Source organism: Aedes aegypti, chromosome 3 (genome assembly GCF_002204515.2).
Source record: "Aedes aegypti strain LVP_AGWG chromosome 3, AaegL5.0 Primary Assembly, whole genome shotgun sequence".
Taxonomy (NCBI): Eukaryota; Metazoa; Arthropoda; class Insecta; order Diptera; family Culicidae; genus Aedes; species Aedes aegypti.
Genome location: NC_035109.1, coordinates 298,597,054 through 298,669,142, shown reverse-complemented (window position 1 = coordinate 298,669,142; position 72,089 = coordinate 298,597,054). Strand labels below are relative to the sequence as shown.

Below are 72,089 nucleotides of genomic sequence, written 5' to 3'. Positions count from 1 at the left end.
ACGGTGCGGTCACTCGATCCGGTAGCAACGTAGTTCGAGTTCGGATGGAATATACAGACGTCCACATCGGACAGATGTCCCGCAAAGATGCGAAGCGGTTGATGCGAATCCGTGGCCCACAGTCGAGCGGTTTTATCGTGCGAACAGCTGAGGAAGTAATGGCCATACGGAGAGAAACGCACGTCCCACACAGGGAACTGATGGCCCTTGTAGACCACCACACAGGTCCACGTGTGCAGCGACCAAAGACGAATGGTGCAATCCTCAGAACAGGACAGAAGCATGGTGCGATCCGGTGAGAAAGCAGTCCGGTATACGGGACCACTGTGGCCATACAACATCCGGCTGGTATCGGCTTTGCGATCGTCCAGCATGCGGATCAACACATCGTCAGCATCTCGATCGATCTCTTTCAGCAGGTCTGCGGCTTTCATTTCCCGCAATTTGATCGGCGACAGTGACCACACTTTGATGGACGAATCGGAAAAGCCGATGGCTATTAAGCTGGAGTCTTCGCAGATTTCAGCGCTGTTGAAAATTAAAATCATCAATATTAAATGCCGTAAAGAGTAATAAATGTTAAGGCTGATAGCGACTGACTGTTTTAACCTTCAGGCTGTCACGCTGTTGTACTTAGTACAACAGTTGTGATTTATATGCTATTATTTTGCAACACCAAACCAACATGTATTCCTTAAGAATCTTCTTGAGAACAATACTCGAGTTTTTATTTACAGTATGGCTCTTTATAATGCGGTAAAATAGAGGGACTTCCTTAGCCGAGTGGTTAGAGTCCGCGGCTACAAAGCAAAGCCATGCTGAAGGTGTCTGGGTTCAATTCCCGGTCGGTTCAGAATCTTTTCATAACGGAAATTTCCTTGACTTCCCTGGGCATAGAGTATAATCGTACCTGCCACACGATATACGAATGCGAAAATGGCAACTTTGGCATAGAAAGCTCTCAGTTAATAACTGTGGAAGTGCTCATAAGAACACTAAGCTGAGAAGCAGGCTCTGTCCCAGTGGGGACGTTAATGCCAAGAAGAAGAAGAATGCGGTAAAATCAACAAATGTATACATAGAAGTCGCATAATAATGAACGCACTATATACGGTTCGAGTGGACTACAGTTCGAAATCGCTATATCTCAAAATCCAGATAATTTAGAAACTTGGGGTCTTTAGTAAAGTTATCTGGAGGTGAAGCGCTATCTGATGATACCTCATTTAATTCGGAAATTGACCGCTAGGTGGCACTAGTGGGCATGGAATTTTTACTATTGTTTTGCAGATATTTCAGGATCCTGACCATTAATGATGGCGTCTTCGGCAAAGTTGTTCAGTAATTTAACTATCATCATAAAGTGGGTAATGAATTTCGCATAGTTGGGATTCTTCAAATTCTAGAGACTTTAAATTAAAACAAATGAGGTCGTGTATATTTTTTAGCTTGACTCCCACCAAATATAAGCAGTATGCTGAAATTGATTTTAATGTAAAATTGAAGAAAAAAGTACAGAAAAAGTTTTCGAAAAACGCCTCCTTACTTTTCACTTGCCCCACAAGTGGGGCAAGTGAAAAGTTTATCGTTTTGAGCAATAAATTATATAACTAACAGTTATATTCACGATTTCTATTACCTTTAACATTTGTTATTGCGTCCCAATAACCAATAACATAAGTAAACAAAGAAAAATGTATGCTGATTACTGGAATTTTCTTCTGTTCAGTTATGTTTGTTGAAATGATTCGACAACATTATAACTGCAACAGTTCCAATGTTAGTTCCTGCATCATGGGACAGCAGTTGCATTTCTGCTCTGTAGAATTTCCACCGCTCGTTATTTGTTTTTAAGAAAATCGGATAAGACGTCGGATAACTCTTCTAGAGAAATCAAACGGAATCCTTCAATAAAGTATTTAGAAACTTTTGCATGTGGATAGCCCTATACCCCATTTCTTATGTTTTGAACTAGTTTTACACAGACATTCCACGAGATTTGCGTGCGTTCTCTCATATTGGAACTTTTCAATCAACGTCTTCCTTTTAATCGGCTGTCCGAAGTAAACATATTAATACCGTCGTTGGGGTGACAATGGGTCAAAAAGGGATGTGTACGAATTATTTATTGAATAACTATCGCAATTTAACTCCAATAAACTTCAAATTTGGTGTATATGTACTTTGATGGTACACTAACAACTGTTCAAAATATTAAAGAAAAATATTTATTCACAGCGGCACCACAAGTGAATGAAAAATGACCCAATCTCACCCCATAGAGGGGGTGACATTGGGTCACTGTAATTGAAATAACTGTTTTTGATAATATGGTTGCAAAACCATTCACAGCTGAAGAATATTGATGAAATACGATGCAAACAAGATGAAAAGATATCTAAGATGTTTCACAAGTATGATAAACACACTTAAAAGAACGATTATACCAAAAAATTGAAGAGCTATGAGAAAAAAATATGTAAACACAACATTCATCGTTAAGTTTACATAAATTTTCTATTTTTTCCCTCGAATTGTCTTCAAAGTCTCATCCCCATTGCCATGAAGCCTATTCAGTTTCCCCAAAGGTGTACTGAAACAGTGATTATTTTAATTCTTCGCAAATAGTTAAATTTCGGAGCGACATTCCACGATCAATACATTTCAGGCAGATGTTGACGTCATAATCACGATATTTCAGTGTTCCAACTCATTTGTACTTCCAGGAGATGTTTCTATAATATGAAAACACTGATAAATAATTAAATTTAAAAAAAAAAACAATCCATTTGATAAAATTTTACGATGCTGCTGCGCACGAAACACAGTTGCTGGATTGAGAAGTTGTCAAAAAGCGATGCATTGTTATTCAATGTACGGAATCCTCAAGTAGACTAGTTTGATGTTTCAGAGATGCTGTATTTAGAAAGAATAAACACATCTTAATGAAAAAGAGAACTACCGGCACCGTAAAATGTCAAAAAAGTGGACTTGCAATTTCATTTACTGTCGTTCTTGCTTGACCCAATCTCACCCCCATTTTTGATGTTTTAGACACCGTACCGAAAAAAATAAAATTTTTGTTGAAAAATCAAATAGATTCCGGAAAATACGTGTGAAGTGTAATGAAAAGACTTTAAACCTTCTACTAATATAACGGTAGAGGTTAAAGTACATGCGTGATACTTTGCACAGGAGAAATTTAATGTTGTAAATTTTATCTAATTTCAACATACAAGTTTATTGATATAGTAAACAAAAACTACTATTTCTTAAAATGTATATTGTGATGAATTATGTGTAATAATATGTTCCCTAACATATGAATTATTAATTTTAGTAATATCACCTTTATTTGCTGAAATATTTCATAAATCATATTTTTCCGTTTTGACCCAATCTCACCCCCAGACCCATTGTCACCCCCATCGACGGTATCGTAATATTTGGCAACCTTTTTTTAGAGAAGTTCCATGATTTGGTCATGATAATAGCTTATAACGCTTTGAGTATAGTGTTTCTTGAATTATCAGCACGTTCTGTTGTTCAATGATAATTGCGAACCTTGTATACTTATAGCTACTTAGAAAGAAAACACAAATTCAATCTTTAATGAGAAACTTTTCACTTGCCCCACGTCATTAGAAAATTGACGGTGTTAAAATTTAGTTATTTTTAGGTCTATGTCGAATTAATTCTTAAACTTTTTTTATTGCAGTTTAAAAATGTCAGAGAGGACAACTTAGAAGTGGTACAGAAAATTATTTTCCGCAACTTTTTTCCGCTGAAAATTTTAAAATAAGATTGCACGCCGCCAACTTTTTACGGAGTGATAGTTGACAGGTTAAAAATCTTTCGCTCTATTATGCAATAATGACTGAAAATCTCATAAATCTCTTACTTATCGTAATGTTCTCAATGGCTTCAAAGGTTTACGCATGAGATTATCATATTAATTCACATGTTCAGTAAAATATACTAATTATGTTCACTTACCCCATTTACCCACTTGCCCCGCGGTACCTTACTGCAGGATCCTGACTTTTTTAGACAGATGGCATCTTCGGTAATAATCAGTCCGCAGAACAATCCAATGTATATATCAGGTCCAGATAGCCGTAGCGGTAAACGCGCAGCTATTCAGCATGACCATGCTGAGGGTCGTGGGTTCGAATCCCACTGGTCGAGGATCTTTTCGTAAAGGAAATTCTCTCGATTCCGAGGGCATACAAGTATCTTCGTACCTGCCACACGATATACACATGCAAAAATTGTCAATCGGCAAAGAAAGCTCTCAGTTAATAACAGTGGAAGTGATCATAACTTTGTGATTCATAACATGTGATTCACATGTAAAGGGCCATCCATAGGTTACGTAACGTTTCTAGGGAGAGGAGTTAGTTCAGGGAAACGCAACGATTCATCCAAAATATTCGCATTTTCCATACAAAAATATGTGGCCAAGGTGGAGAGGGGCTGAAAATGGTTAAATTTAGCGAGGTTTGTGGACGTTCCCTAACGTTTCAAGCTTCAATAAAGCACGTCAGGAGGATACGCGTTGGTTCAATGGTTGGTTTAGTAAAATGTATATAATAGGGGGTATCCATGAGATACGTGTCACAAGTTGTGACTCACAATAACACACCATTTTCTACAACAACCCGCCCATTCGCCCTACATCGCACTTTTTATATGGAACCTTCAAAAAATGTGTATGATTCGTCACATTATGCAGAACACGTCCTTCCGCCTAATAACATGATGTAAGGTACCGTGGGGTAAGTGGATACAGAAAAATCAATCATTAACTTCATTGTTGTGTACAGCTCACGTGAATAATGTAATTCAAACTTTTTTCTGTGGATAACAAATGAGGGACTATTATACTTCAAATCGTCATTTATTTTTATTTTTCTGATTGTTATGTATTGAGTATGAGAGACTTAAAAATTTGCGCCAAATGATCCACTTGTCCCACCATGGTGGGGTAAGTGGATCACCAATTTAAAAAATCTGTTCTCGAAACAAATGTGGTGTGATTATGTATAATAAAAATGATATTACTCTCGTTCTTGTTATTAGTGCTAGTAATGTTACATTATAATACCGTTTTGATTCATATTACGGACACTTAAGGCCTCAGTGAAGTATAACCCAGCTTAGACCATACAAAATAAATCATTCTGTATGATTTTTTAGCGTTATCGAGCGTCGGAAGCCCTTAACTTTCGGATGGTGGGTAAAGAATACGCGTCCGCAACTTGAATAATTTTAAATAAATCAAAACGTGTGGCCTTTTCATGATTCTTATTCCGGACGCTCCCTCACTTTGGCCTCATATTCTGGACGCTTTGATTCAAATTACGGACAGCTCATGATAATCATTGATGGAACATTCAAATCATCAATTGAAATCGTTCAACCACTTAAGAGACGTCTAAGGTAGTAGAGCATTATAAATTTACAATGATATTCATGGAAAAAACCTAATAAAACGAGCCTCAAAAATAAGAACTTTTGGACGACGAAAATTGAAACATTTCGTGTGAAATGTTTCCCATACAAACGAGAGTGTCCGGAATTTGAAGCTGTCCGTAATATGAATCAAAACGGTACTTTAAAATTAAAAAAAGTTCCTTTATTTAATCAAAATATAATAAAAAGTATGTATGTATTAGTTCATACTAAATCTAACAAAAAAAAAACATTGACTCTAGAAAAATTTGGAGAAAATTCATCCATTTCTACGCATAAGTTATACAGAAGTATTGTTGGATTATTCCTAACGATATTTTCGAAAAAACACTCTTAGTTTAAAAATATTAGTTACTTTTACTTTGGAATAACAAACTGAAATACTTCTATTTTATTTATGAACATATGTGTACCATCTGTCTAGAACAATTTCTATGGTCAAATAAGGTACGATACGAAGCGTTCAATTGGAAAAATAGTATATTTTGCTCTTTTACAACTCAACTTAGATAAAACACCAAAAGTTTCGTGTACATTTTGAAATTATTATTCTTTTAATTTTTTTTATATGCCAGAAAGGTTAAAAAAAACTTTTAGGTGGATTAATTCAAATTTTCTATGGTCAATTTGACAAATTCAAGCTGGGAATGGAAGAAAATAAAGGAAAACAACATTTGCGGATATTAAAGCTTAATAAAATTCTCGTAAGCAGTCTGCCAATAAATGATAATAATTCTTGATCCACTTACCCCACCCCATTAAAAAGTAGGGGTAAGTGTACCATGTCCAATATATTTGTATTTATTTATAAAAACCACATATTTTTCATTGTGATTCATTCAATTAGAACTGAAGTGCTCACCATGTGTCGAAAAAAATAATAGAATTCGATTAAAGACAGAGATACAATGGATTTTTGATTAATGGAAAACAATTTTGAAATTAATTACTTTTTGCAGCTAACAAGTTTGCTTGTGTTAGTGTACGTGTGGTACCAGTTTTGCAATAGTATCAGTGCGGGCATAAGAATATAACCTAAAACGAAGCAATGGTGCGAAAACATTCAACATATTCAAGCATTTATGCTTTATATTGACAAATGATCCACTTACCCCACTGATACACTTCCCCCACTGTACCTTACTTAATGGATGACCCTATATATGGTTCTTGATCGTTTTCGAGACCCATACTGCCGTTGGTTCTACGCATATTTGTCCCGTGGTCCATAAGGTTTACATAGAACGTGGGACAAGTAGGCGTAATTTACGTGTTATAAGTAATGGAGATTCTCAAACGGTCATTTTGGAACCGGTTGTTTTCGTTCTAGTTTTCGACCAATTTTTTCCTTTTTTTAGCAACTTCCTTCCCCGTTCCAGCGCAACGTAGTTTTCAAACCTTTCCCTTGTTTGATATCATGACAAAAATATATTACACTAATCAATAATGGTTGACTATAGATTGAACTCAATCGCCGATTTTATTTACTACACTTTATCTAAATGCACAGCAAAAGTACTACCGATTGACGTCATTCAAAACTTTTTCCAAGTTTTAACTTTTATGTTCACTCTAAAGCGCTTTATTAATTAATTTAACTATTGAATACTAAACTTTTGTATATTTTAAACAGAAGCAATTATATTTTTAGTGCGAAAAAACTAGAAACGGGGCGAAAGTGTGAAAAACTGAGAGTAACGATACTTAACAGGGACGGAGATGAACCAGCCTAGGGCTGAAAATCTCCTTAATAAAGCTATAATAATATAATAATAATACTTAACAGAAGAAAACACCCAAGTCAATAGAAGATTATACTCTAATAATGTAAAGATTAATTAATTACACATTTAACTTTTTCCCTCTACATATTTGTTTGTACCTCTTTTCATGCTCATTTTATAATCATAATAGACAAAACTTCGACAAACATTGTCAAAAACGAAATATGTTCGATGTGAATTCGGTTTTTAGTGTTGGCAAGACAAACCAATATCCCAGCTGTTGAAATCTTTAATAGAGTAAAGTGGGGCAAAAGTTCGAGTGGGGTAAGAGTTTCTTTTTAAGATTTCTAGCTCAATAGGGAAACGACTGTTTATTTCGTTCATGGCTGCTAACAGTTGGCGCCAGCGGCAAAAAGTACAGGCAACAACCTTTCGAAAATTCAGTTTCTTTCACTGGCCGCCGAGCGACGACACTGTTGTGTGTATTCCTCCCACTGATCGCGCTACGCTGGATTCTCAAATTTCTCAAACTTTCAACACAAGCGCATGGAAGAATGGTAGTCGGAGAACTGTCAAAACGTATGGAAAATAATGAAAAACGTAAATTACTTGCAATTAGGAAACTGGATCAAAAAAGTAGTGATTAGAAATCAAGTGTAAAGTGAATACATAACTTTTTGTGTTTAGTTCATCTTCCGTGATGCTTTCTTTGCTTCAGGGTTTCGTTTTTACTACCACTGAAAAAGAGTCATCTATTGCCTTTTCAGTTTTGAATATCGCCCTATTCAAAGCAAAACTTAGAAATGTCATGGTGGTTCGAATGCTATTCAAGTAAGAGACTTTCACTCAAAATAACATAGAAATCGATTGAGATTTGGAAAAGTTATGGCTATTTGTAATATTTGGTCAAACTTTCGATGCATGGAACCAAATGAAGATAAAATATTTTTCAATATTTTATGTAAGGGCGTTTCTAGTTCTATCATAAGGATGCTTTGGCGTGTATTAGTTTTTGCATAAATGGTTGGAAACAATTTTTGGCCCATAGCGGGGCAAAAGTTCGAATATGCGGGGCAAAAGTTCGACCCATGTATAAACTTATGGAAAATTTTTCAAATTGCCTGAAATCTATAAATTATCTTCAAATTTAGCAAAATTTGCCTGATCGTGCGATAAATGTCACAAAAATTAAACATTTCCACTTAGTTTTGCGAAAAACTGCTATTTTTTGGGTGTATTACAATTAACCCTGTTTTGGGTATTTTTTTATGAAAATTTAGTGTGTATTTTTCGGCAAACTTACGTCAACGGTTGGTAGAAAATATGCCTGGCATAAAAGTATTATTTTTTTGTGTTTTAGCCAACGAACTTTTGCCCCACACTAGATTCGAACTTTTGCCCCACCGGTGAGGCAAAAGTTCGTTTAAGACAATCAATTTTGAAACTGTTATAACTGAAAGTGGGTAAATATTTTGACACAAGTTTGTTCAGCAAAATTATAGCCAATATGTTGAAGGTTCGCTGTATGGTATTTGTTTTGTTTCATCTGCTATTATTTTCCTGGAAACTTTGATTATACCACTAAGGTCGAACTTTTGCCCCACTTTACTCTAATTTAAGTTAATCAAATTGGATTTTCTTAACCGTTCAGAATATGGTGCTTGCACGGTAGATCATTTTACGATATTTGATATCCGGGTCCACAAAGGCAAAGATTTCAATACAACTTGTTTCGATATTTTGTCACGATCATCTTCGTAATTACTTATAGTACACACTATTTTATAAACTACATATTTCCAGAAAATTTTACCATCAAAAATTAAGTGCCAACATTAAAGCCATCAATTACCAAAGACGAAAATCATGTAACTAAAATAGATTTGAAGAAATATCGGTTTGAAACCTCGAAAGTTACAGAAAGCAATCTGGATTTTTTAACAAAAAAAAACCTTTCAAAATTACATTGAAGTGAGAAAGTTACAAACAACTTTCAGGATTTTTCAAAGTTTTGCTGTTCTAAAGCCGTCAAACACTAATTACTCGATATTTTCCGTCTTGATATCGAGTTGAAGATCCATAGTAAAAGTTGGTTCTCATGGATAACTCGATGGTCTCTTGGATCGCAATTACACTGTTATTATGGCTTGCAAGTCGAAACCTCCCTAACTCAATGGTCTCTTTAATATCGAGATATGGAGTGTTGACTGTGAACCATCAACTTTCAATCAACCAAATTGAATACCGGGTACCCCCGTTGGTTTGACCACATTTAATCTTTTTAATTTGTACCCCGCTAATTTGCATGCCGTTCAGATTAAAAATGGTTCAAACGTCATTTAGCTCATGGAACGGAGTAAAGTGAAATGAAACGTTGTGGAACGGAACGCAGAATCAAAACAAAACAGTGATAGGGGTAACCAGAAACACGATTCTAGGGTAACTAGAGGTTCAAATTAAAAATGAATCCCGATGGTTTGTATGAGGTACCGTTCAAATTAGCGGGGGTACACGGTATTTCAAACCATATCGATTTCAAAAACATGTTGGCCTAAAGGGGGCGAAAGTCAAAAAAGTTTGGGAAACAGTGTTCTACCTGAACAGGGTGTCGACTCAATTTTGAAAATAAAATTCCCTGACTTTCCCTGACCTCCCAGTCATTTTCCAGAAAAGTTCAAAACCACTGAGTTGGTTAATTTAAACCGAAATAAGTACGATTTTTACAAGATACATTCGACGATTTTTATGATGTTTATGTTATAGGTCGTATGAATAAACTGATCAAAAGCTTTTACTTTATTGAGTTCTTGCCAGATGACATTCTTGAACGTTTATTCAAGTTGATGTGATAAAACTGAACAATTGAGAATCTATTTACTTTTCAAACTTGAAGATCCGTATGAACAAAGATGTTCTTGGCTAGTGAATAACCTCAGACGTAATTAGAATTTTAGGCATGAATGAAAATTTTGGACTTTATACCATACTTTTTTCAGTGGAAGAAAGCAGAGGCGTCGCGTCCACATGTGCAACATGTGCACTGCACAGGTGGCAACTCGTTCATCATAACCACCTACAATATGTACTACTTTTGAAGTACAATTCAATAATTCTTTTAAAAAAATTAAATTTAGCCCATTTCGTTGTCTCTATTATTGATAGCTTGTAACGCAATTTACATCTAGCAAAATATCTGTTGATAAATTTTTGCTATGCAAATTATATGCAAAAGCTATTTGGTGCGACTCGCGATCTGTGACCAAATTATCTCTACGCGCCCAGCGCGATGCATGCTACGCAACACTTTGTTCCACGCTACACTTCGCTGCTGTGACGATGAAGACCAACGCGTGCACTCTCATCGGAAAACGCGCTGTCTTGTATCGTACACGCAATTCTGTATATGTGGTAGACAGCCTTTTGAACTACAAATGCGAGTGGGTAAGTAGGTAGCCAAAGTGTCAACTCTGGCCGGTGCACAGTATTGCTACATTACCAATTGGATCAGTGCGAGCGTGCGGCTGTGAGAGTTAAGAGCGAAATCAATCTACGGGAGATAGGTATTTTGCTTGCTCTCTTTTGACCTTGGCGCCTTCAGCATCACCACGCTTGTGGTGTGAAGGCATAGGAAGGTGGATTTTCAGGCGGTTGAGGAAGTTTCCTCAAGTTTGACACTCGCGCTGCTGTTTTTGTACAATACTGGTTAAAAATCTCGCTTTTAACATACTGCGCGGGGGTACTTGCAATAGTCAGTTAGATGAAAACCAGAAAATAAACTTAAGATCGGTCGATTTCTCCGTCATCGTCAGTATCTTGACGATTGTGGTGTGTTTTAACGCTCAAAGCTCCCTCATCGTCATTATCGAAACTTCAAAAGCAATTTTTCTGTTCAAAACTAAAAATTATTCAATGAAAATGTGCTCACAAAAAAACTGCTTTTGAAAATTTCGAGATCAATGACGGATCCTGCCCCCTTAAAAGATCTACCGATCTTGATTTAATTCTATGTACTGATATGCAAGCATTGATTGTAGTACAGGTCGGACTTAATTATCCGGAGTATCGAATCACTAAAACAAAAATAAAAATCTGCGATAATAGAACTTAAATATTAAATTTTGTTGTTGTTTTATTTATATGATGCAGTGGCGTAGCCAGAAATTATTTCAAACATTAGGGGAAGAAGAAAAATAAAATTGACTAGCATACACAAAAAAAACACCCCCCTTTTCTTCCCTACCTCCAAAACTGCTAAACCATTCATTGTATATTGCAATACTATTTATTTTCTCAATTTTATGCATAAAACCTGAAAAACAAGAATATCAAAAAACATACTCCGGATAATCGAGTCTAAAATTCCGGATAATTGATCCCGGAGTCCGACCTTTATTGCAATATTAGCTAGAACCCAGTGCTTTATAAATAGTCATCAGTGACATAGTTAGAATTATTTTCATATTCAATTTTACAATTTGCCCATAATGATGATTATCCATTAAAATTGAGAAAGTGTTGGTTGAGTTGATAAATCAAACTAAACAACACGATTAGCACATGAAATTTTAAAATTTTTGAATCAACTGAAAGATCAGAAGAAAATTATATTTGAAAACGAAGACTAGTAGCCACTGGTTACACATTTTCATTTACTTTACTGGGACAGTGCCTACTTCTCAGCTTAGTGTTCTTATGAGCACTTAAACAGTTATTAACTGAGAGCTTTCTTTGCCGAATTAAAAAAAAAAGACAATTTACACCGTCTTCAGCCAAAAGCTGCACAGACTGAACAATCACGAACATTAGGCAACGGACAACACGAAACACCCAGTAGCCCAGTGATGAATTTTCCGTTTGACGAAAAGTTTTCACCGACTGGAGCGGGAATCGAACCCACACTTCGTGGCATTCACAATACGCCTAAACGCTAACCGCACGGCCACGAAGCCCACAAATTTGAATAATTTGAAATGCACAGGTTGATAATTAGACCACGCGACGCCTCTGGAAGAAAGCTATCCTAAAATTTGGCTATTTCTTTTTCCAGGCAAAATTCTAGCCAATGCCAGAGAACTTTCTTGGAGAATTGCTTCAAGGAATTCCACATTGATTGCTCAGAAATTCTTCTTGAAATTCTTAAGATATTTTTCTAGATATTCCTTCAATACTTCTCACTGAACTCTTGAAAGATTTCCTCCAGAAGCTCATCATCTCCAAGATTCTCTAAAAATTGTTAGAAAATTTCTTTCAGTCTTAAATATTTCTAAAAATAGCATTTGGAATTCCTAGAATTATTTCAGGAATGCTTATAAAAATATTTTTCAAGATGTCACAGATTTTTTTCCAAATTGTTTTCATTTTTTTTTTCTTGAAATGTCTTTGATCATTTTTCACGATGATTCGTTACAGGTAATTTTTTAGGTACCGTAGAGTATCCATATTTCGCGCGTGCTCCTAATTTCGCTCACTGATATTTTAAACTTGTTTTGCGAAAGAAATTGTTGTTAGCTAGTATTTTGAATAATTCTTCTTCAGCCATGGTGCAATAATGTAGTCCAATTTGTATCATGAAGTATGAATAAGATGGCAGTGAGCGAAATTAGGAGCGTGCGCGAAATATGGTAGCATCACGGTAATATTTTAGGATTACGATATGAATTACCCTTAGCTTTCCTCCCCGAAAAAATATCTAAATATTCTCAACGGAATGCGTTCAGGGCTTGAACAATGCGCTGATTAGAAGGTTTCTAATGTTTCTCTTGAATTTGTCGTACCTTCAGCAATGCTCCGAGGAACTCTTCTAAGAATTCATCTACGAGTATCTCTAAGTAATATCACAAATCGTCAATAGATTATCAAGATTATTTCAAATGATATTCCTGAAATTTCTGCTTTTCAATGATTTTCTGAATTACTAAAAATAATCGAGAAACTTTGAGAATCATCCTCAGAATTTCTGGAGAATTCTCTGGGTCCTGGTTCCTTAGTCGAGTGGTTAGAGTCCACGACTACAAAGCAAAGCCATGATCAATTACTTGGCAGACAATAAACTTGTTTGATGTTGTAGTATTGATATTTTTTCCCTGACCTCAAGTGAAATTCCCTGATTTTCCCTGACTTTCCAGGTCAAAAATAAATTCCCTGACATTCCCTGACTTTCCAGGTTTCTCCAGGTAGTCGACACCCTGCTGAAGCATTGAAACGAAGTTTTTCCAAAATATCCGGACAGTCCACGTTGTTCTCCAGCAGGTCGAACACGAAAAGTCCCTGAAGATATGTTCTCCTAGCTGCCAACGTCGGAAGACTGATGTGTGCGCATCGGTTTTCATAAGCAGGCAGTCGAAATCTATTACGCCATGGTAGTCTACGAAGTGCAAACCTGACAAAGCATTTCTGAACACGTTCGATGCGGTCAATCTGCACAGCGTGATACGGGCTCCAGACCACAACGCCGTAATCCAAAAGGCTGCGAACCAACGAGATGTACCGTATGCGTGAAAATGTTTGCACCATCGCACAAATAAGGCGCTCGTTGCACCTGTGCATACAATGCCTTGGTTTTCTTTGCATGCACGTAAGCTATAACTCATACCACGATAGGCTGCGAGTAAAAGAAACCGATTTCTCTAGTTTGACAGTTCCACCATGACGAAGTGGCAGCGGATTCGTGATTTATCCCACGCGCAAATGTCGCAAAAAGGCATTTCAATCGCTGTGGGAGTGTCCCGGTGAATCGTGAAGAGGGTTTTAGACCGAGAAAAGAAAGGACAAATATCCGCAAAGGTGGCCACAGGTCGTCCGAGGTCAGCTCGGGTCCCTAGGATTGTCGCTGCCATCAAACGGAATTTTCTGAAGGTTTGCTGGAGATCCTCTAAGAATCCCTAGAAAAATCGATGGAAGAATTTTTGGACGAATTCCTGGAACAATTGATAAGGAGGAATTTTAGGAGAAATCTCTGAAAAAAAAAATCACTCAAAGAATTCCTAAATCTTTTTCTTGGGAGTCTCTGAAGTATGAATATCAAAATGATTATCTTGAGCCTCTAGAATTTACTACAAACAAAACACGGAAAAAATAACTTTAGAACCCATCTACGTACAATCGGGACTTTTGAGACCCATAAATGAAAAAAAAAAGACTTTTTAGAGGCTTGCATTAAAACACCTTTGAGCAAGTATTTAGAAAATGACCTGCTACCTACCAGCCCAGAAATTTTAAGGCACCATACTTACCAAGTCACCGTATAGTTCGCATTCAGCAACGTGTACATACAGACGGACGGCAAACAATCCGGCCCCAGATTCACTCTCTTCGAAGCTTCCCTCAGCGCTTTGATCTTTTCCATTTTGTCCACGTCCTTAAGCTTCGGCAACGGAATCCGATCCAGCGGTGGTGCATTGGGATCCGACTTGGACTTCTTCGAAAACAACGGATCCTTCTTGGGCTTTTTCTTCTTCGGCTTATCTGGTGCTTCCGGGTCCATGTCGTCATCTTCCTCGGGGGGAGCTTGCACCAAGGTTTGAACGTCTGGCTCTTTCAGCAAGCCGTAGTAAACTTTGACCTTGTTATCCAGGCGTTTTGCCTCGCCAATCATCGCCCCGGAAGTGGCATCGCATTGGGCTTTGTTTCGGGCAACGCCTTCGTAGAGGTCAAAGAACAAATGCTCATTAACAATGTTAAGAATAACGGATGCCTTCTTCTCGTGAAGATGTCGCTTCAACAGGGAAAGAGTGTCCCGGGAAATCCTTATGGTAAAGGCATTCGATTTGAAAGTGTCCGTGAGGTCATTCCCACTCATCTGATCCCGTTTCGTCACCATGGCCAATTTGGTCAACTCATCCTGATAGTAATACTCCTGTTCCGGACCGAACTTCGAAATCAACTTCTTCGCCTGCTCCTCGTGGCTGTTGTAAACCAGTTCGATGTACATGTGGACCAGAACCGGATACAGGATCAGGGCCAACTCGTGCCGGTAGATGTCCAGCGATTCCTCCACGAACCGACGCAACTCCATGTAAGAGTTCTCGTAAATGTCCGGATCGCCTTCGCTTTTGTAGGCAGCCAATACACTGTTGACGTCCGCCTCGCCAGCCGCATGTTCCGGAACGTCCGACAAGCTGGCTTCCTTTTTCAGGATGTCCTCCGTTCCCTGAAGCAAGCCAAAAGAGATGAGCAAATGTAAACACCTAAACAATCCATCGAAACTCACCTTCAAGTTGTACTTTTTTAGCACGGCCAAAACGGCCATCAGATCCGTTTTGTTCTGGGCCATCTCGGAGCTTGAATTTCAGCCCAATTTAATCACTGGAACTGTTTTTTTACTGGAATTATCGAATAAAAACTTTTAGCGACGCGGACAAACCGCAGCTTACGAATGAGGAAAGTAAACACTCAAGCCGAACAGCGAAAACTGACGCTGGCAAAGTGACGTTTCAACATAGAGACTCGAAGCAGAAAGAGAAGGGCAGCTTCGAAACAGGCGGGCTTCGATTGAAATGTTTCAAAATTGGGTTCTTTACTGAAGAAAAATTCACAGTTTTTAGTAGCTTGATTGAAAGAGCACATTTTTCTGAGTATAACACGATTTTACTGCACTTCAATATTTCAATGTTATAAAAGATTTCTTCTTTCTTTCTTTCTTTATTTATCGATTTGGTGCAGACTTATCAGTCCATGTCAGCCAAGTCTTGTTTCGCGTAATGACAGTATTGAAAGGTCATTTATTTATTTACGAATAACGTACAAGAAAATTTGATAACGCTCTATTTTCAGTTCGGGAACTGTCAAATGTAAAGTCCATTTAAGTTGATTTGATTGTTGGAAAAGTACGGGTTTTAATTTTAATTTAGTTTCAAACATTACACACTAAGCTCTTACGGTGAATTTCACCGTAATCTCAACAGCTGAACAGTTCGGTGAAATAATACACCGTAATTTTGTCGGAATTTTACGGATTCCGGTGAATTTTTACCGAATACTGTGAAAATTTACCGTACTCCGTTAATTTATTTTACCGAACCGTTCAGCTGTTGAGATTTCACAGGAATCCATAAAATAATTTAAGTGTGTAACTTTTATTTCTCTTATAAATTCGGCAATCTGATGATCATGCTATCAGGACACTTACCTTTCTAATGGTAGGTGAAGATTTGAATTCCACAACTTCAATAAATTTAAATAAATAGAAATGTGTGCCCTCTTCGCGATTCTTATTCCGGACACCACCTCACTTTTGCTCCATATTCCGGACGCTTTGATTCAAATTCCGGACAGCTCGTAAAAAGCAAAGTTGGAAAAGTTAAATCGTTAAATAAACACTACCAGCTATAAGAAAAGCGTCAAAACTAGTTAAGCATTGTAAATTTTCATGGATTGCTATGGAAAAATCATATTAAATCGAGTCTTCAAATTGGGAACTCTCGTACTGTAAATTTTGAACCATTTCAATAGGGTCCTAAAGTTATGTTCCAATTTAAGTGCCAAACGCTTAAGTTTTGGTCAAAAACACATGTTTACTCAACTTTTTAATGTTTCCCGTTTGTTTGAGTCCAAAAAACATTTTTTTTATGTTTTTTATGATTTTGTCACACCCCTAGGCTTAAACTCAAATTTTGGGTGTATTTTGTTTTGCGTGTCCGTTCCGAAATGTCAGATAGGAACAACCCCAGTGTTAAAACTAAAAACCCTGTGGTGTTTTTGTCGACTAAGCAAACGTCAAACATGATCAAAAGTGTCAAGGTTCATTCATGGACCCATTTTTGAAATTAAAGTTTAAATATGATATAGCCGTTATTTGAGCGGGAAAAATTGCTGAAGTAGTTGCAGTAACATGCTCTTTCGTATTATTAAATAAAAACAAGATTTCATTAAACATTTTAGGACCCTATTGAAACCTTTCCCATACAAAGTTGAGTGTTCGGAACTTGAAGCTGTCGGGAATTTGAATCAGAACGGTACTTTGGTGCTACAGTGAGAGTTGATTCGAAATGTTGAACCACCCTAAGAGCTGCTATAGAGCGCTGCATATGACGAGCCTAACCTCACTTATTTGACCGCTGCTGGTCCTGTTGTTTACGTTTCGGACTTAGTCGTTTTTTCCATCATTTTATCATCTCCGCATTTCTATCACCAGCATGCTGATGGTGACGATTTTCCACGGTAGGAAGATAGAATAATACGATCCGTGGGTATCTGCAGTGGATTTGACCTCTCCTCGCAGCAAGCTTTCACGAAATTAAGAATGATTCGAAAAAAGTACTAAGTCCAAACTGTAAACAACAGGACCAGTACCTGTCAAAATTGATGCGTGACGTCACAGTGCAGTGGAGTATAGAGCGCTGCATATGACGAGCCCAACCCCCCCGCGAAGTGACAGATAACGCAATTTTCACGTACCTACTTTCAACGTAAACAATGGGGCCATCCACCGCTGCCGGCACAATTTTTCACTATGGCAGATCGGAATTTTGTTTCGTTGTTGACGGGTGCAAAACAACGAATGGAATGAAGTGAAATAAGGGCGAGTCTGATATTTTCGTCTGCCAATGGAAAGAAATTTAATAAAATCACCAAGTTTAAGCACCAAATGAACTTAAGAGCGTACCAATTCGTTCGGTGATAAGATTAAATGACGTGTTAGTGCTTTGTTTTGTGGAAAAGTAATTTATAAGAAATTACTTACAATACAACCTAACTGATTTGTGGATCGCTTTTATGCCCTCAAAAGAAAGCGCTGGCCGTAACATAAAATAAAATAAAATATTGTGGGCCTCGTGGCATTTAAGCGCATCGTGCAATTGGGTGTGGGTACGATTCCCGCTTCAGCCATTGAAACTTTTCGTCAGGAATATTTCTCAACTGTGCCACTTGAGCATCCTTATCCATTGTCTAGTGTTAAGTTACATTCCGTGCAGCTAAATGGATGAAGACCGTGTTCTTATCTTTTTATTTTTTTATTTAACATCGAATCAAGTCAAAAAGTGATATTTTTTTTATTTGCAGTTTTTTTTCTATGCGGATTAGAACACTTTCTCATACTCACCACCAGAGGTCTAAGTTTCAATCAAATAAGCCTATGAACTAATATGCGATGACGTCACGCTGCAACTTTCAGCGTGAAGAAAACCTTTACTGTGGGCGATGTATACAGAAAAATAAACGATTTCGTTGCACATTCATCCACGCATTGTTCATCCGGTGAACATTCGTGTTGGCGTGGATGTCATTTTATGTAAACATATTTAGATCGGAAAAAATCAACAAGAAAAGAAGACCGTGGATAAGTCTATTGGATGAACTATCCAGCTTTTTAAAAGCGGTAATGGCCGCCAAAAGTTAGCTTACTTTCTGGTAGGGATCCAACATATTGACGTTTGGCTTTGGTCCGGTCAATAATTGTCAATTGACAATAACTTGTCCACCGGTGTGATAAATTCACTCGGTTAAAGAATTTTGACACTTTAGCGGGTCACGTAGATGCTTCCCACGTTTTTCGGTCAAGTGTCAAAATTCTTGGACTGAATATATTTTGTGCACCGGTGGATAAGTCCATATCAAGCGACCCAAGTCAAACGAAAGATCACTAGATCCCTTTTTGTAAAAGTGGGCTAATTTTTGGTGATATTGGCGTTCGTAAAAGCGGGATACTTCATCCAATAAGCTTATCTGATTGAAACTTAGACATCTGGTGGTGAGTATGAGAAAAAAAGTGTTCAAATCCGCAAAAGAAAATGTACTGCGTGTTGATATGATCTCAGATTGATTTCAAGCTTATAACTACAGTCAATTTCTCACAAATTAATGATTATCGTAAATATCTAAAGGATGATTCAAATATTAAGTAACGAAGAAATTCGCCAATTTAAACTCCCTCCCTCCCTGAAGTAACAGGTTTTAAATGGAAAATTTCAATTTATTGTATGGACCGAAACACTACAAAATATCCCTTACCTCCCCTTGTTGTGTTACGTAATATTTGAACGATCCCTAACAAATTTGTCTTGCTTTAAATTGCCAAGTGGTCAAAAAATAATTTCGTAAACAAAGGAACGGTTACTATAAGCAACATACAGCATGCGGACCACATCACACCACTGTTCAAAACTCGCTCGTGGGCCATACAAAATCTTCCCGATGACCGTACAAATCCTTTTAGAGAATCGCTACTTGGTGATCACTCGTTTAAAATGATGTTACAAATGCCAAACAAAAAATGTAAAACTTTTTTATGCCTATCAAGCATAATTCTAGTTTACGCCCTATTTTGAGCACACTCCATGATTTCATTGAGTTTGACAGTACCACGGACCAAAATTTTTCGGTACATTGACGTTGTACTGCAGCTGTCATGATGCTCCCGGGTTGGACGAGCCTAACCTCACTTATTTGACAGCTGCTGGTCCTGTTGTTTACAATTCGGACTTAGTCGTTTTATCCATCATTTTTTCATCTTCGCATTTCTATCACCAGCATGCTGATGGTGACGATTTTCAACGGTAGGAAGATAGAATAATACGATCCGTGGGTATCTGCAGTGGATTTGACCTCTCCTCGCAGCAAACTTTCACGAAATTAAGAATGATTCGAAAAAAGTACTAAGTCCAAACTGTAAACAATAGGACCAGTACCTGTCAAAATTGATGCGTGACGTCACAGTGCAGTGGAGTATTTGCGAACATGGCGGGCTTTAAAGGCGGGCTTAGTTCATATTTACAAACATCTCAAGAAAGCCGGGAAAATCGCAACATGTTGATTTTGTTGCAGTTGTGTTGAGTCCGAACATTTTTAGTGAATTTCCTCTGATTACCACTGCATTCCGCGATTCCAGCGATGATTCAAAGTGAAACCAACCGTGCCGCGCAAGTGAAATCGCGTTTGCTTCAAACCTACAGCATCAAAGTGGTAGACGAATGGCTCACCGGTTGCGTGTCGTTTTGCCTGCAGGAGAACCCCAAGACTTCCAACGAGGCCCTGTTCAAATTCACGTTTGACCAGTGGGTTCTGGCCGATCTACAAGAGATTGGAGTGTCCACCCTGCCGGAATCGGTGGAAACCGAAACCAAGTGCTTTACGTTGAAGGGGATCTTCCCGCTGCAGTTGAACTACTTGATGGACATTTCGGAACCATGTTACGACCAGTTGAGGAACCTGTACAATGAAAAGCTGGATGAAGCGGACGACGAAATCCAGATGCGTAAGAATCAGACCCAGCATGTCCGGAAGCGGAGGATGCTGAAGTTGGAACTTACGGATGGGAAGCGAACCGTAATTGGAATGGAGCACAGTCCGATAGCTGCCCTGAATACAAAACTTCCGCCCGGAGTAAAGGTTTTACTCAGCGGTCCAATTCGATGCATCAACAGGGTAATGTTCCTGGAACCGAAGAATGTGAAAATTCTCGGCGGAGAGGTGGACACCCTCCTCATAACAAATGCCTTCGAGAATATCCTGCTGAAACAGCTGGGACAGCCGTTGAAAGCTAATCCGAAAACGAAATACGAGGAAGTGGTGGTGACGGAAAAGAATCCCAAAAGTAACTATAACAATATTCCGTCGGTTCCGATGGTGTTCCCTTCGCCGGCCAAACCGACGCTGAGTAGGACGAGCACGAATCAGTACGATGACTGGGAAGATGACATGTTCCTGGGGATCAATCTGGACGGAATTGAATCCAATAGTGGTGCGGACAGGAGTAATAAGGTAAGGGCTGGTAACAGGTCTCTTTCTAAAAATTTATTCACTATTTTGATGCAAGTCTCTAAATAGTAAGTCCCCATTTTTAATGTGATGGTCTCTAAAGTCTTTATGCTTAACAAATGCTCTTAAAAATCATCTTTTTCGTTATTCTGTTTGCATTGAAACCAGAAAAAGTTCTAGAGTCTACAATAAAAACCATCAAATATTATTACGCGACCATTCCACAGATTATTCATACAATTCTTCTTAGATTCCTTAAAGGAAATTCTTTCAGTGATTTCTACTGGAACACTTTTAGGAACTCGTCTAGGAAACCCTCCAAAAAATTCCCTATCAAAAAAGTTTATTTAACTTTCTAACCCTCTAATACCCAACCCCGCCTTTACTGCCCATATTCGCATAACAGTCCCATGTTGCATGGGATTTCCTATAAACATGGGACTGTTATATGGGCGAATATGGGCAGTTTAGACGAGGTACACTTTGGAATTTTGTGTAGCTCGAAAATCAAAATGATTTTATTTTTGGCTTAAACCTTGACTCATAACACGCATATGAGAAAAAAACATGAATTTTTTATCATTAGCAAAAACCAGTAACTAGAAGAGGTTTCGAGAAAAATGAAAGAGAATACGGATGTTCAAAAATTTTGTACGCCGAATTGAGGAGCGTTATTCCTCGGTAATTGGCGCACTCCAGTCTGTGGCCCTTCTTATACAGAGGGCAGATGAGGCCCTCCAGCCAGCTAGCAGGCAATTCTTCTTTTTTCCATATCCTTAACAGAGTACGGTGCAGTATTTCGTACAGCTGCTTACAGTGCTTCAACTCCTTGATCGCTCTTCTAACCTCATCTAGCGTCAGGGGCTCCACAGCTTTCCATCTGTTCTCAGACGCGCTCGTGTTCTCTCCGTTCAACAATTGCTCGAAGTGTTATTTCCACCTGGCAGCCACCAAGATTTTGTCTGTCAGCAAGTTACCTTCGCGGTCGTTGCACATGACGGGAGACGGCGCAGCTTTTATCCGTACGCCATTGACAGTTTTGTAAAATCTCCGCATATAATTTCCTTCCATGCTGTTTTGCGCCTCAGTAATGATGTCTTCTTCATACTGCCTTTTCTTTCTGCGGTGAATTTGTTTCTCGGCTGCTCTAGCTTCCTTGTACCGCTCTCTATTTTGCCGGGTACCAGACACTAACATCCGGCTGCTGGCAACATTCTTCTCATCCGTCACATTCTGGCTCTCCTGATCAAACCAACCGTTTCTTGGTCGTCTCTGAGCAGTACCTATCACCTCTCGCACCGTGGATAGACTACCACAGATTGTTGAGGTTGTCGCCTACGTTGTATCCCCATATCCGCTCATCAAGCTTCCGGCGGTACTCGTCTGCTACACTTTCTGTTGATAAGCGCTGGGGATATTCAAACGCAACGGTCGCTGTGTTCTTGTGTTCGCCACGGTAGGCAACCGTCCACGAATTTTACTAACAACGAGATAGTGATCAGATGTAATGTTTGGACCTCTGAAGGTCCTCAAATCGATGACATCCGAGAAATGCCGGCCGTCCACCAAAACGTGGTCTATTTGTTTGCTGAGCTCGCCATTTGGGTACATCAAGATGTACTTTCGGATGTCTTTGCATGCAAAGTAGGTGCTGCTGATGGCCATCCCTCTAGCTGCAGCGAAAGTTATTAGCCTTAGGCCGTTGTCATTGATGGCGGAGTGAAGGCTCTCCGTACCAATTATTGGGCGGAAAAAATCCTCTCTTCCGACCTGAGCGTTGGCATCCCCGATAACAACTTTTACGTCATGTTTAGGGCATTCTCCGTAGGTCTTGTCGAGACAATTATAAAACGCATCCTTTATGTTGTCGAGTTTATCGTTTGTCGGCGCATAGATGTTGATCAGACTGTAGTTGAAGATTTTTCCCCGTATCCTCAATACGCCGATTCGTTCATTAATCGGTTTCCACCTCATAACACGCTTCATCTGCTTCCCGATTACTATGAATCCGACACCATGCTCTGCCTTATCGCTGCCACTATGGTAGATGTTGTATTTGAAAGCTGTGTTGGCGAAGGGATCCACCGCCCTGAATTCACGTTCTCCAGTTCTAGGCCATCTTACTTCCTGAATAGCAGCCACACTCACTCCAACCCTCTGCAATCCACGAGCCAAAAGGCTCACTCGTCCGGGATCATTTAACGTCCTGACATTCCAGGTATCGAGTTTCCAATCATAGTCCTTTTTTCGTTGCCAGGTCGGTTGCCGAAAGTAACGTTCGTTATTTCTCCTTTCTCCATTTTTCGTGATAGGTAAGAAATTCGATATGCTTACCTTACCTACATCACGATGGTGGGGCTGCCATCTTAGGCGTAGCTGACGTCATACAGCATTTCATACTCAGCCGCTGGATGCCAGAACAGACGCTATTTGAGCCGCATCTGCTTGGTGGACAGACGCTCGAGACGCACCTCCTCACTCTAGCTGATGTCAGAAGGACAACAGTGCCCAGGCTGCACTACCAGCTAAGTACGCAACCCTTAGCTGGCGGACTTTGTCTTGACTTTGACTTTGTTTGACTCGTGGAAGCGTGAGGCAGGGACTTGTGAGGACCAGAGCTATGTTGGACGTTCCTTCCTAGTTGTCGGCTCACCATTTCACAGCCAACAGGGTGTCTACTACCAGGAAAATCCTGGAATTATCAGGGAATTTCGGCTACACTCAGAGAGTTTATTTTGAAGCAGTAGTACATGGTAGAATATGTCGTTTTTGTGACACAAGATAGTTTCAATCAAAAAAAATCACCTGACCAGTAGGTGAATTCCGGCGCACATTTTCTTCGAAGAGAAGAAATTTTCTTCCATAATCCACCAGCAAGAAAATTTTCTTTTCTTCGAAGAAAATACGCGCCGGAATTCGCCTACAGACGTATCGCTACAGTCCCTCATTTCGAACATTCACTTCACGGTGCTCTTAGTGGACTACAGCGAGTTTTCAACAGAGTATCTTCATTGTTTGATTTCAACATTACCCGAGAGACGCTCCGTCGAAGATTTTCGTTGTTTTTTGCTGAACGAGATAACTAGTCTAAGTGTTTAGTTTAAGTTTTATTGCCTGACTATTTAATATTTGTTTTTAAATTCATTCTTATTGTTTTTGACGTCACTGTACTTTGTTGTTCATGTTTGCATATACATATATTTTAAAACATCATTGGGGCTACTACTTGCCTGTTGATGTACAAACAAATTTGTCCCGCGCTGAAAAGTGTCCCCCGAAATGTCTTGCATTTTACTCAAATCAGGAAAATGTCCCTTATTTTTAGAGAAGTTTTTATTACTTCGTATTTTGCAGCTATAATTTTGAAATGTTTTGTTTGAATTTATCGTTATTTTGAAACGTAACCATACATTCGGAACATATAAAGTTTGTGTTCTTGATAGCTGCCAAATAGTTGTTTTAGCAATATAACAGAGTTTGTAAGTTTCAACGGTAAAGACTATGCATTTGCAAAACGAACAATATTATCGGGTGGTTCATGATTTTTATTGCTCTATTGAAACGCCAAATACAGAATCTAACAGTTGTACGGTTCAGAAAACCTAACAGCGCATTTAAATATTTTTAACAATAGCTGCGTCTACTCATTTTCTCACTTCACTGTTATTAAATTCTCTAATAATCCTGCGCAGCACAATCTAGGAATCACATCCAATATTCTGTTATAATTTTGGTCTAATCTTTTCATCGAAATCTTATGCTTCGGAAATTCCAAAGAACTATGTAAGAATGATGTCCAGGAATTTAAGAAAATTTATCCTACAATTTTATCTGAAATGTATATATGAGACCTTCTCTGTACTCTGTAACATTTGTCTTTCCTTAGACTCGTATGAAAGAAACTCAAGTTTTATAATAACGAATCCTTGAGCCTGCTTGTTTAGACGCAATCTGTAAGGATGACGTTTAGCTCGTAGCTTCATAAAAATAATTGATATGGATGAAATATTTTTTGTTTTGTACTTTTTCTTATAAGCTTTACACCCTACGATACGAGTTATACGACTGTAGAAAAGTTCTAGGGTCCAAACATTATGAAAAATGTAAAATTTTGTCCCGCTTTGGAGCAAAACACATCTGGTCACATTACCCTAGTTGACATGTTTAATCCTTTCAACAATTTTTATTATTATTATTCAGCATTATTATAAAATATGTTTATAAACATAAAACATGTTTAGACAATGAAGCAGAATTTAAGATTTCCAGGTTGGTAAAGGCAAGTACAGTTCCAGTTGGATGTTGTTTATGAGCATAAAAAATAAAGTTGAGCAAAGAAAAGCAAAAGTTACAAAAAATAGTACATTTTTAAGGCAAGCAGATTTTCTAATGCAAGTTCAACCGATATACCGATCTATTGGTAATTTTATAAGAACCTTCGCACTTCTGTGAACAGCAAATCAATTTGTCTTTAATCACTTGTACAGTAGATATAATTCAATACTTAGTAGATAATAAGGAAAACTATACAGAAAAAATCCTGTGGTAAAAACTACAATTTTAGCTGACTACGCCTATTCTTAACACTACCATGGAATTTCATGCCATTTCACCATGTTTACGGTACATCCCACCACATTACTGGTACATTCGACAGAAATCATTTCCACCAATCTAATTTCGACTACAGACATGAAAAAATCCAGCGCATTTCTGGTCTGCTGAAAATTGCCGATGCGAGCCCTTAAGTTAATACCCTAAAATGGTAGTTTTTACCGCACAATTTTTTTGCGTGTATAAATTTAAGATAAGGCATGTATCTAACTGTATGTAACTTTATGATAGTAACTAATTTGGATTGTTTTTCCTATCGTTTGTTTTCCATTCTATTCATCTGCTCTTAACTATTCGTGCCGGTAACTCGATTCATGTGTTGGTCAAAGATAAACCGGCCACTGTAAACACCAAAGCTTTCGTTTGCAGTTGAGTAGTGCATTCCAACGCTTCCATAAAGTTTATTCCAGAGTTTAAAAAAAGAAACTGTAGTGATTCTCACAGAGATTACCCTGAAAAAAACCTAGCGATTATCCTAGGATTTCCTCCAGATGTTTTTCCACTGGTTCTCTCACTAATATCTCCAGTTGTTACTTCTAGAAGGTTTCCCACATATCCAACAGGAGCTTTTCCACAAGAGTTTATTTCAGAGCTTTTGAAAAAAAAAAAAAATTTTTTCGAAGAAATCCTAGGTACAATAAATTTTACGAAGATTTTTCATTTATTATAAATATTTCCATACGGATTATTTTTCAAAATTCATCAACGATTACTCTCAGGAATTACTCCTAAAATCCTGGGATTCCTCATCAAGTTCATCCAGAACTTTCTTTCGGCACTTCATCAAAATATTATTGCTGCGGTTAAACATTTCTATAAAACATAAAATTTCCAAATCTCCATGGATTCTTCAAAATATTATTCAAGGTCCCACACTAGTTAATACTACTGCAAGTTATTGCTCCGATCATTAAGTTTTTTCAGGAATTCTGTCCGAATTGCATCAAATTGCATTCTTCTAAACGTCTTGTAAGACATAATCCAGAAATTTTTTTTTTTTCAGTTATCTTAGCAATTTATCATGAAATTTCTAGGAAGAATTTTATCAATAATATAGGAGTTCTTTCAGAGATTTTTGTAGAAATTCATCAAGGCACACTTAGAACTCACACAAGTTTCATCAGAGGTTACTCTAGGATTTGAAAATTTTGCTTGATTTGCTGATGCTTGATTCTCTGGAGCCTGTACGTTACTATTCTTTGGAAATTACAGATCACGGTGATTAGTTTCTGTATTGGTTTCTTTTTGTTTTCTTGGTCCCTGTTTGTTCTCTTTTCAGTTTTGGTTTTGGTTCCTATTTGATCTCTTTTTAGTCCGTTTTTAATTCCTGTCTTGTTTTTTGTTTCATGCATGAGAACTCTAAAATTTCTATTTTTACCACTTAGTCGCTAACAGCAACGAATTTCTCTAGCTATTTCTGCATGAGTTTTGCCAAAAGTTCGTCCGCACTTTTTCCAACTTTCGTTAAATTGCACTAAAAATTTCTCCGAGGATTATGTAAGAAAATTTAAATCTATTGAAAATTCTTCTTTAAATTTCTTCATAAATTAGGGTTTCCCTACGAAGTTGTTGCATCATATAGGTACTCAAGGAATTTTCCCACATGGATTGCCTGTGGATTCCCCCTGCAGTGCTTTCAAACAGTTTTCGAGTAACTTCTCAAGTAAAATTCCATGTAATCTTCAAAGTATTTCTTTAAAGTGATTCCACATCACCGAATTCTGAGGTTATTATTTCAGTAGGGTTACACCTTCTAAGTTCTACATATATTTCTCCAGCGATACCGTCCTATGTTTTTCAAGAAATTCCATTGAAAAAATCCTTCAGGATTATTATTAAGGGGTTTGTTGATTATTATTTAATTAGTTATATTAGTAATTGTTATTATTATTTATCTGTATTTAAGTGGCTTTTTGCCCATGGCGAGTTTGTCATTTTTTTTAGTAATTATCCTAGATAATCCTCCAAAACTTTACCCGAAGTCCAGAAGTTCGTTCAGAGACCCTTGTAGATGTTCATCACGAATTTCTACAGAAGTCTCATCTGAGATTACTTTAGACTCTAAAGTTTGGAGTATCTCTTAGATAAAAGATATCTGGTATCAGGCATGAGGTTTCTTACTATTAATACACTAAGTCATTAATAGCTCTGATGATCATTCAAGAGTTTTAGATTATTTCTTAGATCTCCAATTATTTTGTAAAACCTGGAAAATATCCGAAAAATTCATTTCTGTTAACAAATGGACACCCCGATTATCAAATTACTGATCCAATTTTCAAATATTTTAGGTCAAACCTCCAGAACAAGTTCCCACTGTCAGCACCCTGATGGATGACGACGACGACCTGCAGATAATCAACCTTCCCGAGGAAGAAATTATGAACCATCAAGTTTCTTCTACCAAAACTTCCCAACCTTCCCCGCCTTCAGCCCGACCAAAGAGACCAACCTACCGATTGCCATCCTTCGAAGAACCCGATGACGATATCGACGCCATGAACTCCCTAGAAGACGAAATTCGAAACGAACAGCAAAACCAATTTGCTCACTATATCGATGACGATGATCCGGAAATATCTTCCCCACCCGCTGCACCGATTCAGCCAGCAAAACGACCACGCACGGAATTGTCCTCCAGTAAGCCACCCAAACCATCGAATCCCGCAGACGATGGCCAACGGCCGTCCACCAGCAAAAACTTTGACAAATGCTCCGTTTCGGCACTGTTTGAGGACAGTCTGGACGACGTGTTCGATGTAGAGGAGAGGGCTCCGAGCTTGTCCGGAACGGACAACATCCTTTCGCCGCGGTATCAGTTTCAAATCGAGGGCTACAGTTTGGTGACGGTGGATCAGATTAGCAAGCTCAGCGATACCGAGCGGGACGAGCGGACCTTTGTGGTGTTCGGCGAGGTGGAGGAAGTTTTCGAGCGGATACGCATCTCGGATGACGGCTGGAAGCTGGGCGTCATGGTGACGGACCGGTCCGAGCGGGTTTTGCCGGTGAGTTAAATAGGATGAAACTTATCCTTCATTTACTTTCATGCTTTACTAGGATATTTTTTCCTGAGATTCGGTTGAATGTAGATTTGTCAGTGAGATTCTTGAAGAAGCTCTTCAAGTAATTTTAGGAAAAAAAAAACTCGAGAAGAAGGGGCTGGTAGTCTAATCGCTACTGCATCCCAAGCAGGAGGCCGTGGGTTCAATCCCAGGCCCGTCCCTTTCTCAAATTTGTAACATACTTATTTTTCTATCATAGCTGTCTTTCTCTAACTCTCTGCATTATCTTTGTGCATGAGATGAAACAGAATCACTTCTATTTTTAGCTAGAATTGAATAAATTGAAATTGGTAATCTATACGGTCGAATACCTCATTCATCACTAACAAAACACTCCTACTTTCAAGGTAGCTGTGGGAAATGCAGGAGATTCTCCGGTTTTTCAAGTAACAACAGCTATCTAATTAACATTCCTTCCTCTCTCCGATAGACGTAAGAACGTGGCCGGAGTTATCAACCTAGAAATATTGAGAATAGTGTGAGTGTACATTGAATATGGCGAAAAGCTAAAACCCAAGCTCCATCTGAGCATGGTTCTCTGTGTAATATAACTATCCTGATTGATCATGGAGTACCAACTACGAAGTGTATGTTTCATCTGTTGGTCGTTTTTCATCGTTCTAGGAAAAGAAAAATTCTAGAATATTTCAGGAAGTACAACTTAGGCAATTCCAGGAGCAACTCATGATAACCAACGCATGGGAAAGAAGGAGTAGCCTAAGGAATCGAAAAAGAATCTCCTGGTAAAATTCCAGTACGAATCAATACACGAAATTCAGGTGAAACTTCTACAAAAAGAGTTCAAGGCTGGAAGCAAGTCTCTTCCTAGAATCTTCGGCACTTTATTTATTTATTTATTTATTTATTGATCTCTTTAAACTTAAGACTGTTGTCTTTTATGTTTAAGTGCTGAGGATAAGAATAACATGATGATTCGATTTGGCAAATGAAGTGTTGGAAATGATGATGGTGCTATGCCACCCGGCAAGTGATTCAAAAGAAATAGTAATTATTTTTGTAATTGCGGATATTTTAAAAGCATATCTTTGTCAGGAAGTGTAAGAGAAATGTGAATTTAAACGTGATCGAAAGTGTTTTGTGATGGGTGTTTTCAAGTTCCTGCTTCCACTATTCTGTGGTAATTTAGGGGGTGATGTCAGACGGTGCATTTAACTTCTCGTGTAACACGTGGGTGCTGTGTTCGGAACAGGAAGTCGAGGATCTATGTCCAAAACATTGTGAAAAGGTTTGGGATTGTTTGAAAAAGATTGTTTCAGACAGAATCTGTGTGACGCGTGGTCATTTGATGACTGATTGCTTGTTAAACAAAGATATCATGTGAATAAAACTCAGTGAATTGTTGAATGGTAGTTTCCAATGTGAAAAATTTTCTCAATCGTGTTTTGCTCGTGCTTATGAAAATTTTACAACCTTCGGCTAATGCATTTTGGTGCCATTCCGGTTCGGCTGATAAATACTTTCAAGTGTGTTATTTTTGTTGTTGAGCTGTTGGAATCTGATGTCATCTAAAACAGTGGAAAAGCCAATTTTGAATGCGGTCATTCTACAACTCACCTACACGAGGAGTTATTTTGTCAACATACAACAATAACGTTATTTGGTGAGTTCGTTCCTACTTATCTTTAGTTTTCCTTTTTTCTTTTGACAAATAAGCCCTCGAGTCTCCTCAATTTTTTGTAACACTAAAAACTTGTCAGCTACATTTCATTGAAAATAATTCTTTAAATATATTACAATAATATTTGCTGTTCTTCAAAAACTAAATGTACTTACTTTTGCATGATTCTCCCTATTTATTCGTTTTTATTTTAGTTCTATATTTTTGTTACATTATAAACATTCCCATGACATTAAAAAATCTATTTTTAAGTAATTAAAAATATAAGAAACGTTCACCGTAAACAATGCTATCTTTTTAATTATCTATGACTGCTACGGGAGAGGTCAGAATGAGTTTTTATCTCGTTTCAGAGAGCGAGTAATGGCGCTGTAGCCTAGGCTTTACAGCCAGGGCATGAGGGAGAAATACCCATGTCCCATCCCAGGAAACGGAAAAGGACCACAAACGGAGTGTGCAATAACATTCTTAGCAAAGCCACTCCCAACGATTGTATCTTTTTCCCTAAAATGGAACGGTTGGTACGGTTGTCCCCGTTTCTTCTTGCAAAAATTGGAAAATTTTCGTCTATCATGTTATTCATACGTGAATAATCTGATCGCCGCAAAATTTTCAAATTACCTTCAAACCCAAGTCTGCACAGTGGGCCTGGCCATTTTAATATATGTATCATATCACTGATATGCTGCAAATATTAATACTGACAAGAAAATATCAGGAGACGTTCCGATATTTCCAGGATGCTTTTCATTATTGGCTGTGCAAGCACTTAGAATAGAATAGAATAGAATAGGATAAGAATAACATGATTACAAAAAAAAACGCTGAGAAACACATTAAAAATTAACACAACTTCCAACTTACTAATTAAAATGCTCAAGACACGCCCTTTTGAAACCCCATGTGGAATTAATGGTTTGAATACCAGAAGGTAGTTCATTCCAGAAATGTATGCCTCTTACAAAAAATGAGCTCCCGTATTGTGATGTTCTATGACGGGGGATTTGAAACTTCCTGCCACGCTGACTTCTCAATGGTACTATTTTTGAAAATAAATATGGTGGTGTTTTGGATTGTACAATGTTTTGAAACAAAACAACACTTCTAAGCTTCGTAAACTTATCAAACCTGCAACCAATTAAAAAATGCTGTAAATGAGTCACGCTTGCATATCTGTTAAGATTGAATACAAATCTAACACAACAATTTAAAGCTACTCTAAGTCGATTTATAGTATTTGCAGAAGCTTGCGACAAAATAAAATCACAAAATAAAAAGTGTGGGTAGATTAGGGATTTGAAAAGCATCAATTTAGTCTTTGCTCCAAGACATTCACCTTTAATTCTAAGGGTTCGCAAAGTTGCATATATTTTGCCGCATTGTTTTAGAATAAATGTATCCCATTCAAAATTGCTTTGAATAGTAATTCCTAAACTAAGAACTTCGTTCGAAAACTCTATTTTATCGCCATTTAGAAAAATATTAGGTTCGTTTACAATATTTCTGTTACGTGTAATAAGCATAGCCTGAGTTTTTCGCGTATTTAGAAGGAGAGAGTTTGCCATGGCCCACCTAGAAACATCAGAAAGACATTCGTTTATTAGATTTTCGACTGCTGCTGTTTCTAAACTGGTACAATCAAATAAGATCTGTACATCATCAGCGAAAAGGTGCACCAAACAGTTTCTTAAAGTTGAAGGCAAATCGTTTATATACAGTGAGAAGAGCAGTGGAACTAACACTGATCCCTGTGGAACTCCAGAACTGATGGGCAGCAGTGAAGAAAAACTATCATTATGAAAAACAGTTTGGTAACGATTTCTTAAATATGATCTAATCAAACACACAGCTCTTGGGCAGAATCCAAATTGTCGTTCTAATTTACGACAAAGATTAGTGTGACAGATTGTATCGAACGCCTTAGAGAAGTCCAGAAGAATCATGATAACATGTCCATTTCTATCTAAGACAGTTCCTATGTCGTCAGAAATACTGAGCATGACTGTTTTTATGCTGTGTCCTCGACGATAACCAGACTGGCAAGGTGACAGCAAGTTATGTCTTTCAATGAAGCTACTTATTTGTTTTTTTACAACCCGCTCAAATGCTTTCGATAATGCACTTAGTATGCTGATTGGCCTTAGGTTTTCAAGAGAAGGATTTGTCTTTTTCTTTTCAATCGGAATTATTTTTGAAATTTTCCACATTTCAGGGTAGATACTAGTTTTAATAATTTGATTAAAAATGTATTTTAGAGGTGTGATTAACAATGGAAGAATTAATTTAATAAACTTTACAGGAATGTTATCTAACCCTACAGCATTCGATTTAATATCATGTATGGCGTTGATGATTTCGAATTCCTCTATTTCATTGAACTCAAAAGATTGAGACAAATTCTCATTTTCGCTGGAACTGCTAATCACATTATTCAAGGAAAAATTGTTTCTGAACTGTGCGTTGATTTGATCAGGAGTGTAATCCAGTGGTAAATTTGTTGTTTTCTTTTTGAGACCTATTCTATCAAACTGTTTCCACAAATCTTTAGAAGACATTTCATTCACGAACAAACTTCTAATGTGATTTTCCTTAGCCGTTGTAATTAGTTTAGTTACTCTGTTACGAAGCCTCTTATAACAAACATGATCCAATTCATCTTGGCTACATTTCCATTTTTGAAAAGCGAGATCACGGTTTATGATTTCTTTTGATAGTTCAGAATTGAACCATGGTTTGTATCTTTTACGCCTTTGAAAAGTTTTCAGCGGAACACACGAATCATATAAGTTAAGGACATGCATTGTGAAGAACTCAACGAGCTGATCAGGATTTTCCATTTCAAAAAACCTATTCCAATCAATCGAATTATATAACTGTATCACTCTACCTGGGTCAAGTTGATTATAATCACGGTAGCTGATTGTTTCAGAAGTGAAACAATAATCCATGTCATAAGATACAAATATTAAGTCATGATTCGACATAAAAGGAACACTCACTTGATTGAACTTTAACAAAGGCAGTTCGTCAGCATGAGATCAATTTGCGATGCTCCAGTTCTGTGGAAATGTGTTGGTTCACTTCCAATACATTCAAGAGATAAGTTATTCAAAAACTTCTGAAATCGCATACTTTTTTCTGAGTTTATGTTTAATAAGTTAGTATTGAAATCTCCCATTAATAGGATATTATCATACTGATTACTGATGCTCGATAGTTTCTCATTTAGAACAGTGCAGCAGTCGACCTGAGGAGGATTGTAAAAAAACCCGAAAAGGATTTTTTCATCGTTCAGTTTAATCTCTATCAAAATGTATTCTGTTTGTGGGCTCTCAATTTCTGAACCAGACTTTTCCAAGATTCTGTACTTTAGGTCTTTTCTTAAATAAACAAGAATTCCGCCACCTAATCTACCAACACGATCGTTTCTAAGGATTACATAGTTTTCTATGAACAACACATCATTTGGGATCGTTTCATTCAACCATGACTCACATACGCACATTACATCTACCTTCGAAATCATTGCAATATTACGGAGTTCCTCAATTTTAGTCATTTTTCTGGCACATATACTTTGACTGTTCATACAGCAAGCGGAAAGCTTTCCATCAACCAATGCAGATTTCATCACAATACCAGGTAAACTCAAATTTGAAGAGACATTGGTACTGGATACACTAGCCATTATCGTTATAATTGCTAAAAGTGGGGATCAAAAAAGCATGTCTAGGGAGCATTTTATTACTAAAACTAAAACTAAATGTTATAGAGTTCTGTTTGATCTTTCGACCTTGACGCTTGCTTTTGCCGGAGCGAGCGACGAGGGCAGGATCAAACATGTCGCGCGTCGGTCTCGTAAGTGAAAAAGTGACGTGATAGGGGAGTTCGGTTGGAGTAAGTGAAAAAGTGCCGCGATCGGTTAGTTCTGTTTGATCTTTCGACCTTGACGCTTGCTTTTGCCGGAGCGAGCGACGAGGGCAGGATCAAACATGTCGCGCGTCGGTCTCGTAAGTGAAAAAGTGACGTGATCGGGAAGTTCGGTTGGAGTAAGTGAAAAAGTGCCGCGATCGGTTAGTTCTGTTTGATCTTTCGACCTTGACGCTTGCTTTTGCCGGAGCGAGCGACGAGGGCAGGATCAAACATGTCGCGCGTCGGTCTCGTAAGTGAAAAAGTGGCGTGATCGGGGAGTTCGGTTGGAGTAAGTTAAAAAGTGCCGCGATCGGTTCGTTCTTTTTGATCTTTCGACGACTTTGACGCTTGCTCCTGGGCAGTGCGTCAAGAAAGCCCGAGCTATCGTCTGTGTTTTTTTTTTCGAGTAGCGCGCCTATTTTTTTTTTTTTTTTTTTTTTTTTTTTTTTTTTTTTTTTCTGGGTGCTAGCCGAGCAAACGAGTGAAGCTGAAAGTGGATTGTGGCTGCTCAGTCAAGGATAACGGATCAATTGGTGAGCTCGTTTCATGCTACTATTTGTAATCTATAAAATATGTATGACTGCACATTTAATCGTTACAATGGTGGAATGTAAATATGATGTTTCAACAAACTATGGATGGTTCGTCACTGTGAGTGTCGACACAAACTCTGATTCATGATTTATTTATGTTTAACTTTTTTTTTTCGGGGTGTTCTGAATACCTATTTTTGTAATTAAAAAAAACTTTGAATGGTTCGACACTACAAGTGTAGACTTGCGAAAGGTCCACTTTATTCAACAAACTTTGGATGGTTCGTCACTGTAAGTGTCGGCATAAGAATAAGAGTGTTCTATGATGTCCCAACCAATTGAGTCTTTTGTTTTTTTTCAAATGAGTAATATATAATAACACATGCTTTCGTACTGACAGCTGTAGGAATGTTACATTTAGGTATTTGTTTAACAAACTTTGAATGGTTCGTCACCTCAAGTGTCAACATAATTTTCCTCTACATAGAAATTAAATGAACAATTATATTTACGTATAAGCATGTATATATCTCACAAATCATTGTTTATCATGGTCTAATCGCTTATCAAAGTGAATCCTTTGACCCAACGATCTTCCCCATTAACAAACATCCCTCCCAGTAACCTTTGTGGAGATGCAGAGGCAAACACGGTCTCCAAATAGCAAAGGTTACACACTAACATTCCTTCCCTCAATCCCACCTGACTACAAGGACGTGGCCGGCGCCGTTATTGACCTTGTATAAATAGAGGCACTGAATTATGCACACTGAAGAAGATTATGGCCAATCCCAGCTGAACTTCTAGTTGATTCTTTGTGCATTTTCACTGACTTCGGTCAATCACGGAATAGCAACCATTGATATGTGTAGTCAGTCTAAGCTAAGCTAAGCTAAGCTAAAACTAAAACTAAATGTTATAATACGATTTTCCAAATATATTACAAAAAAAAATCTAATCATGTACTTCGAACAAACTAACGTGAAGATATTGTATCGATCAAAAATCCTTCAGCACGTAATAACGAAACTTCATTTACGAACCACAGCAGCAGATTATCAACAACAGCAACAACAGCAACATTCAGCAACACAGCAACAATCACCGGCATGACTTTCAGGATGGAATCATGGAAATTAAAGGATGGAAAGGAAGGATAAAAAGAAAAGCTATAAAGGAAAGGGTTAATTGCGTTGGGCGATACGAAATAAATCCTCCTCTGTCTTGATGACATGATCTTGATCCGAATTAGGAAGCCTGATGTGCACGATTCCCCCTCGGCAATAAACACTGGACAGTAGACCTTGCTTCTTCAACTCGACAGCTTTAGACTTAAGTTTCCTAGCAGACGGTATCAAATTCTCATTGATGAAAATCCTGTTTTCCGACTTAAACCCAAGTTGTGCCAATGTAAATGATCTGGATCGCAAGTATTTGATAAAGAAATCGTTCCGCTGATTAGTGATAGCGAACTGAACTAGAATGAAACAGTTTGATCCTTCTCGGAGTGGTGATCTGGATAGACGGCGTAGATCTACCATGGGCACAGTTGAATCGGCGTATCCCAAGACTTTGCACCATATTCTGAAGTACTCTTGCAGATTTTCAGTCATCATAAACGGTACATTGCTGATGATCAAATCGTTGGATAATGATGATCTTGCAATTTCATCGGTGTTATCGGCTACATTCCTCTTCACTTGCGTCAATCCAATGTTTACTTCAGCCAGATCACCTCGTATACCATCCAGTCCTTTGTTGATCTCCTCTCGCAGTTCATTCCCAAGTCTGTTGATTTGGTCCTGCATTGTTTTCCCCTGTGCTGCTATCAAGCCTGCTAGTTCATTATTGGACACATCTTTAGTAGTGTCATTCTTCGCCATCCCGCCTGTTTTGCTGCGAAGGCTCACTTGACTCATCGACCAATGGTTGGATAACAACAGATACAAAAACAGGCAGCACTGTTTATCCGAGAAGTGGAATATCGGCAAACAAATTTCGATTTTATACCGACAACGTCTGATATTTTTCGACGGATAACAGCAACTCCAATACGTCTCAGTTTTATCTCAGCAACAATGATCGATTTCAGCAATAACTCAGCATATATCAACGTTAATTTTTGTTCTTATGCACACTAGCTATGCAACCACTTCATTCTTACCACTGTTGCCAGTTAATGCAAATCTCGAACAAGCCTCTATTTTTAATGAAAGGTCTCAGAAGTCTCTTGTTAATGAATCCTGGTGGTTCCCCTACAATGTTTTTTTTCTGCAGTTTATTATGAACGTTTTAAGTCAGCAGTTAGCAAATTTCTATGCTAGCGATGTTGTTGCTAGCGAATTTCTTCAGATACAACCTGAATTAATCCATTACAAGGATTTATTTACGGCTTAAAATTAATTGTAGTCATACATAGATATTCATATTTTTTGGCTTAGCGTGTTAGATGTACCGTACAAAAATTCAGGGTCACTAAAACTGACTTTAAACACGAAAATCCTGTTAAATCTTATATTAAAAATATGTGCTCTGATAATTTGCAGATTTTGGCATGATGTAGAAGTTTACAGAACATTATTTAAATGCTATAGACAAAAGATAAATTGTTGAATTTTTGCTTGTTGAATCAAAAAATTTGAATCTGTCAAAAGATATTTTTCATATGTTTTGAAGTTCAATTTATACCTGGGTAATACAAAAATGCGTACAAGCACTAAGTTATTGCACCGGAATGGCAACAAGCCCCTTTAATTCAATCTTAGTATGAAAAACATTGTTATCGATCACTTGAGGAACCATATGTCGAAAAGACTCAATCGGTTGTTTCAAAAATCGATAAATTGCAAATGATCAATTCTGCATGCCAGAGTGTTACAATTTTTAAAACATCTGTTTTGTTTTTTTTTAATACAAGTTTTTATCCCTTATTTACGACCGGGACAGTTTTTAAAATACCGGGAAATAACCGGGAGTAAACCGGGAATTTGAAATCAGATGTTCACTGGCCACCCTGTATTCTTTCACTAGACGGCTTTCGCATTGTGCAAAAAGGTCTCGATAAATCTTGATCGTTTATTGGAAATAATGCAATGAAATTATTACTCACCGTTGCCTGTATTCGTCGTATACATTTTCATATCGGTCGTAAGCAGTTTCGACTCGTCTTACAACTAACTGCTGGCTCACTGTGATATAGTGAGTGGTTAAAATACACCACTTCAACATAATGATGAAATGTTTTACTAGATTTTTTAGATCTTCGGGTATCCCTCTCCATTCCCAGAGCATTTCACTTAAAATTCATAGGCCGCATCAAAATACAGCCCAAATATAGAAGAATATTTATACTTTTGATTGAACAAATGCATGACGACTTACAGTGCAACGAATCACACTCAAAGGAATCGTTTTCTACGACGAACATCACCCACACCTTGATTCGTAGAAGCTTAGATTTAGATGCCCTATCCATGCAGAAAAACTCCACAGTCCGGAAACTTCGAGTCCTGAGATCCTTTCAGGTATTGGAAGGAATATTTCTTAGAAATATTCCTACTGGTATCCATGCACACATACCTCCAGGAATTACTGTAGTGCTCCGGAAATGTCTGGAAGATATTTTTAGAAGTGATCATGAACGAATCTTCGAAAGGGTTGGAAGAAGTTGAAAGAGATGGATTTCAGGAATAATCCCTGCAGTCGTTCCTGCCGGAATCTCTGAAGAATTATCTGCAAGTGTTTGTTGAGAACTTTCTCGAGATATTTTCAGAAGACTCCATGGTCTAAAAAAAACTCTCAAGAAACCCAGAGAGAAGTTGTTTGAACAATCCGTAACACAAATTTCAGTCGGACTTTCTACAAGAACTATTCAAAGAATTCGGGCAGAAAAATCAGGTGCTATTCCTGGAGGCTTCAAAAATTCCTACAGAAATACTTTCACAATTCATCCGGAAATTTCTCCTGCCATTATACCAGGGACTTCCCCAGGATTTCCTCAAGTAAGTAAATCATTTAAGAACTCAGTCAATAGTTTCGACGCTGTTTCCTTCCAAAAAGAAAACACCCAGAGAGGCGACCATTTAGTTTTGTTCAATTTATCAACAAATTAAAAGTGGACTATACAATGCCAAGTAATAAGGAGCTACTCTGAAAAAATCATACAAATCGGTTGAGAATTCTTGGAGATATCTAAAAATTACGATAAGATGTTTTTTGAAGTTTTCAAGATCTTTGTTTGGCCAGAGTGGTACTACAAACCTAAATACTCATTACTCAAAGACGACTGCACCAAATTGCTTCATTTTTTCACAACATTCTCTGATTAATTTAATGTTCTGATGCGTAAATATCCGATTACGATAAAAATTCTGTAGCCTGGGAAATGAACGGGGGTTAATGCGTCGGTCCCACAAGGAATATATTTAGATCCAGATGACCAATAATTAATGTTGACACAGATTCTAAAACTAGAAGATTCCATTTCTTGAGAATTTGTAAAAAATGGTGCAAAAATATAGAGAAACTAAGAAGTTATCGAGATTCGAATATATTTTGACGGTAAAAAATGAAGCTGCCGGTAGAGGGGTTAATCAGGGGTCTATCTTTCTTCCATTAGTTTATATAACAACTCCAAAATATTTCTAGTGGTTTTCCAAGATGGTTTATACCGATTCCTTCAGTATAAAGCTTGATCCAGTAATTCAATCCAAGATTTCTCTCCTAATAAATCTAGCTAATTTAGGAGAAATCATAGAAGAATGAATGCAGGAATGCTTCAGTTATTCCTGCAGGAATTGCTCCACAGATTTTTGTCTACAAAATCCTTAGAAGCTAAATTCAATAATGTGCCAACACTTTGAAGACAAAAATCTCGCGTAAGAAGCTTCAAAGGATAGCGCAATTAGTATTTTAGCTTTGTGCACTAGCAGAGAGTTTAAAAAAGAGATCGTCTGCGTATGTTCGTTATTTCTGCAGATTAGTGCCTTCGAAATCGTGCGTAGTCGGCCATTGTGACAGCCATGTTTGGATTTTGATTGTAAGCTGTTTCATTTTAAGAATGCGCATGATACTACGTTCGAAGTATTTTTACAAGAATTTCATCAAGAATCCTTTAAAAGTTCACCCAAAGATTTAGGGTTCTTCCGAATAATCTTCCTTGGTGGCCTTAACCCTTTCTTTCCCACAGCTTTGTTCGACAATTTAACTATCAAAATGGCGTTTTTTAAAAAAAGAGCTTGAACAAAAGTTGTTCCAAATAAGCTATATTATTCAAAAACACAATAAAAAATTTGGTTGTTTTTCAATAGTTGATTGATTGTTTTTCAATAGTTTGACCCTTAGGTCACTTATTTCGATGTTTGATAAGACAAATGAGCGTATAAATTTATTCAAATTATTATTGAGCTACTCGTACCAATTCGGTTTAGCCCGCGTTCGTTGAAAATCGGTGGATCACCTGTGCTACCATGAGAAAGAGAGGGTTAAGGAACTATTTCACATATTATTACAGGAATTCTATCAGGAAAACCCTCAAGAATTTTGCCAGGGACTCTCAAATTATCTCCAGGGATTACATTAAAAAGCTTACAGTTATTTTTCGAGAAAATCCTTCAGATATTCCTCCGAAAATTGATCCAAACATTGTTTCAGGGTTTCTCCTAGGAGTTCATTCAGAGCTTCTACCTAGAAATGCTACATGAACTTCATCAGCATTACTCCAGTAACTTTTCATATAATTACAATTCAAATATTTCCATTGGAATCACCAGAATCACCAGATTCAGCGAGTCTTTCTTTTAAAAAGTCCTCCATAATGTTATACAAAGATTTATTCCGTATTTTTTTGATAGTTTTTCAGCGATATTTTTCCAACAAATTTCTCCGCATGAAAATTTAGCACTGTTTACTGACATGACTGCATTTACAAAGAGATCAACTTTTTTCGTATCCAATCTTTATTCTTCTTCAATAAATGTGACCGAAGTTTTAGTTAACGTCAGGTGTATAATGGAAATCCGTTTATGATTCCTATAGACTGAAAGCCGAAAACCCATAGAAACATAACCTCCATCACAGTCGATTCCTGTACATTTATTTTTTGGGTTTGTAATTTTAAACTGTAAATCGCCTTTCTGTGATTCGGTCTTTTGTGGTTCGGCTTTCTGTGATAATCCCTTTTTAAAATTTTTGCTGATTCTTGCAGGTTCGCTTCCATACGACTGTGATTAGCAGAATGGTCGGCCACGAAGCTAGTGAAATTCAACAAATGAAACGTGCCAAAAATCCTCAAGTGATGAAATTGTTAGAGGAGGTAAGTTTGATTACCTTAATTAATTAAAATGAAACCAATTTGTACAATTTTGTTACATCCAGATACTGATCAACTTCAAAAATCAACTGCAAGATCTGCGCACTTTTATGCGAGTGCGTTACCATCAAGGTAACGATTTCCCCGTCATCATGGAGCTGTATGATTGTACAAAGGCTCATTTATCAGTTTTAACAAATAAAATCAACCAGGAAGACCTCAAGCACCTGCTAGAAATTCTGCCACAGGAGTGTGACCCGAAAAGGTGAGTTTCTTTCAAATTGTATGGGAAACACGGCTCGAATCGTTTGTCAAAATATACTCTTTATAGAAATTATTCACGTTTACAATATTCGTTTTTTTTCTCTTTTGATACATCACAATATTCTTCATAGTCATAAAATATAAAAAATATACGACTCTCTAAGTGTCCAGTCTATGTTAAAAAAGTGTAAAAATAACTTATAATATCCTTAAAGCAGCGTTCCACCCCATTAAGATTTAAACACAATCATCTTCAACTGCTCGTACGTTATCCACATGACAACGTTCCACGAGACAAGCCGAGCAAACGATGGCACAAAACCTTTGTAGAACGCGGCCGCTCCCTCCTGGCGGCCCATCTTGATGGCACAGTCGAGCGCTCCCCGGTACTGACCCTTGGGCGAGTTCATGTACCGAGTCTTGACCACATCGACAGGGGAGGCAACCACAGTGGCGGCAAATCCGGCCACCACCGCCGAACTAAAGTGTAACCGAATGTCGTTCGGGATGTTTGCGTACCGCTGGAGGCAATCCTTGACCACGTCGTAGCACACGATCTCCGACACATTAACGATGGCATTGCGTCCAATGTTCGGTATCGCGCCCTTCCACAGCCCTCGAACACCTTCCTCGCGGTGTATCGTCCGGTATGCTTGCAGCGTGGAAGTATACCGACGGTTGCTGTTCGAGCGGGAGGCCGCCTGGAAGCGCACCTTGACCACGTCGGTCGGATGGGCTAGCGCTACCGCTAGGCCACCGGTCGTCAGGCCGGCACAGATTCGAGTGATGATTTGAAGACCCGCTTCGTTTTCTGTTGAGGAGGAGAGGAAGATGGCGTTAGAAATCTGGATATACAGCAATTCCACTAAACCCGTTTTGGTTCGGGGTAAGGATTTAAATTCATAAAATCACCCTGAATTAAATTTTCAACTGTTTTTACTAAATGTTTTACGTATGGTGCATCTTTATATCTTTTTTTAGGAAAAATAATTAAGGGATCGTTTGGACTTTTAGTTCAAAGTTAAAGAGGGTGTCTCATGTGTCAGATCGGGTCAAAAATCGATCAATCTACTTTGATCGACTGAAAATTTCGCGATTGTAGTCTTTTATACTCTAGTCAGTGATTTTGAACACGGGGGAAGTTCCTCCTTAGGACACAATTTGATCCAATGAAGGAGGGAAATTCCCCGTCCAAGAAATTTACACTCATCGAATTATGTTTTCAATTAAAATCATTTAACAATATTAATCCTGCTGAATCGACTCTCCAGTTTAAAGTATCTATATATCTTGGTATTTTACGTTCCGATATCTATATTTATCTCCCAATTATCTCTATTAAATCTCCCAAAGATTCCTACAGGAGTTATTCCAAGAAACAAAGGTTCATTCCAGAGTTTTTAAAGAAATTTGTTCAGAGATGTTTCCTGGAAGATCTAACAGTTTTTGCGCCAATTATTTTAGTTCCTGGCATTTTCCTATGAATTTCTACAAGAATTCATCCGATTTTTATCAGATGTTACTTAAGGATTGTTATTCCTGAAATACCGCCCGAATTAAAAAATCTCCATTGATTTCTAAACAAAAATCTTGATCTTTTCCTGGAGATATCCCTGCAAAAATGACTGTGGAAGAAGTTACTCAACATAATTCTGGAAGAAATTTTTGGAGGTATCTTTGGAGTAATTCCTGAAGGTATTCTCACAAAGGCATTTCTGATTGAAATCGTAATGAAATCTGGAACGACAATTTTGTAGGAAATCTTTGAAAATCCCTTGAGAAAATACTGGTTAAATTCTTGCAAGTGTTCTGAACGAGAATCTTGGGGAGGTCCTAGAGAAAAGGATGGTAGGATCATTGGATAATTTTTTGGAGGATTTTGGGCTTTCTTGATAAATTTCTGCAAGAATATTTGGAAGAATTCCTTATGGAATCTCTGAGATAACATCTGTAGTTATCGTTAAAAGAACATTCGAAAGTATTCAACTCCTGGAGAAAGCAATGAAAAATACATACCGAAATACGAGCAGTAATACTTGTCGTAATGTCATGAGGAATGCCAAGAACAGTATCTTTCAAATTTCTTAAAGAAGTGTCTGTAAAGATTTTCTGAACAAATGTTATCTCCTGATTCCTGTTAGGTTTATTTTCGTTTTCTTGGTTCCTATTTGGTCTCTTTCTGGTTCCTGTCTGCGTCGGCTCTATTTTGTCAGGTAAAAGGCCTCTTAAGTTCCTATTTTCAAGACAGTCGTAACATTTCTTTAGAAATCTCTGAAGGATATCCTGGAAGATTTTTTTTGATTTTGATTTTTTTCTTGAGAAATTCGCGACCGTCGGGAAATTTTTCCCGGCGGGAATGCGATCCCGCTTAGAGCAATCTCTCACGTTAGGAGGAAAGGGTTTCAAACCACTGATTTATTTCAATCTAGCGTATTCAAAGCCTGACTCTGATCATTCAATTTAACTACAACATGACTTTTGCTTCAAGTACCCTGTCCTTTGGTTCAGAAAGGGGTATGGGCGCGTTCTGCCAACTCGGTCGAGGCAGATTTCTTGTGTGAACAAGTTACAACATGGACGTTCTAAAGGAGTATACCCCATTAGGCATAAAGAAGTTAGGCATAAGGACGTTAGGCATAAGTATGTTAGGCATAATGGACGTTAGGCATAATGGACGTTAGGCATAAAATACGTTAGGCATAATGGACGTTTGGCATAAAATAACTTGCGTGTATATAATTCAAAAACTCTTCTCATATCGAAAATTATTCGGGTCCATTTTAAAATGCCATTACGTTGATGGGGGTGGGTGGGTGCTTTAAGATGTAACAGCTCTTAAAAAGTGTGGAAAATTCACACAAAAAGCGTTACGAGGGGGTGGGTTAATTGGTTGATTATAAAATGCAATTTCCGGTGTTATGAAATTTGACAATGAATCGATTATCGCAAGATATGGAAGAAGATTATTATCATGGTCATTGTTATCATTCTAAAGTCCAGTTCAATCCATTTTTGTAAGTATTTATTTTTATTTGCAATGTGCAAGTGTTATTTATTTCTAGAGATGTTTAGTTTGGTGAGTTTATACCATTTCTTACATTTCTCTTACATAATTGCGTTAATTCTAAAGAAGGGAAATCTTCCATATAATTATTATTACTTATAATTCAAATAATTAACTTGTAGACAGCAATCTAGAGTCAAAAAATTCATGTTACGATAGGCGATATAATCTTCAACAATAATATTCTAGTAGTGTGACGCCAATAAGAGCGTAACATTCCCACTCCGAGTCTGCTCGTCCCTTTCTTACAGTCATTAAATTGACCGTATAGGTATAAAGAACAGCCTATGATCCAAAGAAGGGAAAATGTATGATGGAAGTATTAAAAGCAATAGTGATATTAATTTTTGAATAAGTACGTCTCGAAAGAACAGTTTAATTATAAAAGAAGAAAAAAAATCTGATATGAACATTAGCAGCACTAACTACAATAATTTTGTCGACAGTTTAACTATAAAGAACAGCCTCCAATTTAAAGAAGAGATAATCTCTGATGAAAAATTTGTCAATAAAATGTGTACGACCTAACTCAAAAGATGAGCAGCAGTTACAGCATCATTCATATTCTTGGCATTACTCCCTAACCCAAGCTCTTAGCTTTGTGTTCTAGGAGCACTTCCACAGTTATTAACCAAATGTTTGCTTTGCCAATGTAGCCATTTTACATTCTTATTTGTGCACGACACATGGACACGTTTGCACTTCATGGCAAAGGATCCTCGACTTGAAACTGAAATAAAATACCTCCAGCATGGCTCTACTCTATGGGAAGTTACTACAAAGCTAATGAAGGCAATTAACAGCATTTCCATGCTAATAATTTTATCAACTTTTGTCCTAGAAATTGACCTCAAAGGATTCACAACTATGGGACGACTGCAAGTCAATCGTATTTCAAGGGACACAATTTTGATCTTTGAAGCCCTCCACAATTACCAAAAAAGTCAGCTCACTTTTCACACAAATAATCTCATTTTTTTATTTTGAGAATTATGCCTATCGTTCATTATGCCTAATGTCCATTATGCCAAACATCCATTATGCCAAACGTCCATTATGCCTATCGTATTTATGCCTATCGTACTTATGCCTAACGTCCTTATGCCTAACGTATTTATGCCTAACGTCGTGCACCCGTTCTAAAGTGCCAGAATGAAGTGTTGTGCATGTGGGGAGCACTTGAAGATGGGATGGAAGGTCATTACTTCGAGTTCGTGCTTTACTTCTGCTTATCTAACAAGTTATATACAATAACCAACCCTTAGCTTAACTATCTAAATTAACAGTTGCAAATACAATAGTCATTCTGAGCTTACTAACATGCCGTCGCGTTAATTTTATCATACTGATCTTTTATCTACATCCGTAGAACCATTCTGAATGGCCGTTGTGAGAATATCACCAAGAACTTCTCACATGCATTAAAGCTGAATTGTCCTACATTGAAACATTGAGGTTTTCGCTCTTTTGGATTCATTTTTTGTTGTTCGTCATCAGTATTGTTGAGATGTCCTGAATGCCGCACTTGGCGTACAGTGATCATTGCCATGGAGTTTCTCGTAAGCTGCATGGGGATTGTTATCAATTGATTGATTGAATTCAAAGAGCGAATTTTGTATGATTTCATTGTAGGCCAATGCAGCAGTAAAGCATGTAACAATCACTAACATTTCTTCTCTCTTTATCCTTGTTTTCATATCTATCACGCCATTACAACAAAATCATCCGAGAGGAAAGACATGGCAGCGTATTGGCCGAGAAAAGATAAGTATCATTTATCGGTAAATATTCTTATTACTGATTGCAAGGTGAATAAAATCACCTAAATTTTTAACTAATAACCAACTTGTTCCACAGAGCTATTTAAAAAAACATCACCCAAAATCCCTCCTTTCCCATATCCTTAGGCAAAACACTTCACTACCGCTATATGTATGACTGATTCATATTCTTTTGACCTTGCATCATTCATACGTGTATTGGAAGTCAAGAGTAGAAGCAAAACTTAAAGAACCTTCTGGTCAAAGATGTTGCGTTGCCTACTTCCCAAACTCCAAAACCCCCTCTGTGTATTATGGACGGTGTGAGTATTCAAACTTATGCTGGAGACTTGGCCCCTGACCCCCTTGTACATCAATAAAATAAAATAAAATAAACATGACTTTTGCTTCAAGTAAAATACAGTCGACCACATTTGCGATGGAATTCAAAAATGTTCATCCATTTTAAAATAGGTTGATCGATTTTTGACCCGATCTGACCTCCAGGAGATCCTCTTTATAGCTCTAACCTCAAAGTCCAAATGACCCCTTAAGGGCGCAGGATCCGCCATTGATTTCAGAATTTTCAAGACCAGTATTTTCGTTCAAAATCAAGAAAATTTACACGAAAATGTGTTCACTGTATTCTATTCTCCAACCGAAACACAGTGAACACTTTTCCATTGAATAATTTTTAGTTTTGACAAAAAAAAACGAATTTTTAATGACGACGATGGGGCCAAAACCATGCCTAGCAAGGCTATGGTGGAGGCGTCTGTGTTCGATTCCCGGTCCGTCCAGGATCTTTTCTTAATGGTAATTTCCTTGGCTTCCCTGGGCATAGAGAACATCATCGTTCCTGCCACACGATATACGCATGCGAAAATGGCATATTTGGCAAAGAAAGCTCTGTAGGGGAAGTGGTGGTAAAATGAACAGGGGTGGTAAAATGAACACCGTGCCTTTTACCGAGAAAAAAACAAACTTCGATGATTTTTTATCACGCACGGACGATTTAGAGCATAAATCTGAGTGCTCAAGTTGATACGTAGGTCAATTGAAGTGAAAATATCAACAAAAACTAAGATTTTAGAAAACCACGTTTGAAAATTAGAACTGACGTAACTTTTAGCTCGGGAGACTTAAGGTTTTTCAGTGAGGTGAATATCGTTGTGATATGATGTCAAATCTGATACCTTTAGAATTCTTTTTGAATGGGTTACAATCATTAATGGATGTATTTTCGGTGGGGCAATGAAAATTTTCAGAAATATTCGTTTTGCTCACGTTTTTTGCATGGTGTTCATTTTACCACACACAGCAGTTCATTTTACCCACATAGTGCAGGTAAAATGAACATTTGCATCGCTTTTTGATAGCGATGAAAATATGTGAAAATTTATCTATTTTAGTTTGAATCCATGTCGCTGCTTTAGATTACATCCCTATTTTTGATATTGTGCGAAATAACTATACAAATTCCTTGTATTTCTATCAGAAACAAGATGATTTCCTTAAGGTGTTCATTTTACCACCCCTTCCCCTACACTAAGCTGAGAAGCAGGCTCTGTCTCAGTGAGGACGTGATGCCAAGAAGAAGAAGAATATGATTACGATGCCGGATTCTTAAACGTTAAATATTTTTCCTCGAAAACAGATCTGTAGATGTAGATGCAACTAAACTGTTCAGAAAAAATCGGTTGAAAATTAAATTCAGGATGATTTTTTAATTAAACTTTAAACCCGGACTTTAAACCCGGACCGAAACAGGTTAAAAGTACCAACCTTTGAAGATAGTTCCGTAGAATTCCTTAACCGTATCATACAAGCCCAGTCTGATCGACGAGAAGCACATCTGTCGCTGCAGTCCCGCCGACAAGCCATTGTACAGTGTGCGGAAGCCCTCCTGCCGGGTGATGGTTGTGATGGTTCCCACTAGACCACGGTACTGGACATGCTGCGCTCCGGGAATGGCCTGGATGGCCGATGGGTTCAATTTGAATGCCTGGTAGGCTGTGGCGCCTCTGGCGGTGGCCGTCTGCGTCAGGGGGGCTGTGCGAGCCGGTTGTTCGCCCTGGACCTGGAAGAGATGGAAAGTGAAGGAAATATGGCATGTTAGTTAAAAACAAACTATGACTGAAAACACATAGAACTTTTTCAAAGATATTTTACGAATTAGGTTTAATATCTAAAACTTTCACAAATAATTTTACAATTATTGCACAGAACTATGCATTGAATATGCTGGAAAAGACCCAAACATTGGCGATTTTTGTTCACCTTGACTCTTGATCGTCACCCCATGTCGGAAGATTCTTTCCAGTAAGCGCACTAAGCAGTCAACCTTGCTGTTTTGATACGCATTTTTTGTAAGCCTTCACCGAACGAAAAAAAAAGCACACTAAACAGCACCCACCGAATACAAACCGGCTAATGCATGCGCATCAATCCAGCCCACTGCTAAGTAGCCATGTTTTTGTAGTGAGCATCAAACTCAAGAGTAATTACCCACTTTGGCCAAATTGTGTCAATAATAGTTTTCCTTTCTATCATACTGTTTTCGAGGCTCACCATAAAAAAACGTTTTCGTTCAGAATGTGATATTTCAAGCGTTTGCAACTTTGTGTCTGTTTAAATCAGCATAATATAGTATTAAACACATTTTCCCCCACACAATTGTTTTCGCCATTCTAGAATGTTTGTCCCGAAACGACTACTTGTTTACTAACATTGAACTGTCTTGGGGAACCACTTCCTAGTGGGAACCGAAGATGGTGGCTCGTTTTTTTCCCATGGGGTAGTATTGTGGTGCCAGATGCCTGCATCAATCGCTTTTTCGATCACCTGGCGTGACCACCAAAATGTGATTCGAAACCGCGCTTTTATTACCGCGAATAGCGTCGTTGTCGTCGTCTTCAGTTTCAGTTACACACAGCTCTGAGCCAAGTTATGAATTGAATTCCGAGGAAAATCAAACGTGTCCGCCCAACTGTGGGGTAGGGGAAATCAGGATAAAACCGACACCCAGCTATTTGGTAAAACTTGTATACTTTTGCTTGTTGAATTAAGCTGGTTTGATAAAACTAAATTAAACTTTTATTATTATTTAGTGAACAGCATATTACATTTGATTTGCCGTAGCAGTTCAGAATTTTTACAGGTGAGTTCATTTCGCCTGCTTATAAGAAAAAAAAAACCTTTAAATTGACTTAAACTTTAATGTGAATCATCATTCTGTTCAAAATAAGTTTTTCAAAAGTTTCAAAGTTCACCGATAGAGGAAAACTAAACTGATTGGGAAATAACCATAAAAGGGTTATTATAACTGGCTATTTCGCACATCCTCCCACCCCCTTGTAACGCTTTTTGTATGGGAGTTCTGCAAATTTTGTATGAGCTGTAACATCCGAAAGACACCCATCCACCCCCTTCAGCGTTATGAAATTTGTGAATCAGCCCTAACTTCGGAAGGATTTTCCACTAAAGAGCGTCGGTTTTACCCTGACTACCCCTATAGTATCATCACGATCATGAACTCGATCGTTTCCACTTTGTCTCGCGCTTCAATCGCGTGTCATTTGCAGCTAATAGGCTCGCGTGGACGTTGGACCAAACGCTGCACGCGTCATCGTCCAAAGTCCAACGGTGAAGATTCATGCTCTCAGCGCACTATAAAGGGTCCCCACAGCACGACGACCGGTCCTCGATCAGCTGTTTACACGGCGATACATCTATTCGACAGCATCAGGTGCATGCAGCAGAGCTGAGGGGAAGCCAAGGAAGCTGACACACTACTCAACTGTATACTCGAAGCAAACAAGGAGGCACGGCTTGTGGACGTTATCTCGAGATGACTATTCCCTTCCCCGCAGCACCACTTCAACTCAGACTGTTGATCTCGTTGATCAACGATTGACCTGACTTGATTGCCGGCTCGGTAGCTAGTTATGGTGTCTCTAGGGTGTGTAGCAGAAGGAAGTGGGGTAGGCGTTGTTTACTACTAACGAACCGGTAGCCCGGTGTACTTTGAACCCAATAAATAGCACAAGTTTCGATTCGTCGATGCAATCGGATGGGGAGTGAAACCGTTACAAAGTTCGAGTAGCGGACTTTGGGGCAAGTGTGCCACCCCTGCTTTTTACAAAAACTACAATATATATTTTATCTTTGAGTTTAACAATGTGTTCCATTATAGTTCACAATACAATGATCAAAATATGATAAAAATTGCTCTATTTTTCACGTATTTACAACGACTTTTGCAAAGACAACCAAATTTGAGTGGAATTTTATAAGATTTTGTTGTTTCTAAATAGCATGGTAAAAGGTAAGTTATTAACAGATTTTTCTAACGTACTGTACATTGTGAAACTATTCAAATGTGTAAGTTATTGTGGCATTTGAAAGAAAAAAATATTTTGTTTTACACACGAAATTCAGTTTGGTTGAAATCTATACTTATTGGGGCAAGTGTGCCACCTATTTGGTAAACGCAAATTGTTGGTGTGAAATATATAAAAATGTGAACATCAACAACAAAATCATAATAATAAACCAAAATGAGGCACCAGTAGTGGTTTCTGAAGTATAGTAGAGGAATAAATGACATTTTTGCACCCAAAATGATTTTTTCTCAAAATATTCAATTATAACATGTTTTTTTGGCTTATTGAGTACCGTTTTACATATCTACATCAATATTTACCGTTATTTAGTGCCGATCCAGTAAAATATTATACATATTCGCCGTAATATATGGATAATACATATATTGTAGTGAATGGAGACAAGAATAACCATTTTAGTTATTCGAATTAAGTAATAGAGAGTTACGCATGTTTTGTTCCTTGTTATAAAGCATCCCCTTATTACGGTAAACTTTAAATTATTTTTTTAAATTATCGATTAGCGTCTGCTTTGTAAGTAATATTAATAGGAAATAAAGAAAATTCCATTACAAGTAGAATTACATGCGATTTTCAGTCGGTGGCCGTCTTGCCCCATATGGGTGGCACACTTGCCCCATAGTGTCGAAAAATAGGTTATTTTGGATGATATTTGAGAAGCTTCAAAACTAATACTTTTTGAAGTTATTTACTTTTTAAATGTCACAGTGGTTATGAAAAGATGTGAAACTAACATCATGAGGCTAAATTGGTGGATTTTATAAGCTTCAGGCTAAGTTAGAGAACAATTTGCTTAAGGTGGCACACTTGTCCCAAATTCCGCTAGTAGAGACAAATGGTCATGAGGTCTAATACATGTGTATAAAATAAACTAACTTTCGCTCTACACAACAACTAATTTCTTTTTATTTCTTCTTCTTAGCATTACGTCCTCACTGGGTCAGAGCCTGCTTCTCAACTTCCACAGTTATTAACTGTGAGCTTTCTTTTCCAAAGATGCCATTTTTGCAATCGTATATCGTGTAGCAGGTACTCTATGCCCAGGGAAGACAAGAAAGTTTCCATTACAAAAAGATCCTAGACCGACCGGGAATCAAACCCAGACACCTCCAGCATGACTTTGCTAACCATTCGGCTAAGGAAGGACCCTTTTAGATCCGTGGTGGCCAAAGTGACAAACTTTGTACAATTTTTCGTCAAGAGGCTGTACTACCCCTAAAATTTACTTCAATAAAAATTACAGGTCATTGAAAAATGAGCCTGAGCAACACTGCCTTAGATGTTTAATGATGATTTTCAACTATTTGTTAAACGATACTTTTCATCAAAACATTCATTGTTTTCGGTAGTGTAACTAGTGATTATTTTTTTTTTTTTTAATTATTTCTTTCATTTAAAGCTCTAAGCATTCGATATTGTTCCTCATGCTCGGAATTTGGAATCTTATTTTTCTAAATCTAGAGAATTCTCGAGAGAATCAAACTGTTCTTCAACAATAATGGATAGATCAGAACGAATTTCAAAGCTAAGTTTAGTTTTACAGAGTAATTGCACCAAAATTCGGAAATCGATCTCTGTAAACGGATTCCCGAAGAACCCGACAGCTGATATCTCGGTAAAACTTTTATCAAGGTCTTGTCAAACGTTTACCGAATCTTTCTCAAAATTTACTAAAATTAAATAAAAGCTTTCCAAATCTATCTTAAGGATTATGCATATATCATTTTTAGAAAATTATGTGTCCTATCATTTGCATTTGTTGCCTTATATCCTCATGTTTTTGAAGGCAGGACAGTTACAGACGTGTAAGACCAGAGGATGTGAAATAGCAAATATTTTGAATAATACATAAGGGGGACTCGATTATCTGGGATTTGATTATCCGGAATCTTAGACTCGATTATCCGGAATATGGTTTTTGATGTTCTTGTTTTTCAATTTTTATGCATAAATCTGAGATAATTTTGTATTGAAATATAAAATATGGATGGTTTTGCAGTTTTTAACGTGTTTAAGAAAAAGGGGGTTTGAAAAAGTGTTTTTTTTGTGTATGCTGGTCAAAAAAATTTTTTTCTTGTAAATAATTTCTGACTACGCCACCGCATCATATAAATAAAACAACAAAAAAAGATAATATTTAAGTTCTTTTATCGAAGATTTCATTTGTTATCTTAGTGATTCGATTATCCGGAGGATTCGATTATCCCGGAGTGAAAAAAAAAATCGATACTCCGGATAATCGAGTCCGACCTGTACTATCAGCATTTTTTCATCACTGATGGATCAAGCATATCTTTATCATCTATCTTTGGGGAAAAATATACTATCTGCAAAATTCTATAGCTATTCCTATCTATCCTATCATTGATACAAAAACCGAAACCAAAATCTTGCGCATAATGGGAAAAAGCAAATAGAAATAACTCAAGGTATGTTCTCATGGATATTTCCGGAACGGGCACGACGAGGGAATGACGGAAAACGTCCGTCACGCCGATGTCCGACGCCATTTTAAAATCCAAGATGGCGGCCTTCGGTTAAGGAAAGTCGTTGAAAACCCATGCAATGCAATGTCGGATATCGATTTTCGTCATACCCTCATCGTGCCCGTTCCGAAAATACCCATATTGCATGGGTTTCCAACAATTCCTTCACTCCTGAAGCCGCCACCTTGGATTGCTAAATATGTAATTTAGTTAATTTGCTATACCCATCGTCCAACAATTGTTATTCTATAATATTATCAATTGATAAAGATAGAACCTGTATCATTGTTATTTGAGAGATATTGTACTGATAGTATCATCAAGAAATTTGTTTTTTTTTTGTGGGATAGGGATACTTTCACTCTATTTTCTATCTCTGAGAGAAACCATTCTCTCAGTGATACTATCAAGATAGACAAGAAGTGATAGTGCTAGTGATCCTTTATAAGAGAGATACGCGGAAGCTTACATTTCTGTCAAAGTTTGAGCCAATCGAGCAGCGAGAGCTGTCAAAGTGTGAGCCAAACGAACATGCGTTATGTTTGTTATGAACTTTTCTTGAGGAGTAATGTAATCCGCCTGAAATTATTTCGGTGAAAGTTATTTTGTATAGAGCAAAAAATATTAAATATTTTTCTTTTTTTTTGGATTTTTGTCAATGCGATATTTAGTTGTTGATTTTTTCTGCTGTTCATTAGTTTGGGTATGTAGCTCAAATATCTATTACGAAACAAAATACTCTTTTTAGCAATGAGGAAGTCATGTCCGTGTTACAGTATTATTCTCAAAGCCGAGTAAACTCAGCACTGCTGGTCTGTTGCCAAATCATTCCATTATACTTCCGCTTATCTCTCATATAAAGGATCACTAGATAGTACCATCTGGCTGAACTGATAGTATCAGTCAGTAGCGTAGCTAGGGGGGTGCGGTGGGTGCGGTCCGCACCGGGCCCCGAGTTCATAGGGGCCCCCAAATTGTGGTAATAATTTCAGTCAATATTATGATATTAATTTCTAAACGCAAACAAGCAAATAAAAATTCAGTTTGAAGGTGACCTTGATCGGCAATGTTAGGGGCCCCATAAACAATGTTATAAGTGATTATAGTAGCCTTAATATTTATTCAAAATTCATTCTCGATAACTTGGTTCAATTTTGTAATTCAGATGGAACTAACTAAATGTGCGGGGCCCATGGAACTGATTTGAAGGCAAGATCTTCAAACAGTGGATTTCAATTAAAATGGCATTTAAAATTTGTGAATTTCATCGCCCTTTGAAAAAAATATACTTAATTGATAAGCCTGACTTTCTCTTCCTGATGTTTCATTAATGATTACTGTGTGAAAATCAATTTTCTTTTTTGACATTTTCTTTACATTTACCGACTTTGTTTTAACGTATGTTTGTGACCACATTCTTAAAAAAAAAGACGATTTACACCGTCTTCAGTCAAAGGCTGCACAGACTGAACAATCACTAACATTAGGCAACGGACAACACGAAACACTTAGTAGTCAAGTGATGATTTTTTCGTTTGACGAAAAGTTTACATCGACTGGAGCGGCAATCGAACCCACGCTACGTGGCATTCACAATACGCCTAAACGACTGACGCCGCTAAGCGCACGGCCACGAAGTCCACAAACTAGCCGATTTTAATTTCAATTATAGTTGAACAAACTATATATCAATACTGGTAGTAAATCTCTTTTTAGAAGATTAGTCTCTATTTTTACCTTTAGGTCTTGAAAGTCTCTATTTTAGGCAAAATTGTCTTCAAAGACATTTTTTCCAACCTGCTTACAGTGAATCTCGCTTCAAGAGGTTCCAACGATACCTTCAGAGACTATTACGTGATTTCATCCACAGGTTCTTCATGAATTTCTTTTCAGATTCCTGGAGAAAAAAAACGAAGGTATTCTTCTAGTGATTTATGCAAAGATCTCTTCAGATATATTTCTGGGATCTCCTTCAGAAATGTCTCTATTGTCTCTATTGATACCATCACTAAGTCTCCCAAAAAATATTCCTGCTTTGCATCAAGGGATGTTTAGTGGATATTTTTGTAATTTGCTCCAGGAAATCCACTACAACGCTTTTCTTGACTATTTTGATTTCCCCAGTTGTAACTTTAGAAGATCTTCCAAAGTTTCCAAAGTTATCTTAAGAAAAAAAATCATTCTACAGTTCTTAAATAAATTCATTTTAAGATTTTTCCTGGGAAATCTACGAGAATTACTATGTCAGTTCATGTAGTTATCCTTTCAGGAATTATATGGATTCCTTCAAGTATTCATACACATTTTTCATAGGAGTTGTTTCTGAAATTCCTCCAGGGATTATCCAAGAATTTATATTTAATACTCTTCCAGGAATTCCTCTTCAAACTTGACCTGGGATTCCTCATGTAGCTTCTTCAGAAATTTCCCTAAACATTTCTCCCACATTTCATGCGAAATTACTCCTGCAGTTCTTCCAAACAATTTCTCGTGTAGTTTTTCAGTAAAATCTTCATGTCTTCTTCAAAAGTTCATCTGTAGTTCCACACTATTTTAGTAATTCCAATCATCGCGAAATCCTTCGAGACTTCCTCTAGAGCCCAAGAGTTCTTCTAGACAACTTTGTGGGAGTTAATCAAAGATTACTATCAAACTAAATCGAGTTTCGTCAGATGTTACTTTGAGATTTCCTTCTGAAATATTTCCCGGATTTTTAAAAAATTTCATCAAAAAAATCTGAAAAAACATCTTTTTCTGGAGATATTTATGAGAAAATGACAGGGGGAATTCTTTGAAGACATATTTGGGCAATTTCTCTATAATTGCTAAAATAATTCCTGAAGGAATCTCAGCCAGAATCACTGGAGTCCCGGGAGTAAATATTTCTAGTTGAGATCTCGAAGATGTTATAAATATTGAAGAAAGTATTTAGAAAGTTATGGTTTTAAGAAGATTATGGTAAAATCGTTAGATAAATTTCTTGGGCAATCATGATTTTCTTGAAAAAAAATCTGAGAGAATCTTTCAAGGAATTCATGTTGAAATCTATGAGGTAACTTCTATGGTTACCCTTAGAAAAATTCTACTCTCATCTGGTTATTTATTTTAAGCAAATCATGGACAAATTTATGGATGTTAAAAGGATTTCGTTCATCAAAAATTTAAAAGTCAATCACGAATTAAAAACACAAAATTGAGGAAATGTCCAAACTTTCTTAGAATACCTAATTAGAGTTGTAATGAATCATTGCTTTCCAGAGATACTTCGCCAGCCAATATTTCCTCTTGCAATTCACTGGAAGTTCTTTCGATAATTTTCAGTGAACTAATGTGTTTTTGAACAAGAATTAAGAAAAAAAGAACTGAAGGCTCATTAATTAACATGTTTGCCACCAAACAACTACAACAACATATCAATATATCAACATAAGTTCCATATCTCTAGTCATAATTCTACAAAAGCCATTTGTTCAATGTTTAGCGTCCTACATTTAAACGGTGTTCACCTTAATTTTGAGGGCCCCTAAATCAATCTCCGCACCGGGCCCCATTAACCCTAGCTACGCCACTGGTATCAGTTGTCTATCAGATAGATAATAGTATCATCGTCTATCTGATAATTTTGATGCCTGAACCTGCAATCGAACCAAGAACCTTGCGATCGGTAGGCTCGTGCGCTTTCCCTTCGTCTATCGACGCCTTGATGTGGTGTGATGCTAAAACGATACATAAAGTTTTCGTATTGCAATAATCGTTCCATCTTTCTCAACACTTCAGTCGTCGCGCTGTTGTATTTTGTACAACATTGTTGAAAAAACCTCGCTTTTCGTTCACAACAGCAGTGTGGTGGTTCTGGCTGTGGCGAACCGCGCGACGACTGAAAGGTTAAGGCAAAATGTATGAATTTATATAGTCCAGATCGCCGCGTGTAGAATTGATACGCAATAAGAACAAATCAAGAGAATCGTGTTCGACCATTCCCCCCTTCCGCAACGGTCTTTGTATGAAAAAAATAAATTTTGTGTGTGAGCCGCAACGTTTGAGCCTACTCTCCCTCCCCCTAGAGCGTTACGTAATTTGTGGACGGCGCTTTAGTCTGCACAAATTTAGTGGCGTTGTGTATTCAATATGACTCCCAACTATTCTATTTATAATTATTGACTTAGTTATCACTAAACTATTAATCAAGCCTTATTCGCCCAGAAATTGAGAATCTATTCTACAAAAACCATTTTATTAATGTAATATAGTACATGTTTATTCAATGACCTTTCCTCTACTGTTAAACAGTAGTAACATTATAAGTAGACTTTACAAATGTTTATTCAACATTTATTCAACTAGGTATCCAGCAAACATTCAGATATGTTTATTAAGCGTTTGTTCGACAGGATTACATGACGTGTTATTTCTAAATTGTCGAATAAAAGTTGTAGATTCCATTACTACCACACTTATTAAAAATACTAGGCTTTGTTCAGCATTAGTTCAACGAAAACACATGCTGATCACAGCCTGTTTAAGTGTTTGTTCAACTGAACTAGACATCATATTTATTTATAGAATTAATTGTATAAACGTACAAAAGGAGGTTTGTTCAATGTTTCTTCAACATTTATTTTATAATGAAAACAGCAAAAACATAGGTAGTTATTTGTAGACTTCATTAAATACTCTTATCTGGATGACTAGGAATTTGATGCTTTATTATTAAATTTCAATTAATCAAACATTGTTATGATGTTGAGACTCGAACTCAGGACCTTTCGGATCACAGGCGCGTGGGTTTCCTCTGCTCCAACGAAGGTTATATAGATCTGCTGGCTGATAGCACTATTTGAAGATAGAATAAGATTATCGTACAGATGTTGTTTAAACATCGTCTAAGTATTTTGCTTGCGTTCGGTGTATGTTAACATGTTTAAAGGTCTCAAATGCAAGACTTGTTCAAACCACTATCAGCTTTATTGCAGTAATATATTAATAATCACGTTATGAAAACATGTGGTTGAATTAATACAGTACAAAGGCTATTGTTTGAATGACGGTGATCATAGGTAATAAGGATTTCTACAACTTTTCTTCCACTAATTAGTTATTACTCATTATGAAACCCTATAAGACAAACGCTGAACAAGCATTTCTGAATGTTCGATGGATAACTGGTGCTTTAAATGTTGAATACACATTGTGGAGTCTACTTATAATGTTATTGCTGTTTAACATCCGAAGTAAGACAATGAATAAACATATAATATATTACGTTGATAAAATGATTGTTATTGAACAGAAATTCCATGTCTAGGCGAATAAGGCTTGAATAATAGTTTGATATTTACTGAGATAATTCTTAAACAACCAATAGCTGAAAAAACAGCTCTCAGAAACTTTTCTCAAGTGGAATTTTTGTAAAGTTGAATAATACTTGTAATTGAAAATTTGAATGTTAATCGGTTATAATGGTTACTATCACACTTCTTCAGTATTCGAACAACGATGTACCTATAACTATGTTTGAAATATAACTATATTAAAGGTGGTTGAAAAGTTGAATTCAAAGCATTTCAAAGCAAAAATATCTTCACTGCAGTTTTGACCAATTTAAGTATTGTTGAACAAATGACAAAACGAGTGTTGCTAAAAATTGTAAAAGATTGTTATTCAATTGTATGTCGTATTTGGAACAACAGAATTTGGATCTACAGAAACAGCTCATCTTCAATTATCCTAGAGAGGCTTTTAGACAACTAAACTAAATTATTAACAAATATTGTTTAAATTTTGGTTCTACTTGGTATTCAAATACCATAAAAGTGAGGAACTAAAGCGCTGCTAAGAATGTAAGCAAAATTTGATCATCATTTTCTACAACTTATACTTTTGTTCAACCACGACGGCTGCTGTAAAGCTTTGGTTAATCAGTTCATTAATCGCCCACAATTGTTTCTTGGGTTATGCAAAAAATCATCAAACTAAAATATTTAATTGATTCTTGAAATAATTAACCTTTATATCACTATTATTAGAGTAGGAATGTATACAAAAAAAAACTAATTTAATTTCAACACTTCACTTAACTTTGCAAAAGATAAAAGAAAATACTAAAAATTACTTCTGAGGCGAGCGAATACCGTTAACCCGTATAGGCCTAAGTGAAAGCAAAATTACTAAAACTCCTACCGCTCAGCGAATACTTAACGGATTTAAATAATTTTTTGTCAGTATATTGGCCCATACATCTAGTTTCTAGAAATGGCCGGAGGAACTCGGGAATACTCCTGTAGCCGGAGTTATTGCGGTGGGTCACTGGATCAAGTCGGGTAAAAAAGGCGATTTTTTGGGACCTGGCAAGTTATCATTATGTTTCTCCAATGGCAATAATTTTAATTTACAACAATCATTAAGACCTGATATTCAACATTATAAACGAATATTTTTGCACCGTTTAGAGTATACCAGATGCGGTCACTCGAACTTAATGCCCTGAACAACCGGCTCTAGATTTGTTAGATACTAAACCGTTTCAATTCTCTAAAAGTATAGATCGAACATAATAGTTCACTTAAATGCGTTCCCATAAGCTTGACACAGATGTTAAGAAACAAATTGTGCGCTTTATCATAAATTTGAGGCATCCCGGGTACCCAAAAATAATCATTTGTAGGATCTATCGAATGCAGTTGACATGATTATTCATTTTAATCGATTATCAGAAGGTTTACGTTGATACGTTTTTCTTAAAACTCCTTGATATAGTGACCGCATTATAGCTGATTCTAAAAATTATCTGTGAATTGAAATTTGCCTATCTCCAGGGGCACAGAGGCACAGAACCCTTGTCATCCGACCTGACCCAGTGATCCACCGCAATAACTCCGGCCACAGAAACATTCCAGAGATCCTTTGACCACTTTTAGAAACAAGATATGTGTACGAATATACTGACAAATAATAATTGAAATCCATTTAGTATACGCTGAGCAGTGAGAGTTTTAGTTTATTTTCTTTCACTCAGGCCTATACGGATTAAACATATTAAAGTTAAAATTAAAATTAACAGTTAAAATTCAATTAGTTTTCAATAAACTTGATATATTCTAACTTCAAGTGAGTAGAGCAGTCACCGGAAGAGTCTTCAAACTCTTTGCGAGTCGAACAAAATAAAGCCAAGCATCTTGTAAAGCACTTGTAGAGAATCAAAGGCAGCAGGAATCCGTTTGGCATACTGATGGAATCCTGACGGCAATCTAGTCAAAATTTCACCAAGTACCTTACCAGGTATCAACAAGAATGCTAAAAGGAATTATAAAAAAAAAGTTTTTTTTGTGTGTTTATTATATAGGTTTTAAATTATTGAATTCATTCGCCTTTAAAAACCTTGTTAAATACAAGGCCATCAATCGACAAAGTACAGTCAACTCTCCCTTACTCGTTATTGTGTATCTCGATATTTCCCCTACCTCGATGAAATGCGCGGTCCCTTCAATTTAGCATACTTTAATCCTTCTGTAAGTCGATACCTCTCTAATTCGATTTGCCCTACCTCGATGCAAACTGTTTGAGTTTCCCATGCAAGTTTACCTCTCTAACTCGATATTTTCATAAAAAGTTTCAAATATTTTCTAAATGATAATAATTTTTATAAATTGTAATGTTAAGATTATGCTTAGAGTAAAATTAAGCATTTTAACTTGTTGCAGGGTGATAAAACACCTTTTTTTACTGTTCAAAAATTGTAAAGTAAGTAAAGGTGTCAAAATGCTACTATTTATGACTATGAAATAATTATATTAAAAATATGTTGTAAAATTAAAAAAAAATCAAAATTAAAAAAAAAACATGTCTTCTGTATCTCGATACCTCCCTAACTCGATGGTCCCTTCAATATGGAGTTAGGGAGAGTTGACTGTATATTGCAAGAATTTATCAAGAATTTCACAAAAATATTGCAGGAAATCTTGCTGAAGCATTAGCATCTAGAAATGCTGATTTGCTATAACACTGAAGCAAGAAAAAAACAACAACTATAAAATGGTTTTGGAATCACGAGCAATCCATACGATCCTGTAAGAGTTCGCGGATTAGCGGTTGGTTGAGAACTACTGCGTTTACAAATTCTACTGTCTAACTATATCAACTACAGTCAACTCTCCTTTAGATACTCGAAATCCAGTCTAGAACCATAGTAAAGTTTGTTTTCATGACTACCTTAGATCGCATTTGCACTAGTTTCGTGTTCTATAACTTGATGCCTCCCTAACTCGATGGCCCCTTCAATATCGAGTTACGAAGAGTTGACTGTATTTTGCGTTTAGGATCCTTACGATGGTTGATCAGCCATTGTTGGATCAGTTGCAAGGAATAAGTATCGGGCATCAATGTCTTATCAAACAAACCACGAAGAACCAAACTTACTTGCAATCGCACTTTGGCGGTGTCAAGCGGGAATGTGATGAAATCGGCCCAGCACGCGGCCGTTCCGGCTGTCAGCAGCTTGACCGCCACCGAGGCCTGGGGCGGTTCTTGGCGTTTTGGAAACTGCTTGTTCATGATGGCGTGTTCTGACGACGATGGCTGATGATCGGTTGCCTCTGGTCTACGTTGGATGCAACGCTTCTTTTTGAACCAAGTCGAACGAAAGTGTTTTGGCTAGTAATTGGCCCGGGCTTCTTCACAAGACGAAACACACAAACAGAAAACAAAAAGTTGGCACTGTTTTTCAGACACTGACTATTATATTGGCCACACGGATAAGACGCAATTGCCAGAAGGTCGTTGTAGGTCCTGCCTAAACGATCGCTGCTCGACGAATGAGGACAGGCCTCCGCCGCGTAGAAGAGCTGGATGGCCGAATTCTGCAAGCAAAAATAAAGTGAGAAAAAAGTGGTGAGATGACGGAGATTGATAATTGTTATCGATAGGGGAAGCTTTTTTTTTTACAAATGACCATTGTTCTACTGCAGAGTGAGTTGTCGATTGTGTATATATCAGGAGGGACATGATTTCCCATGGCGTTTGAGACATTTATTCGAACTTCATTCGGAATGCTTTTTATTGTGTCGCATGCTTTATTAGGCATGATCATGAATCAGTGACGCATTATCTAATTGTTCAAATTTCTTGCAGAACATGTTCATAATCTCTTCAAAACATTCGGTTCCGTATCACACTTCTGGTTTGATATGGTGATCTTCGCTCGATAGTACCATTCTTCCTAAGTGGGTAAATTACCAGAAAAAAATGTTGCAAACTCATCGTGGGCCAGCATTATTTGCTGGATTTGCGCAAGTTTTCCAACCAACAGCAGCCAATCAATCAGCGCCGACACCGGTGATGAGTTTGCAAATTGCTGTTCGGCAAGATGCGGGTATACCAATTACCTACATATTTCAAAGCTTAGCGTCATTTAAGAGGGTGTGGTGCGCAGATTTAAGGTGTTGTTGAATTAAAGCTCAAGCTTTGAGGATACAGTTGCAATAGGCATGCAATAGGCAACATAACAGGATGGACTGACAATAATGTTCAACACCATAAAAAAACTGGCTTTATCTCTTTGATAATTCTTAACAAAAATCATAAAGAAAAAACAAACGAATACATATCCTTTTCCAGAACTCAAAACTGAACTGAAAGATGAAGAAGTTTGCAGTATGCGCATTAACATGCAGATTAGACTGATGCAAATTTTGAAGTTTTTGCTCCCCTATGCTTAAACGGTGTCAATTATGATGAAAATCATCCTCCCAAAATTTGAAATCATTTGGAAAAAATTTGACTGTGCACACGCCATTTAAAGTTTGTATGGGGATTACTATGGAAAACGCCAACCTTTTGTGTTCAGCCCTCTATCTCTTCGTCATAATATTTTATGGAAAAGTGAACACACTCTTCTCATGTAAAATCTTCCCAGCTACAACTTTGCTGAAGACCACATTTTGTTGGGACGTAAGGAAAATTTGTTATTCTTGATTCCAAAGTCTAAACCATGCTGAGATGATCATTCAATTACTTTCAGAGCAACACTGCTTTTTTGCTGTAGAACATAGTAGCCTGGATTACTTTGATCTATTCTTCCCGCCACGAGCACCACTGTTGCCTGCCGAATAGTTGGTGAAGCTAACTGAAAGCAAACCCACTTTATGATGATGAATAACAATTTTTCCTGACGTCCAATCCTAATGCGGTCTTCGGCAAAGTTGTAGCTGTAAGAATTTCACATGAGAAGAGTGTGTTCACTTTTCCATAAAATATTATGACAAAGAGATAGAGGGCTGAACACAAAAGGTTGGCGTTTTCCATAGTAATCTCCATATAAACTTCAATTGGCGTGTGCACAGTCAAATTTCTTCCAAATCATTTCAAATTTTGGGAGGATGCTTTTTACCATAATTCAAATCCTTTAAGCATAGGGGAGCAAAAATTTCGAAATTTGCATCACTCTAATGCAGATGGTGCTATTTAATTAGTGAAATTTTAAGATCACCAAAAATATCGATACAATTTCTTGCTGTGATAATTTATACTCCTAACATTTTATAGCACCGAAACTGTTCATTTGTTATACACAAGTCGCTAATTTTCATTGCATTTGTTTGATATGCCGAACACTGTATGCAAATCTGTCGAGCAAATTGACGTATTCTACTTAATGATATTCAAAACCATGACGAGCCCCGAATGACCAAACCAATTTCACACATCTCTCAACCTGACGCAAAAAAACGCAACATCGCAGAACTAAGGGACGTAGACGATACCTGTTATCAAAAAAGTCTTCCCGAAAGTTATTTAGTATGACCAACCGGTTCAGCTGATGCGCGATGGACGACGATATCAGGCGATCGAAACCCACGCGGACGACAAGGTCGATTTTGTTTGGCCTCGCATGATGTTCGAACAATATGAGTTGATAGTAAATTTATTGATTTTCTTGACTTAAGAGCTATCGACTTATGAAACGTTATTCGATAGCTAAAAACCTATATTCATCATCATCAATACTTGTTTAATTGGATCCTTATTAAAATCCGTGCCTTCGATTTTTCATTGTCGTCATTTCGAGTCGTTGGCATAAACTAAGGGTGGTACTTAATCCTTCTTAGTCACCATCTTGGGAGAAAATCTCTTAGGCGGACACTTCGAATACTCACTGAATATGATAAAAAAGAAAAACGGAGCAAAAATGCGAAAAACGCGTTTTTCCTGGATTTTTGTTTCCTTTCAATAGCGAAATTGATGAACATTGTATCAAAATGAACATTTCATTCGATTACTAGTCAATTTTTCCAAGCAGCCAGCTAACCTCTTCGATTTAAGTGAGAAAGCAAAAGTTGCCGCCAATAGTGATCTGTATTTCCGAATTTGCTCGATTCAAGCAGGAGATCTTGAACTCCATTAGAAGAACCAAATCGCAAAGAGAGGAGATTGCCTCTAAAGATCGTGAAGCACTTCTCAATCATCTTGAAGAGAAGATGCATAAATTGAATACAATGTTTAAACTGAACTTTTGTTCAAGGTCGTCTAGGAAGATCCTTCAGTGACTGATTCATATACTGTAGTCTGAAGAGATCAAATGTGAAATTCTTGACAAATTGCCCATCTTCTTCTTTCTGGCGTTACGTCCCCACTGGGACAGAGCCTGCTTCTCAGCTTAGTGTTCTTATGAGCACTTCCACAGTTATTAACTGAGAGCTTACTGTGCCAATGACCATTTTTGCATGCGTATATAGTGTGGCAGGTACGATGATACTTTATGCCCTGGGAAGTCGAGAAAATTTCCAACCTTAATAGATCCTCGACCGGTGGGTTTCGAACCCACAACCCTCAGCTTGGTCTTACTGAATAGCTGCGCGTTTACCGTCACGGCTATCTGGGTCAATTGCCCATGTTTCAGCTCGAAAGGAATCATCTGGATGTTTAGTTTAACAATCATCATTAAAAAAATTGGAAAGGTCCACCGGTTCGGAGTTATTCCGGTGGGTGACTGGGTAAGATAGGGTAAAACTGATCCCAACTTCCTTTTAAATCAACTTTTACTCATCTAATTGATATAAATCTAGCACCATTTCGATTTGTTTTTATAATTTGAACAAAATGAGAACTAAATCAGACAATGGGACTAGCTTTGGGCTTGGGTATTTTTTCGGTTATTTATGGGACCTCCGAGGAACCTAATTCTAATTTTCTTATAAAATGGCAAATTTAGCTATTAAACATTATCACTTTGAAAAAGCTACTCAGACCTGATCGTATAAAATCATTTTAAGGGTCACCTAGAAATATAAGCATAGTGAACAATATTCACTAAGCTCGAAATAGTCTCATTTTGTAAAAAAAAAACCTAGTTCACAACTAAGTTAATGGACCTATCATCTAGGTGGTCAATATCCTTCAAATTATGTCCCACGACCTGGGAGGGAGAAACAGACACGAAATTTATGTACGTCAAGGTGAGCCGAGATTCTGCTGTCACGAACTGCCACTGGAGCCCAGATCTTAAACAATGGACAAACATGATAAAAGCGCGTAATTGATCAAAACTTATTTTTGCATTTTATCAAATGTGAAAAACTGATTGAAAAGCTATTCATGCTTATTCAAAAGTAATGTCACAATAGCACCTTTTATTCTGATTGAATATGAAGTATTCAAATACGCGTCATTCCACTTTTTCCAATAGAAACGAAAATGAAATGCATAGAAAACTTTCGCCCTTTTTCCATGTTTGTCCAGAGCGATCGAAAGTACACAACAAACGAACAATAGCTGGATAAAATGAGCTGGATGAAGCCCCTATTGAAGACTGCTGGAGAACAGTAAAAGCAGCCATCAACGATGCAGTAGAGAGTAACGTCGGGTACGTGGGACGGACTCGACGGAACGATTGATCCGACGAGGAGTGCCAGGAGGTTTTGGAGGAGAAGAATGCAGCGCGGGCGGTCATGCTGCAGCAAGGGACTCGGCAGAACGTGGAACGTTATAGACGGAAACGGAAACAGCAGACCCGCCTCTTTCAGGAGAAAAAACGCCGCCTGGAGGAGACGGAGTGCAAGGAGATGGTACAGCTGTGCCGTTCTCAAGAAACGGGGAAGTTCTATCAGAAGCTTAACGCATCCCGCAACGGCTTCGTGCCGCGATCTGAGGTGCAGGGATAAGGATGCCCAGACAACCAAAATGTATGTATAATGAAATCACCTGGAGGCTTTGTATATGCAAAATTTCACTTATAAGATGTCGCAAAAAGGCCTTCTACGTACAAAAGTGGAGGCGATATACGTGCATATATTATGTGATGAACAATAGCATGCAATGCGAGTGTATAAATTTTTAACCGAACTAACCTGTGATCTTATGCGACTTAACTAATGATAACAAATGTTGATTAGACAGCTACTACGGATTAATTCGATTTACTTTGTACGAGTGTACGGGATGAAACAAAATGTACAAATGAACTCAGAAAAAAATCGTTTTATGCGAGGAAACTCATCAATCTGACGATTTTATCCACCGTGTTTTGAGGGTTTGATGTAAGTTGTATGAATAAACGAGTTATTGCGTTAACTTTTATGCGACTTCTGGTTGTCTGGGTGGGAGCATTTTGACGGACGACCGTGAGGTGATCGAAAGGTGGAAGCAATACTTCGACGAACACCTGAATGGCGCTGAGAGCACAGGCAATGAAGGTCGGGACAACGGAGGAAATGCCTTCGTCGGTACTGCGGAGGATAGAAACCAACCAGCCCCCACTTTGAGGGAGATTAAGGATGACATTCACCAGCTCAAGAACAATAAAGCTGCTGGTAAGGATGGTATCGGAGCTGAACTCATAAAGATGGGCGCGGAGAGGCTGGCCATTTGTTTTCACCGGCTGATAGATACAAACAGAACAGCTACCGGAGGAGTGGAAGGAAGGGGTGATATGCCCCATCTACAAGAAAGGCGATAAGTTAGATTGTGAGAACTTTCGAGCGATCACCATTCTAAATGCGGCCTACAAAGTATTATCCCAGATTATCTTCCGTCGTCTGTCACCTATAGTAAGCGAGCTTGTGGGAAGTTGTCAAGCCGGCTTCGTTGACGGTCGATCGACAACGGACCAGATCTTTACTGTACGGCAAATCCTCCAAAAATGTCGTGAATACCAGGTCCCAACGCATAACCTTTTCAGCGATTTCAAGGCGGCATACGATAGTATCGACCGCGTAGAGTTATGGAAAATCATGGACGAGAACAGCTTTCCCAGGAAGCTCACGAGACTGACAAGAGCGACGGTGGAAGGTGTGCAAAATTGTGTGAAGGTTTCAGGCGAACATTCCAGTTCGTTTGGATCCCGCTGGAAACTACGACAAGATGATGGACTTTCGTACCTGTTGTTCAGTATTGCGGTAGAAGGTGTTATGCGGAGAGCCGGGCTCAACAGCCGGGGTGTGAATTTTACGAGATCCAGTCAATTTGTTTGCTTTGCGGATGATATGGACATTGTCGGCCGAACATTTGAAAAGGTGGCAGACCTGTACACCCGCCTGAAACGCGAGGCAGCAAAGGTTGGACTGGTGGTGAATGCGGCCAAGACAAAGTACATGTTAGCTGGTGGGGCCGAGCGCGACAGGGCTCGCCTAGGTAGCAGTGTTACGATAGACGGGGATACGTTCGAGGTGGTCGACGAGTTCGTCTACCTTGGATCCTTGCTGACGGCTGACAATAACGTGGTGACATACGGAGGCGCATCTTCAGTGGAAGTCGGGCCTACTATGGCCTCCACAAGAAGCTGCGGTCAAAAAGATTCACACCCGCACCAAATGTATCATGGCGGTGTGGCGGATTTTTGGCGGTGTGCAGGAAAACGGTGTGTGGCGGCAAAGGATGAACCACGAGCTCGCTCAACTTTACGGCGAACCCAGTATCCAGAAGGTGGCCAAAGCTGGAAGGATACGATGGACAGGGACTGCTGGGCGCGGGACATTGTTGATTCAGTGTTATATTTTTAGATGTTAACTAAATAAATGAAATAAATGAAGCATGTGTATTCAATTTACCTGTAAAGATTCTCAACTTCTACCGAAAACGAAGTGTGATTTTCGATTCTACTATCTGTCCTTTCAATCACTACTCGCCAACTTCATGCTCGTTTTCAATTTCAATAATATCACACTTTTTAAGAATGTTGTAATTTAAATGTGAATTGATCTCATAATGTTGAAAATTCAAGTTATGTGTTCTTATTAACACTTACTGGCAGAATTAAATTTTAAAAAGGAAAAATAGGGTTTATTGGCTAGCAACAAAAACGTTGGTTTACTATTTATTTAGTTTGGTGCCTATGAAAAGTTGAGGAAGAAAAGTTCACCTGAACTTACTTAAAACACGAACAATCTGTGAAATCTCAAACCAATCAAATGTGCAATGTTATAATGCTTGTGGTTACTTGGGTTGTCTCGGATTGGAGATTTGTTACGCATCTTACAATTTATTTTTAATTGAGAACATCCCGAAAATTATTCTATGTAATGAATACACTGGGCAGCTAATAGCCACTGCGAGGAAGAATATGATGAACCTTTTTTTATTTCTAACTTCAATTGTTATTCATTCCTATTCATATATCACTGATTTAATTAATCGAATACAAAACTACAGCATTTAGTTTTAGTTTTACTAAAATCACGGTTACGTCGAAATCACGGGTTTTCAAAAGGTGTGATGAAATCGAAACACTACTGTAAATGCTTAATTTATTTTTTTTTAATTAGGATGATGTTTAGTCTAACACAGAATACTTAGATATAATAAATGAATGTAATGATTGATATGACCTATGATGGATAACTGATAATACGAAGGATAGCATAACTGATAATACGACGAATAACAAACATAAAGTACTGAATTAAAATTGTAGTCAAAACTACAAAAAATGGTTTCGAGTCAAATTTGTAAGAAATACTTTGATATCGATACAATTGAGTGAAAAAGAAAATTAGGCTGTTCAATTATTCCTGCCCTGCTTACAGATTGAAAAAAAAAAACATGACTTTCTGATGCTATAAAAGATAGACATTCCTTACATTGGAGCTTAAACGAAGACCACGGAGGAAGGAACCCCGAGATCGGACACCGTCGAAAAATGTAGAAATCATGGTCCAGAAGGTGAAGATGAATCGAAGACAAAGTTCAAATTTTCAAAAGCACGGATCTGGAAAACCGAACATTCGTTCAAGCTTAAAACTTAATCGATTGGTCACTAGCTGATGGTGACCAATCGATTAGGTTTTCAGTTCAAACGGATGTTTGGTTCTCCAGATCCGTGCTCTTGAAAATTTAAACTTTGGCTTCGATTCATCTTCACCAGAAGAAAAGAAAATTATAATGGAGACTAATGTTTGCGTAGAACAACACATCTTTAAAATATGCATGCTTCAAAAAAACAGATATGCAAACCGATAAAAAATTACGTATCGCCTTAAATTTGAACTCAATCAATAATGATTTTGAACATGGAAACATAATTTAAATCACGCAAGTTCAATGGAAAACCATCATAATTTGAAATTATAAATGTATTTTGCACCATAATTGAACTAAATATGGTCAACGTACATATTTTGTCTAGCACCTCCTGACCCCCAATTTCCGTTAGCTCGATTTGTTACATGATATCATTGTAATTTTATCACCTGTATCTCAACATACACACATTATTCATGTAGTTTATCGATCGTGATATCAAAGATGCAATCAAAATAGGAAAAATGAAAATTCAGAACAACACGTAAAATGTGTTGTTTTATGAAAGAGGTTTTTTGATAGACGACTAACAGTATAAGTAAAACTCAAATTATCCTTATGAATGTTGCAAATGCATTTAATTAGCAATGAGATACTATTCATGAAGTAAACAAAATGGACGAAGTACAAATTCACAGAATGCGAGTCATTTCTAGATAGTGTCCGGTAATGGGGGCCATCTTTCAAGATTGATCAATTTGGTACTAAAATACATCATTACAATGCAATATTGAAATTCGTATAGTCAAAAAACGGATTTTTGGATAGGTACGGCTTAACTTAGTGCAACAGTTACAACGTAGAGTAACTAACACCTTATATCAAAAACTCCAGCTGCAAACATTCACCGAGTAAACTGTTTGAAGTTTTTTTTGCTTAAAAATAACGTGTTCAAAATTGATGAATTGTGATGCTTTCTAACTATTCTTACGTAGCATTTTTTTTTTTTTCGAGGTACATAACCAACTCAGCACGTAGAAAAAAAGTATGTGAAATCTCTAACACCACCGAAAAACAACTTAATATATCTTAATGAAATCTCACTTAAAACATGAAAGGTTCCCATATGTACCGATTCCCTTGAACTTGGCATCAACAAAATATTTACCTCTTACTCAACGTCGTCACTTTCAATTGGCGCATCAACCATAACAACAGACAGATCACTATTTTCCCCGCCTCACTAACTTTCGGTAACGCACCCACACGATCTTCAGTCTGCGGTTCCGCCACTCGCTTGTCGTAATATTTTTAATTTATTTCTCAAACACTTGCCCCTCTAAGGAACACTTCAACGACGTTCACCGGTCGACACTTCCTTCACGACTGTCTTCTACACAACACGATTCAGCAACAGCACCCTTCTTGACCCGACAAAAAACAGTGTTTCTCCGTTGCTCGATCACCTTACCCGCCTTCACTCGCGTAAAATTTTTCCTGATCTCTCGGAGGCAGAGGGTATTTTCCTGCTTTGCGCTTTGTGACTGATCGTGACAATGATCAAGCGACGACTTTGTCCAAGGCAGGACTCAGCAGCGTGTTGTACTCTGCTTATGTAGCTTGCTAGTATTGCTTCCTCGCCTGGCTCTTACACTATTCTAATTGACCGGACAGCACAACGCAGCAGGAACTGAACCGTGTACTGAAGCTCGAAACCGGCGAATCGAACCATTTTAAGGCTCGACCAGACCGAGCGCGATCCTCTCTAGCTACCTATAGGCGCGTACCGCTGAAGGCGCGAAACGTCGCTAACCGTATTGGTCAAGCTGGAGAGCGAGCGCTTTACCGGCGTCGCCCGCGCGTGTACCGTCTGGCATCGCGTCGCCTTCACCGACCAAGTTAGCGTCGATTTTTTGGGCGTCGGGTGTTATCACTCGTCACACACAGGAGTAATTTGGGTCAAACGTGGCTGATATTAATGTATGCCGCAAAATGCTCTTATACCCAACTATTGACTAAAAACGGTTATAGCTTAATTAGGATTGATTTCGAACCGATACAGGACTAGAGCTAGTGACGACCTTTTGATGGCTTTGTCTTTTTTTTTCGAGCTATTCACAACCAGCAACAAAAAGTCAATAAAGTTAAATACTGTTTTTCAGAAAAATGGTCATCAAAGTCACTTTTTTTCCGTGATCTGCTGGAAAAAAAAATTGAGGATTCGGTTAGCTTTTCTAACTCAAACAAAAAGAAACGAAACTTTGTTTTTCTAAGAACAAGCATAGTGCCGAAAGGGATGCAGATGACAGCCGTGTCAGTCCTCTGAATATATTTGAATTCTTGTTATATTTGTTTTGTAGAAACTAGGACCAAAATTCGGGACAGACCTGCTGAATGAATTGCTAGTGAACTTAAACCTTCTGAAAGAAACTCAACATGACTTTTTCGTAGGTATGTCAGAGGTTGTTAGGAATACCAACCAAAAATAATTCAAAGACTTTATCAGAAAATCGTCCTGGAAATACTCTAAAACTTATAATTGGAGTTAAGTTGAAGAATGTGCTTCAAAATTTAGCTCTAATTAATTTCTAGAAACTGCTCTAGGAACTCCAACAAATCTTACATTTGCATTTCTCCGATAATTAAGGCTAGTTTGCAGTTCTTAAAACGTGTCACGGGATTCTGTCCTCCATGTGTTTCAAATGAAAGCAGGTTTTAAAAATCCAGCGTGATTAAAAAAAGTCTACAAAAAAATTGGTTTCTCGAGGTGTAAACTAACTTTGACAAAACTTCCCGGGATTTCAAATTTTGTGTAGAAATGATAAACCCAGTTGGAAAAAAAATTGTTTGAATTAAGACTAAGTAGTCCGTCATTCGTTTTTGCAGCTATGTTGACATGGCGGCTCGTAATTTTCGAG

The 72,089-nt window shown here is 37.7% G+C and overlaps 3 protein-coding genes across 3 annotated transcripts in view; 1 reads left to right on the top strand and 2 right to left on the bottom strand.

Annotated features, from left to right (window-relative positions):
• The window catches only part of LOC5568695 (transcription initiation factor TFIID subunit 5), a 17,924-nt gene extending 2,309 nt beyond the window's left edge, over window positions 1-15,615 (bottom strand). Inside the window, exons 1-3 of the mRNA XM_001652468.2 lie at window positions 15,409-15,615; window positions 14,432-15,348; window positions 1-528 (exon numbers count right to left, since the gene is read on the bottom strand). The exon at window positions 1-528 is cut by the window's left edge and continues 55 nt beyond it. Coding sequence (XP_001652518.2) covers window positions 1-528; window positions 14,432-15,348; window positions 15,409-15,471 — 1,508 coding nt within the window. The 5' untranslated portion in view covers window positions 15,472-15,615. The remainder of the gene's footprint in view (window positions 529-14,431; window positions 15,349-15,408) is intronic.
• Window positions 15,616-19,891: 4,276 nt separating this feature from the next.
• Window positions 19,892-41,316, top strand: LOC5568693 (recQ-mediated genome instability protein 1). The gene is made up of 4 exons (XM_001652467.2): window positions 19,892-20,897; window positions 27,800-28,513; window positions 40,860-40,967; window positions 41,030-41,316. Exons 1-4 carry the CDS (start codon window positions 20,028-20,030, stop codon window positions 41,231-41,233), a joined length of 1,896 nt encoding a protein of 631 aa, XP_001652517.1. The 5' UTR covers window positions 19,892-20,027; the 3' UTR covers window positions 41,234-41,316.
• Window positions 41,269-71,021, bottom strand: LOC5568694 (mitochondrial uncoupling protein 2). The gene is made up of 4 exons (XM_001652466.2): window positions 70,340-71,021; window positions 61,360-61,799; window positions 47,838-48,132; window positions 41,269-42,039 (listed from the first exon to the last, which is right to left on the bottom strand). Exons 2-4 carry the CDS (start codon window positions 61,492-61,494, stop codon window positions 41,459-41,461), a joined length of 1,011 nt encoding a protein of 336 aa, XP_001652516.1. The 5' UTR covers window positions 61,495-61,799; window positions 70,340-71,021; the 3' UTR covers window positions 41,269-41,458.
• Between the last annotated feature and the right edge of the window lie 1,068 nt (window positions 71,022-72,089).

Coding starts and splice junctions, on each gene's coding strand:
- LOC5568694 (XM_001652466.2), bottom strand. CDS start 61,494: ATGAACAAGCAGTTTCCAAAACGCCAAGAACCGCCCCAGGCCTCGGTG. Junction 48,133..61,359: donor CCGCCAAAGTGCGATTGCAA/GTAAGTTTGGTT, acceptor CATCTCTTCCAG/GTCCAGGGCGAACAACCGGC. Junction 42,040..47,837: donor CTACGGAACTATCTTCAAAG/GTTGGTACTTTT, acceptor CCTCCTCAACAG/AAAACGAAGCGGGTCTTCAA.
- LOC5568693 (XM_001652467.2), top strand. CDS start 20,028: ATGATTCAAAGTGAAACCAACCGTGCCGCGCAAGTGAAATCGCGTTTG. Junction 20,898..27,799: donor GTGCGGACAGGAGTAATAAG/GTAAGGGCTGGT, acceptor CAAATATTTTAG/GTCAAACCTCCAGAACAAGT. Junction 28,514..40,859: donor GGTCCGAGCGGGTTTTGCCG/GTGAGTTAAATA, acceptor TGATTCTTGCAG/GTTCGCTTCCATACGACTGT.